The sequence below is a fragment of the Bombina bombina genome, chromosome 4 (genome assembly GCF_027579735.1).
Source record: "Bombina bombina isolate aBomBom1 chromosome 4, aBomBom1.pri, whole genome shotgun sequence".
Classification (NCBI taxonomy): Eukaryota; Metazoa; Chordata; class Amphibia; order Anura; family Bombinatoridae; genus Bombina; species Bombina bombina.
In genome coordinates, this window is record NC_069502.1 from 905,100,281 (window position 1) to 905,172,369 (window position 72,089).

Sequence of the window (72,089 nt, forward strand, 5' to 3'; positions counted from 1 at the left end):
TTATATAAAGGACAAGTGTATTCCAGTTTACAACACTCTTACACAAGTCTTTATAAGCTGGAAATAACTGTGGACTCTTTGGCCACGATCTGATATAAATCGTCGCCCGCAAAAGCCGGCGACGACAAATTTTGTGTGGGTTTGGTATCCTATATACGGCGTAACTTAGAAGTTACGCGCGTATATTTCTGCCTTTGCCCGTAGTTTTTTGGCCCATAGACTGACATACAAAACACGCGCAGTTTGGTATCCAATATACTGCGTAAGGACTTACGCGCGCAGATTTCAGAAAATCTACTCCATTCTCATCTCGCCACAAATTGCAGGCGCAGCAACCCTTGCACTGACTTAGAAACCAACGTAACTATCTGAAGGCCTAACAAATGCATGCTTAACAACATACATATCGGCAGCTTGATCACAAATAGTTAACCTCTTCAAAGCATTTATTATTCCTGCCCCTGCAAGTGTGTCAAACCAATCACAAAGGGGTGCATCATTGGGCACAAGGATGCATCATTGGGCACATGGGATGCATCATGGGGCACAAGGGGTGCATCATGGGGCACAAGGGGTGCATCATGGGGCACAAGGGGTGCATCATTGGGCACAAGGGGTGCATCATTGGGCACAAGGGTGCATCATGGGGCACAAGGGGTGCTGGAAGCCCTTCAATCCCCTGTTGTTCTGTCTACACATGCTGATTCTATAGTTGCTGCTGAGGTCCATGGTCATGGTGCTGCCCCTGCTGCAGCTGGTCATCGAATTACATACTGCGGGTTTCCACTGCATGTAAGTGAAACTACTACATCCCACCCCCATTCCCTTAAGCACCCTAATTACTGAAAATATATCATTAGTTTAATTCATGTTTTGGTCACTATGGCCTAGATTTAGAGTTCGGCGGTAGCCGTCAAAACCAGCGTTAGAGGCTCCTAACGCTGGTTTTGGCCGCCCGCTGGTATTTGGAGTCAGTGATTAAAGGGTCTAACGCTCACTTTTCAGCCGCGACTTTTCCATACCGCAGATCCCCCTACGCCATTTGCGTAGCCTATCTTTTCAATGGGATCTTCCTAACGCCGGTATTTAGAGTCGTTTCTGCAGTGAGCGTTAGAGCTCTAACGACAAAATTCCAGCCGCCTGAAAATAGCAGGAGTTAAGAGCTTTCTGGCTAACGCCGGTTTATAAAGCTCTTAACTACTGTACCCTAAAGTACACTAACACCCATAAACTACCTATGTACCCCTAAACCGAGGTCCCCCCACATCGCCGCCACTCGATTAAAATTTTTAACCCCTAATCTGCCGACCGCCACCTACGTTATACTTATGTACCCCTAATCTGCTGCCCCTAACACCGCCGACCCCTGTATTATATCTATTAACCCCTAACTTGCCCCCCACAACGTCGCCGCAAGCTACTTAAAATAATTAACCCCTAATCTTCCGACCGCAAATCGCCGCCACCTACGTTATCCCTATGTACCCCTAATCTGCTACCCCTAACATCGCCGACCCCTATGTTATATTTATTAACCCCTAATCTGCCCCCCTCAACGTCGCCGACACCTACCTACACTTATTAACCCCTAATCTGCCGAGCGGACCTGAGCGCTACTATAATAAAGTTATTAACCCCTAATCCGCCTCACTAACCCTATCATAAATAGTATTAACCCCTAATCTGCCCTCCCTAACATCGCCGACACCTACCTTCAATTATTAACCCCTAATCTGCCGACCGGAGCTCACCGCTATTCTAATAAATGTATTAACCCCTAAAGCTAAGTCTAACCCTAACACTAACACCCCCCTAAGTTAAATATAATTTTTATCTAACGAAATAAATTAACTCTTATTAAATAAATGATTCCTATTTAAAGCTAAATACTTACCTGTAAAATAAATCCTAATATAGCTACAATATAAATTATAATTATATTATAGCTATTTTAGGATTAATATTTATTTTACAGGCAACTTTGTAATTATTTTAACCAGGTACAATAGCTATTAAATAGTTAAGAACTATTTAATAGTTACCTAGTTAAAATAATAACAAATTTACCTGTAAAATAAATCCTAACCTAAGATATAATTAAACCTAACACTACCCTATCAATAAAATAATTAAATAAACTACCTACAATTACCTACAATTAACCTAACACTACACTATCAATAAATTAATTAAACACAATTGCTACAAATAAATACAATTAAATAAACTATCTAAAGTACAAAAAATAAAAAATAACTAAGTTACAGAAAATAATAAAATATTTACAAACATAAGAAAAATATTACAACAATTTTAAACTAATTACACCTACTCTAAGCCCCCTAATAAAATAACAAAGCCCCCCAAAATAAAAAATTCCCTACCCTATTCTAAAATACAAATATTACAAGCTCTTTTACCTTACCAGCCCTGAACAGGGCCCTTTGCGGGGCATGCCCCAAGAATTTCAGCTCTTTTGCCTGTAAAAAAAAACATACAATACCCCCCCCCCAACATTACAACCCACCACCCACATACCCCTAATCTAACCCAAACCCCCCTTAAATAAACCTAACACTAATCCCCTGAAGATCTTCCTACCTTGTCTTCACCATACCAGGTTCACCGATCCGTCCTGGCTCCAAGATCTTCATCCAACCCAAGTGGGGGTTGGCGATCCATAATCCGGTGCTCCAAAGTCTTCCTCCTATCCGGCAAGAAGAGGACATCCGGACCGATCAGCCAATAGAATGCGAGCTCAATCTGATTGGCTGATTGGATCAGCCAATCGGATTGAACTATATTCTGATTGGCTGATTCCATCAGCCAATCAGAAAATTCCTACCTTAATTCCGATTGGCTGATAGAATCCTATCAGCCAATCGGAATTCGAGGGACGCCATCTTGGATGACGTCCCTTAAAGGAACCGTCATTCGTCGTCTAGTCGTCGGAAGAAGAGGATGGATCCGCGCTGGAGGTCTTCAAGATGGAGCCGGTCGTCATCGGATGGAAGAAGATAGAAGATGCCGCTTGGAGAAGATGTTTGCCGGTCCGGATGTCCTCTTCTTGCCGGATAGGAGGAAGACTTTGGAGCACCGGATTATGGATCGCCAACCCCCGCTTGGGTTGGATGAAGATCTTGGAGCCAGGACGGATCGGTGAACCTAGTATGGTGAAGACAAGGTAGGAAGATCTTCAGGGGATTAGTGTTAGGTTTATTTAAGGGGGGTTTGGGTTAGATTAGGGGTATGTGGGTGGTGGGTTGTAATGTTGGGGGGGGGGGTATTGTATGTTTTTTTTTACAGGCAAAAGAGCTGAAATTCTTGGGGCATGCCCCGCAAAGGGCCCTGTTCAGGGCTGGTAAGGTAAAAGAGCTTGTAATATTTGTATTTTAGAATAGGGTAGGGAATTTTTTATTTTGGGGGGCTTTGTTATTTTATTAGGGGGCTTAGAGTAGGTGTAATTAGTTTAAAATTGTTGTAATATTTTTCTTATGTTTGTAAATATTTTATTATTTTCTGAAACTTAGTTATTTTTTATTTTTTGTACTTTAGATAGTTTATTTAATTGTATTTATTTGTAGCAATTGTGTTTAATTAATTTATTGATAGTGTAGTGTTAGGTTAATTGTAGGTAATTGTAGGTAGTTTATTTAATTATTTTATTGATAGGGTAGTGTTAGGTTTAATTATATCTTAGGTTAGGATTTATTTTACAGGTAAATTTGTTATTATTTTAACTAGGTAACTATTAAATAGTTCTTAACTATTTAATAGCTATTGTACCTGGTTAAAATAATTACAAAGTTGCCTGTAAAATAAATATTAATCCTAAAATAGCTATAATATAATTATAATTTATATTGTAGCTATATTAGGATTTATTTTACAGGTAAGTATTTAGCTTTAAATAGGAATCATTTATTTAATAAGAGTTAATTTATTTCGTTAGATAAAAATTATATTTAACTTAGGGGGGTGTTAGTGTTAGGGTTAGACTTAGCTTTAGGGGTTAATACATTTATTAGAATAGCGGTGAGCTCCGGTCGGCAGATTAGGGGTTAATAATTGAAGGTAGGTGTCGGCGATGTTAGGGAGGGCAGATTAGGGGTTAATACTATTTATGATAGGGTTAGTGAGGCGGATTAGGGGTTAATAACTTTATTATAGTAGCGCTCAGGTCCGCTCGGCAGATTAGGGGTTAATAAGTGTAGGCAGGTGTCGGCGACGTTGTGGGGGGCAGATTAGGGGTTAATAAATATAACATAGGGGTCGGCGATGTTAGGGCAGCAGATTAGGGGTACATAGGGATAACGTAGGTGGCGGCGGTTTACGGAGCGGCAGATTAGGGGTTAAAAGTGTAATGCAGGGGTCAGCGATAGCGGGGGCGGCAGATTAGGGGTTAATAAGTGTAAGGTTAGGGGTGTTTAGACTCGGGGTACATGTTAGAGTGTTAGGTGCAGACGTAGGAAGTGTTTCCCCATAGGAAACAATGGGGCTGCGTTAAGAGCTGAACGCTGCTTTTTTGCAGGTGTTAGGTTTTTTTTCAGCTCAAACTGCCCCATTGTTTCCTATGGGAGAATCGTGCACGAGCACGTTTTTGATGCCGGCCGCGTCCGTAAGCAACTCTGGTATCGAGAGTTGCATTTGCGGTAAATATGCTCTACGCTCCTTTTTTGGAGCCTAACGCAGCATTTGTTTGAACTCTCGATACCAGAGTTAAATTTATGGTGCGGCCAGAAAAAAACCCGCGGAGCGTTAACAGCCCTTTTACCGCCGAACTCCAAATCTAGGCCTATGATTTATTGACTATCATTTCGAGGAATTAAAATGTTTATACCTTATGTTCACTCCTTCTGTAAAAACATTATTATTTAGACTTATATACCCATGTGCAGGGATAGGCAAGGTGTCCTTCACTAAAGTTCTTTACCTTAGAAAATGTCCGCCACAGCCTTGGTTCGTGCCTATCCTTGCACATGGGTCAATTTCTATTGGATATGAGAAGCCTTGATTTACATCTTAAAAGTGAATATCACTATATGTACCCTTCATACACAACTATGTGATGTGGAACACTATTCGTTAAAAAAAGGAATTTTAACTTGCTGCAGGATGCATTTTTATAGCATTTCCTTCTCCCCGGGGGGAAGGAAGTGCTATCAAAATGCATCCTGCAGCGAGTTAAAATTCCTTTTTTAACTAATAGTGTTCAAAACCATTGTCTTATGCATAAGCACTCCAGCCAACAAATAAAGTCTACCAACAGTAGGCATTTTACTGGCATCCCCCAAATATTTGTGCAGTGCGGTTGCACCCTTCTAGTTCTCAGAATAACTATGTGATGTGGTTTATAGAACATGAATATGTCATAAACATGATGATATTACCTTTTTTGGGCCATTTCCACACAGGCCTTATTATATGTTTCAAAAATATTAGTGTACTAAAACACCCCTCACATGGATGCGGATGACAATTATATGGTAAATAACAGAGGACAAGATTTAGGCTGAAATATAACAATTTTTTTTTTTAGGCTTCTTAGATGAGGGGGCTGAGGTGCCTGGAGTGGCTCTCCTGGTTCTCCTGGGTTGTGTGGATTCAGAGGATTCTGCAGGAGTGCTAGCCACAGGTGAGAGGCTGGAGGCAGTGTCCTGCTGGTGTGTGAAATGCTCCACCAACACACCTAACAGTTGGTTTTGTTCCCGTCATCTGTTGTCAGTCTGCATCTGCATATCCGAAATAACTCTCATCATCTGAGATTGGTTCTGGACTATACAATTTAAAGATGCTGCCATGTCCCGTTGCAGCTCAATGGAACGCTGGAGTAAAGTCTGTTGGCTCCTGTAAAACCTGCGTTAGTCTCTCTGCATTCTCTTGCAGCTTGCTGTGAGCCTCCTCTGGAGGGAAATGTATTCGTTGCCCAGCTCAGAATACAGAGGATCTCCAGGCTGTTGACCAGCAGGGATTCTAGGTGCAGGTTCACCTCTAGCTGCTGTTGCATCTGGAACATCCTCAGCTTCTGCTGCATCTGGAACTATGACAGCTGGTGCTTCCTCGGGAACTATGACAGCTTGTGCTTCCTCTGGAACTATGACAGCTAGTGCTTGCTGAGGAACTATGACAGCTGGTGCTTGCTGAGGAACTATGACAGCTGGTGCTGCATGAGGAACTACGACAGCTATATGCTCCTCTTCATATGCTGGAACTCTTCCAAGGGAAGCAGATGGTGGAGCTCTCCGGGTGGACTGGTAGTCCCATTGCCGACTGGTGTGCGACCACTCAGCCTGTCCAGTTTGTATGTCCTGTTGGTAAAAGTCCTGACTGGCCTGATATAGGGACGGGGGGGGGGGGGATAAAGACATCTACCCTTTGGGGATGACTTGGCTCCCCCTCAAAATCAAAAGAATAGTCCTCCGGCCAGGGATCCTGCCAGGGCTCCTCTTCCAATGTTGGTGGTATGACGTCTGGGTCCTCAACAGAGGCAATCCAACCCAGCCCTCATGCCTGGGAGCATACTGTTGATGGATTCTCTGGCCTGATGGTTGCAGTGTAGGCATTCTCTGGCCTGGTGGTTGCGGTGGAGGCATTCTCTGGCCTGGTGGTTGCGGTGGATGCATGCCCGTTTGCACCCTGGTGACAGGAGGTTCTGTGGAGGAGTCAAATGATGAGAGGTATTAGTACAATCATATATATATATATATATATATATATATATATCCATGTGGGCATACAATGTACATTGATACATGCTAGGGCCTATACTCATTCTTATGTCAAACTCTATAACATGCATGTGCACATTGTGATTTGTGATATGAGGGATTTTCATATGCAAAGTATACATGTATGTGTTTCATACAATAGTTCTGTGTACATGTCAGTGATGGAGAAAATGTGTTCTTTAAGTGACACTATGGTCACACAATTTCCTTTAGCCTGATGTAGGCACATAACGTGCTTTCTTGAGCTAAAAGTATTGTGATGGCTATAGTGTCCATTTACTGAAAACTCTACATGTGGCTTGTGGCCTGTGTTACTCAAAGACATGTTAGTATTTAACTATTCCACCTCATATCCTGAATTTCAATGTGTTAAGTAGCATTAAATGGACAGCCAATCGGCTGTAATCCGATTGGCTGATCCAATCAGCCAATAGGATTGACCTCACATTCAATTTGCTGTTCCAATCAGCCAATAGAATGCAAGGTCAATCCTATTGGCTGATAGCATCAGCCAATATGATTTTTCCTACCTTAATTCCGATTGGCTGATAGGATTCTATCAGCCAATCGGAATTCAAGGGACGCCATCTTGGATGACGTTATTTAAAGGAACCTTCATTCTTCGTTAGGACTGCGTTTGAAGAGGATGCTCCGCGTCGGCTGGATTGAAGATGGACCCGCTCTGCTCCGGAAGGATGAAGATAGAAGATGCAGCCTGGATGAAGCCTTCTGCCGTCTGGAGGACCTCTTCTGCCCGATCGGATGAAGACTTTGGACTCTCTGGAGGACCGCTTGTGCCCGGCTGGGTGAAGACGGCTCAAGGTAAGGTGATCTTCAGGGGGTTAGTGTTAGGTTTTATTAAGGGGGGATTGGGTGGGTTTTAGAGTAGGGGTGTGTGGGTGGGGGGTTGTAATGTTGGGGGGGTATTGTATTTTTATTTTACAGGTAAGAGCTGATTACTTTGGGGCAATGCCCTGCAAAAGGCCCTTTTGAGGGCTGTTTGTAATTTAGTATAGGGTAGGGAAATTGTATTATTTTGGGGGGCTTTTTTATTTTATTAGGGGGATTAGATTAGGTGTAATTAGTTTAAAATTCTTGTAATTCTTTTTTATTTTCTGTAATTTAGTGTTTTTTTCCCCGTAATTTAGTTTATTTAATTTAATTGTAATTAATTGTAGGTAATTTAGGTAATTAGTTTAATGATAGTGTAGTGTATGGTGTAATTGTAACTTAGGTTAGGTTTTATTTTACAGGTAATTTTGTACTTATTTTAGCTAGGTAGTTATTAAATAGTAACTATTTAATAACTATTGTACCTAGTTAAAATAAATACAAAGTTGCCTGTAAAATAAATATAAATCCTAAGCAAAAAATGGAAATATCCCAATAAAGGGATATAAAAGAGCGCTGATGTTTAAAAAGAGAACAATATAAAATGTAAAACCAGATAATACACTTAAAAATATAGTAGATCAAATCTACCGTGTTAGTCCTGTTTACTGTCCATAAGCTGGTAGTAAAATAAAGGAATATAGATATCCTCCTAATGGGAATGGTGGGTCAGGCTGCTCCTCTTGATCCCAGAGAGTGTGGAACAACTGTTGATAAAAGAAGAATGGAGAGAGGGCGCCACAATAGCGTGATATCGTCTGGAATGCAGGTACAGATAAAAGTAAGTATTATGCTTACCAAATAGTGTGGCACTGTGGTCACAGCACAGTGCCACACTATTTGGTAAGCATAATACTTACTTTTATCTGTACCTGCATTCCAGACGATATCACGCTATTGTGGTGCCCTCTCTCCATTCTTCTTTCATAAATCCTAAGCTAGCTACAATGTAACTATTTGTTATATTGTAGGTAGCTTATGGTTTATTTTATCGGTAAATATTTAGTTTTAAAGGGCCATGATACCCACATTTTTTCTTTCATGATTTAGAAAGAGAATGCAATTTTAAACATCTTTTTGATTTACTTCTATTATTTAATTTGTTTTATTCTCTTGATATTCATTGCTGAAAAGCATATCTAGATATGCTCAGTAGCTGCTGATTGGTTGCTGCACATAGAAGCCTCATGTGATTGGCTCACTCATGTGCATTGCTTTTTCTTCAAATAAGGATATCTAAAAAATTAAGCCAAAAAAATAATAGACGTAAATTGTAATGTTGTTTAAATTTGTATGTTCTATCTGAATCATGAAAGAAATATTTTGGGTTTAGTGGCCCTTTAAATAGGATTAATTTATTTAATTATGTTAAATTAATTTTGTTTAATTAAAATTATATTTAAGTTAGGGGGGTGTTAGGGTTAGGGTTAGACTTAAGTTTAGGGGTTAATAAATTTAATATAGTTGTGGCGACGTTGGGGGGGCAGATTAGGGGTTAATAAATATAATGTAGGGTTCGGCGATGTTAGAGGCAGCAGATTAGGGGTTCATTAGTATAATGTAGGTGGCGGCGGAGTCCGGAGCGGCAGATTAGGGGTTAATAGTATAATGCAGGTGGCGACGATGTCGGGGGTGGCAGATTAGGGGTTAATAAGTGTAAGATTAGGGGTGTTTAGACTCGGTTTTCATGTTAGGGTGTTAGGTGCAGACATAACTTTTATTTCCCTATAGGAAACAATGGGGCTGCGTTAGGAGCAGGTGTTAGGTTTTTTTTCACCCAGCTCAGCCCCTTTGTTTCCTATGGGGAAATCGTGCATGAGCATGTTTTGCCAGCTTACCGCTACCGTAAGCAACACTGGTATCGAGGTGAGATGTGGAGCTAAATTTTGCTCAATGCTCACTTTTCTGAGGCTAACGCCGGCTTAAAGAAAACTTGTAATACCAGCGTTGGCTTAAGGGAGCGGTAAGAAAAAAGGATCGTTAGCCCCGCAAGCCTTACCGACAAAAACTTGTGATCTAGCCGATAGTGTGATCTATCTGTTTTTCATTACTTGCTTTTGGCTTAGCCCTGGAGCAATATTCAACATGAGTTTTTCAGTGCTCTCCCATAGAAGTCAATTATTGAAGGATTTAACGCACCAATACTATCAAATATAGGATTTGAGAGACAATTTTCATATACGCCCACAGAGCGCCCATGTTCAGCCTATTTTACGTGAAACCCCCAACAATTACGCTTTGTATTTTGTACTGATAAGAACGAATTTCTGGTTAATTTTCTAAATGTTCCCAAATTGCCCCCAAATTTAAGTGTAGTGGTGTCAACTGAAAATTGCCTTTACATTACATTTTATAGTGACTGTGTAATTACTATAAATATATATATGTATATGCTTATATACATGACAAAAGATGAGGAGAAATCCAGTAACATCTTCAAGTGTTTTATTAAGACCAAATATATATATATATATAATCCAAGATGCAATAGTGACAAAAAGAGATGTAAGACCTGCAGGCGGGCTGTCTTATGCATTTCAGCTACCTTATAGCCTTACTCATAGATGCTTATATACATATAAATGTATGTGTTAATATTTGTATATACACATATTAACACATAAATATATATGTATATATTCATATACATATATATTTCAATATGCTGCCCATTGCTGCACGACTTACCCCCTTTGCTGCGCTAGGTTCTCATGCCATGTCTGTCGGCATGAGAAGAAGGCTCCCATTGGAGACTATGGAATCGCGCAAAGCTTCCATGCACGTTCGCATTGCGGGGCGCTTCTAATACCAGCGCACAATTGCGTGCATTGGTATTACAAGTAGAGCACAAATATCAGGCTCGTGAAAATGCAATTTTGTGCTGAGTCGTACTCTAGCCCTAAATTTGTTTTTTGTTTTTTTTATTCTGCTTAGATTTCATTTGTCTTACATTTTTTATTTCCCTTTAACTTTAACCTTTTTGCTGCTTTATCAAATGCATGATAAAAATGTTTTCCGTTCAATCGCCCTTTTGTCTTATCTTATTAAATACAAAAAGAGGGGAGAATTGCGCTCAAGCACCAATCTGCATCAAAGAATTATGTCTGTGCACCAAGATACAAAGTATAGCAAATACAGTTTTCCTTCCTCTTCAGTCTAATATTGCCCTAAAAAATGTAAAAGAAATCATTTAGAAGCCTTTTCATATTATGCAGATGTCTGAACATTAGTCTGAGAACCCAACAGAGATGTAAACATATCAACTCTCATTGTTCAACCTATCTTGTGCTACAAGAATGATGTAACTGTGGTTCAGGTTAAAGCTTTTTGCTGTAACACAATGAGCTTAATATTGTACACATGTGATCAGTCCAACTGTTTTTCACACCCACTTTTTCTTAAGAGAAAAGTATAAATTGAAAACATGCAAAACACAGATCACTCCAAGTATTTTTTTGCAATAGTTTACCTTTCAATCCTGTATATGAAAAAAAAATGGCAGATGAATGGGGATTTGCAAAAGAGCTTCAGAAAATGGCTGATAGAGTTAAGGGTCTACCACAAGACAAACTTATTTTCACCTACAATGGAGAGTCATATCCCAGAGCAACATGCAGCCTTGAAACATTTGAGGCTATGAATTCATTTGAACTCAGGGAAGATGATATAATGATGGCTGCTTACCCTAAATGTGGTAAGTAACTTGAGCAGACATGTTAAGATTACATGATAATTATGATGTATTATTGCAACCACGACATTCAAATTTTTTTTTTTGTGTTTAGTTAGTTTTTAGTTTTATATATATGTATATATATATATATATATATATATATATATATATATATATATATATATATATATATATAGTAGCCAATAGGAAAGTCGAGTCTGATCAAAAATGAATATGATGTTGCTGATGATTAGATTTCGTGTTTGCTAGAAGGATTTCATAGTCTCATAACAAGCTCAATTTTTTAACTTAGTGCAAGTTATCTATTCAATATCAATTGCTTGAAAGTGTGGTTTGTTTACAAATATGAAACATTGTGAAAACACCAGTTAAAAGTTCAAAAGTGTTATTATAGGGCTTATCCCATTAAAATACAGCAACATTTCGGGCATTTTGGCCTTTGTCATGCTATTACACAATAGTCTACTAAAATACATTTTCCCACAATCCCATAGTCAACCGTTGACCTGTTACGCAGCTGTTTTCAATTCTCAATGAGTAGATTTATAATCTTAAAGAGACAGTAAAGTCAATATTAAACTTTCATGATTCGGATAGTGCACGTATCAAATTTGCATTGTTCTCTTGATATCTTTTGTTGAAAAGTAAAAATAGGTAGGCTCATAAGAGCTCGGGAGTGTTCACGTGTCTTTAGTACTCTATGGCAGCAGTGTTTTGCAACATTGTATAAAAAAGCTACAAATAATGTTGCAAAACACTGCTGCCATAGCGTACTAAAGACACAAGCACACTCCCAAGATCTGATGAGCCTAGATAGTTTTACTCTTCAATAAAAGATACAAAGAGAATGAAGCAAATTTGATAATCAAAGTAACTTGGAAAGTTGTTTAAAATTGTATGTTCTATCCAAATCATAAACGTTTATTTTTTACTTTACTGTCCCTTTAACCCCTTGGCAACCGAGGACGTGTCAGACACGTCCTACAAAGGGTGTCAGTTAAGGACCAAGGACATACCTGACACGTCCTTGGGTAATCTGAGCGCTGGAGGCGATCAAGATCGCTTACAGCCACTTAAACAGTATTGCAGCGATGCCTCGATGTTGAGGCATTCGGCAATACTGTTCCTGACTGCCGGGCTCTGTTTTGATCGCTCCCATGGAGCGATCCCTTCCGGTTTCAATCCACGTGGAGCCCAGCAGTCAGGCAGAGCATCGGAAGCTATCGGGCAGGCTTCTGATGCTCTGTAAGTGTGCTAACTGCCTCGGTGGGTCGAGACATAATAAATTAAAAAAATAATAAAAATATATTTTTTAATAAATTAGCCCCCATATAGCCCCTCCTCCCCCATGTGTCTTCAAAGATGGTGATGCCCGGTGCATCATGGGGCTTCTGGGGGTGTCCCTAGCCTGCCTCATCATAGGGGCAGGCTAGGGTCATCCAATCTGAGCTTGCCATAATAAAACATTTTTTAATAATAAAATATTCCATTTGTCTGATCATGTCAATATTAGTAAATATTGACTCTGACCAGTGTGGATCTCCCTCCCTCGCCTCACTTGCGTTTTTATGGGAGACAGATAGAGATCTGCCTTTAGGAGAGAGAGATTTAGCTGATATATTTGTTAAAAATTGTAAGATCCAAAGGTTCTTTTCAGAGGCATTAACCCCTAGCTGCCAGTGATCACTATAAATCACTGACAGTAGTACTTTTTGCTCTCTGTGCAATTTTTTAAGGGTTAATTTTTTTTAGTAATTTTATTGAGCCATTTAGTTAATTTAAATTTTGTGTTGATTTTTTTTAGTAATTTTTTGTGAGACCCAAAGGCACATTCCAGAGCCATTAACCTCTAGCTTGCCAGTGATCACTATAAATCACTGGCAGTAGTACAGCAGCACTTTTTTGCTCTCTGTGCACTTTTTTAGGGGTTCATTTTTTTTTTTTAGTAATTTTATTGAGCCATTTAGTTAATTTAAATATTGTGATGATTTTTTTTAGTAATTTTTTTTCTGTGACATATAAAAATAAATCATGTCACAGAGAACATATAGTGCTGAGGAGGCGTATGCCATCCTTTTGTCAAAGTCAGATGCCTCTATGTCTGACTCAGACCCCAATTTTGACCCTGCCATATGCTCAGATACATCATTAGATATAGGGGCCAAGAAACAGAAGTTATGAAGCAGCCGTCTAATGACAGCTGCTCCATAACTTGTCCACCTGCTCTGAGGCCGCAGACAGAAATCAACCCGATCAAGTTGATTGACACCCCGTGCTAGCGGCAAATCTGCAGGGGGCGGCATTGCACAAGCAGTTAACAAGAACTGCTGGTGCAATGATAAATACCGACAGTGTATACTGTCGGCATTTAACGATGTGCAGCAGACATGATACGCTACATCGTATCATGTCCACTCGCACATTAATAAATATACCCCATACAGTAGCTTGCGGTACATTTCAAAATAACTGCACAGGCTTCCCAGGACAACTTGCATGCACCAGGATACGAAGGGGGAGACCTCAGCTCTGCGCCAAGAGGAGCTGTTGACAGTTAAGTACAGAGACAAGAAGGATGTATATATAGGTCTCTGTATGTGGCAGAGCTGAGAGCACAATGAAGCCAGTGCGCATTGTTAGGTGTTATTTTCAGGGGGGGGGGGGGGAGTGTCAGTTAGCACTTAGCCGTTTTCTACACCTTCACCTGGAACTGAACTGAATGGGTTACCTGACGAAATATCTCAGGAACAGAAATCAGATACACAGCAAGAAAAGTCTAATCACTGTTCTGTTTATTATAAGGTGCACAATACTTTTATAGACAAGGGTTACAGCATATAGGGTTAAACAATGACGTACTCATAGCTACATCATCTTACACAGTATTGCTTGGAAACAAACGGTTAGATTATGAGCTTTGCGTTAGAGGCTGTGCGGTGCTAACGAGCAGTTTATGCTCACTGCTCACTTACAGACAGCGCTGGTATTACGGGTTTTTAAAAACCCTGCGTTAACCGCAAAAAAGTGATCGTAGAGCAAAATTTTGCTCCACATCTCACCTCAATACCAGCGCTGCTTACGTTAGCGGTGGGCTGTCTGAACGTGCTCGTGCACGATTTCCCCATAGGAATCAATGGGGGAGAGCCGGCTGGAATAAAAACTAACACCTGCAAAAAAGCAGCGTAAAGTCCTAACGCAGCCCCATTGATTCCTATGGGGAAAATACATTTATGTCTACACCTAACACCATAACATGAACCCCGAGTTTAAACACCCCTAATCTTACACTTATTAGCCCATAATCTGCCGCCCCCGACATCGCAGACACATACATTATATTATTAACCCCTAATCTGCCGCTCCGGAAACCGCTGCCACCTACGTTATACTTATGAACCCCTAATCTACTGCCCCCAACATCGCTGACACCTACATTATATTTATGAACCCCTAATCTGCCGCCCCCAATGTCGCCGCAACCTACCTACACTTATTAACCCCTATTCTGCCGCCCCCAACGTCACCGCCACTATATTAAAGTTATTAACCCCTAAACCTAAGTCTAGCCCTAACACCCCCTAACTTAAATATAATTTAAATAAATCTAAATAAAATTACTATCATTAATTAATTTATTCCTATTTAAAACTAAATACTTACCGATAAAATAAACCCTAAGCTAGCTACAATATAACTTATAGTTACATTGTATCTAGCTTAGGGTTTATTTTTATTTTACAGGCAAGTTTGTATTTATTTTAACTAGGTAGAACAGTTATTAAATATTTATTAACTATTTAATAACTACCTAGCTAAAATAAAGACAAAAGTACCTGTAAAATAAAACCTAACCTAAGTTACAATTACACCTAACATTACCACTATAATTAAATTAATTCCCTAAATTAAATACAATTATCTAAAGTACAAAAACAAACACTAAATTGCAGAAAATAATAAACAAATTACAAGATTTTTAAACTAATTACACCTAATCTAATCCCCCTAACAAAATAAAAAAGCCCCCAAAATAAAAAAAGCCCTACCCTACACTAAATTACAAATAGCCCTTAACAGGGCCTTTTGTGGGGCATTGCCCCAAAGTAATCAGCTCTTTTACCTGTAAAAAAAAATTACAAATCCCCCCCAACATTAAAACCCACCACCCACACAACCAACCCTACTCTAAAACCCACCCAATCCCCCCTTAAAAAAACCTAACACTAACCCCCTGAAGATCACCCTACCGGGAGATGTCTTCACCCAACTGGGCAGAAGTGGTCCTCCAGGCGGGCAGAAGTCTTCATCCAAGCCGGGCAGAAGTGGTCCTCCAGACGGGCAGAAGTCTTCATCCCGACGGAATCTTCTATCTTCATCCATCCGGCGCGGAGCGGGTCCATCTTCAAGACATCCGACAAGGAGCATCCTCTTCTTTCCAAGGCTATGACTGAATGAAGGTTCCTTTAAATGACGTAATCCAAGATGGCGTCCCTTCAATTCCAATTGGCTCATAGAATTCTATCAGCCAATCGGAATTAAGGTAGGGAAAATCCTATTGCTGATGCAATCAGCCAATAGGATTGAACTTCAATCCTATTGACTGATCCAATCAGCCAATAGGATTGAGCTAGCATTCTATTGGCTGTTCCAATCAGCCAATAGAAAGCCAGCTCAATCCTATTGGCTAATTGCATCAGCCAATAGGATTTTTTCTACCTTAATTCCGATTGGCTGATAGAATTCTATCAGCCAATTGGAATTGAAGGGACGCCATCTTGGATGACGTCACTTAAAGGAACCTTCATTCAGTCGTAGCTGTGGAAAGAAGAGGATGCTCCGCGACGGATGTCTTGAAGATGGACCCGCTCCGCGCCGGATGGATGAAGATAGAAGATGCCGTCTGGATGAAGACTTCTGCCCGACTGGAGGACCACTTCTGCCCAGCTTGGATGAAGACTTCTGCCCATCTGGAGGACCACTTCTGCCCGGTTGGGTGAAGATGTCTCCCAGTATAGTGATCTTCAGGGGGTTAGTGTTAGGTTTTTTAAGGGGGGATTGGGTGGGTTTTAGAGTAGGGTTGGTTGTGTGGGTGGTGGGTTTTAATGTTGGGGGGATTTGTAATTTTTTTTACAGGTAAAAGAGCTGGAGGACCTCTTCTTGCCCCGCTTGGATGAAGACTTCTACCGGATGATGGACCTCCTCTGTGCACCTTGGATAAAGAATTTGGCTCCGCTGAGTGAAGACGACTCAAGGTAGGGAGATCTTTAGGGGGTTAGCAATAGGTTTTTTTAAGGGGGATTTGGGTGGGTTAGAGTAGGGGTATGTGGGTTGTAATGTTGGGGGGGGTATTGTATTTTTATTTTCATGCAAAAGAGCTGATTACTTTGGGGCAAGGTCCCGAAAAAGCCCTTTTAAGGGCTGGTAAAAGAGCTGATTACTTTTGTATTTTAGAATAGGGTGGGGAATTTTTTATTTTGGGGGGCTTTTTTATTTTATTAGGGGGCTTAGATTAGGTGTAATTAGTTTAAACTGCTTGTAATTATTTTTTATTTTTTGTAATTTAGAGGTTTTTTTTTGTATTATAGAATAGTTTATTTTTTTGTATTTTATGTAATTGTAGGTAATTTATTTAATTAATGTAATGATAGTGTAGTGTTAGTTTTAATTGTAACTTAGGTTAGGATTTATTTTACAGGTAATTTTTTAGTTATGTTAACTAGGTAGCTATTAAATAGTTATTAACTATTTAATAGCTATTGTACCTAGTTAAAATAAATACAAAGTTGCCTGTAAAATAAATATAAATCCTAAAATAGCTACAATGTAACGTAAATTAGTTATATTGTAGCTATATTAGGGTTTATTTTATAGGTAAGTATTTAGTTTTAAATAGGATTATTTTATTTATTTTTAGGAATATTATTTTGTTTAATTTAAATTATATTTATGTTAGGGGGGTGTTAGGGTTAGGGTTAGAGTTAGGTTTAGGGGTTACTAAATTTATTATAGTAGCAGCGAGGTCCGGTCGGCAGATTAGGGGTTAATAAGTGTAGGTAAGGTAGCGGCGACATTGGGGGGGCAGATTAGGGGTTAATAAATATAATATAGGGGTCGGCGGTGTTAGGGGCAGCAGATTAGGGGTTCATAGGGATAATGTAGGTTGCGGCGGTGTCCGGAGCGGAAGATTAGGGGTTAATAATAATATGCAGGTGTCAGCGATAGCGGGGGCGGCAGATTAGAGGTTAATAAGTGTAAGGTTAGGGGTGTTTAGACTCGGGGTTCACGTTAGGGTGTTAGGTGCAGACTTAGAAAGTGTTTTCCCATAGGAAACAATGGGGCTGCATTAGGAGCTGAACGCTGCTTTTTTGCAGGTGTTAGGTTCTTTTGCAGCCCAAACTACCCCATTGTTTCCTATGGGGATATCGTGCACGAGCACGTTTTTCCAGCTTACCGCTACCGTAAGCAACGCTGGTATTGAGGGTTGAAGTGGAGCTAAGTTAGGCTCAACGCACAGTTTTTTGAGCCTAACGCAGCCCCTCACGCAACTCTAAATACCAGCGTTGTTGGAAGGGTGCGCTGGAAAAAAAAGCAGCGTTAGCTATGCGGGTCTTTACCGACAAAACTCTAAATCTAGGCGTTAAGGGTTTATTTTATAGGTAAGTATTTAGTTTTTAATAGGAATAATTTAGTTAATGATAGGAATTTTATTTATATTTATTTAAATTATATTTAAGTTTGGGGGCGTTAGGGTTAGACTTCAATTTAGGGGTTAATAACTTTAATATAGTGGCGGCGACGTTGGGGGCGTCAGATTAGTGGTTAATAAATGTAGGTAGGTGTCGGCGATGTTAGGGATGGCAGATTAGAGGTTAATAAAACTTAACTAGTGTTTGCAAGGCGGGAGTGCGGCGGTTTAAGGGTTAATATATTTATTATAGTGGCGGCAATGTCCGGTTTGGCAGATTAGGGGTTAAATTTGCGATGTGGGGGGGCCTCGGTTTAGGGGTTAATAGGTAGTTTATGGGTGTTAGTGTACTTTTTAGCACTTTAGTTAAGAGTTTTATGCTACGGCGTTGTAGTGTAAAACTCTTAACTACTGACTTTTAAATGCGGTACCAGTTTTGACAGGAGAGGGTCTACCGCTCACTTTTTGGCAGACTCTTAATACCAGCGCTATGCAAGTCCCATTAAAAAAAAGGATATGCAATTGACGTAAGTGGATTTGCGGTATTTCCGAGTCTGGCCCAAAAAGTGAGCGGTACACCTGTACCTGCAAGACTTGTAATACCAGCGGGCGTTAAAAAGCAGCGTTGGGACCGGCCAACGCTGCTTTTTAAGCCTAACGCAAGACTCGTAATCTAGCCAAAAAGAAACTCATTAAAATCTAATTGAGTAAAAAGGAATATTTTTTCATAAGCGGGGAGTGTTAGATATAAGTATATCTGGGCGCATTGCCCAGCACAAAGCAAGGCCGTTGGACATCTTATAGAGATAACGGGGGCATCCAGGCGCATCACCAGGGACATTTACAAGGCCATTCTTGATATACAAGTATTCCTAACATCAGCATATTTATCAAAACATAATAAGCTGTTATAATAAACTATAATAAACCATTCTTGACAAAATGGATGCCTAAAGACAAAATGGCGTCAGTATTGCTAAATATATTCTAACGGCATATGGGTGGGGTTGATCTTGCAGATCAGCTGCTGCAGCCCTACCTAATTATGTGGAAGACAACGGCCTGGTACAAATGCAGATTGCAACCCACAATGCTTTTTTGTTGTTCAAAAAAGCAAACCCCGAAATGAAACTGACTTTTTACAGTTTCAGCTCCAGATCATTTTGGGGATTTTGTACCAAGATGCACCTGCTCCCTGATGTCATGAACCCACCTCTCTCACGATTCCACCTTTAATTTGGTTCTCTGATATCAAGCAATACCACCTTATTTGCTAATTAGACCTTCTGTTCAACTATAAATCGTTAATTCCGCAAATTACCTTTGCTGGTTATTGAAGTGTTTATGTGTAAACCTCAACAGCTTCATCCTCGCACCTTGTAAACCTTGATTTCTCTCCTAACAGCTTCAGTTTTGCCCTTGCTAAGAAGGGACTCGGATACCAACACTCTAGCAGTCGCTGCAGGTTTTACTAACGTCATCTCCATCAGCAGGTTCACACTGCAGCTCTCTCCTTATATATTCACATTGGCCTCTGGAACACTAGCTGTTCAACATACCGACTACCAGTTCCACGCAGTTACTAAAAGACTCTGCACATTCGCTATCACCACAGCAGCTAGCCCTGATATAGGGCTCATCATTTAGGCTAAGACTCGCACCGGAGTATCAGGTTCCGTATTGCACATTGATACCTTCCTTTCTGTTGTATCGATCGTGCTGCTTAATACTTATGTAAAAACTGTCAGCCGTTTAGGAATCAGTCCGGGATGCAACCCAACTGCTAGCGTGAATAGAAAGCACACGCTAGCACACTGAGAAATAACCAGGACGTGACCCACTCAGGAAACAGATGAGAATGGTAACAAAAATAATAATTGTTCCAGTATGCAAGGAAGCCACAAAGGAAAAAACGTCCCTTTAAGCAGGTTAGAAAAATACAAAGATAATGCTCTTATTTGCAGTTTTGAAAATGTCCCTTTAAGCAGGCTTGTAACAAAAAGGCAAAGTTCTCTCTTGCAGCTTGAAAAAGTAAAAGACCCTTTAAGCAGGTTTGCAACAAACAGAAAGACAAAGTTCTCTTTTGCAGCTTGAAAGTAAATGTCCCTCTAAGACGGCTTATAACAAACACAAAGGCAAAGCTCTCTTTTGCAGCTTGTGAAAGAAAATGTCCCTTTAAGCAGGCTTATAACAAACAGAAAGGCAATAGTTCTCTTTTGCAGCTTGAAAAAGTAAATGTCCCTTTAAGCAGGCTTATAACAAACAGAAAGACATAAGCAAGGTCAGGCAGGCAGTAGTCGGCATCCAAACATCAGTAGTAGAATAAGGCAAAAGCAAGGTCAGGCAGGCAGAAGTCGGTATCCAAATAACAGTAGCAGGGTTAAGGCAAAAGCAAGGTCAGGCAGGCAGAAGTCGGTATCCAAACATCAGTAGTAGGGTTAAGGCAAAAGGCTTGGTCAGGCAGGCAGAAGTCGGTACACAAGAATATAAAACAGAATTTGGTATGGTACTCACAAACTCCAAAGGGAACAAACAAACGGGCCCCGAGTAAGATCTCCCGCCGTGGTTTAAAGGCAGGAGCGGCGACGTCATCAGAGGGGTGTGTCGGAGGAAGCATCACGTTGCTAAGCAACGTGACGTCATTTACTCAGAGAAGATCCAGGAGCCGCGGAGACACGGCGATGAACGGACAAAATCATGACAAAAACTTAGAGACTTAAGCCGTTGTTTATTAAGGTTATGCTGCAGTAAACTGCTCAGGACTACGCATCCAAACATCTCATTTGAACTGTGTCATTCTATATCCTTAGCAGTCCTGATATAACCATATTGTTGTCATACAATACTTCAGTGTTTGGTCCTTTGCCTTATTTACAAACCATCAATACTACTGGTATATATTGGTTCCCCTTATGAGGCTATATTATTACAAATATTGAGGTACTTGTTTCCTTACTAGTAAACATACTTCTTTATTTGCCAGAGTCTCAAGGCCTGCCTTAGGGAAGTCTTATCCACAAAAAATGCTGGGTCTGACCATCAGACAGAACCACAGGTCTCATATCCAGTAAAATTTTCTGGTGACTGCTCCGCCTACAGACAATTTAGAAATGCTTGTCTTTTACTCTTTGAGCTAAGACCTATAACCTATCCTACTGACAGATCTAAAGTACTCACAATCCTCTCTTACTTAAAGGGACAGTAAACCTAAAAAATAATGTTATATAATTCTGCAGCTGTCAGACAGAGCAGGAGCTAGCTGAACTTAGTCTTATGGCGCAGTCGGGCCGGGCTGTGACTATACAGCTGGCCCGATGCGCTGACTAAAAAAAACAGACACGCTCAGCAGAGAGCAGAGAGTGGGTCTGTAAAAGCGGCATATTTTTTAAATATTAAAAGGGAAAAAAGGCTTTTATAACTATAGTACTAAAATAATGTTATATAATTCTGCACTATGTGCAGAATTATATAACATTATTTTTAGGTTTACTGACACTTTAAGAGGGAAGCTGCGGGGTTGGGCTGACTGTTTTTATGAGTCCCAGGATCCAATTCTCAATTCATTAGATGCCTTCCTTAAGGCCATGTCAAGCCTTTATGATGACCCATATCGTCAATTGAAATGGAGTGGAGGAGTATATAACCCACTTTAAAATCTAGGCCAGAGATTCCCAGTGAAATGAGATTTCCCTCAAAAATCAATTCCGGTTAGGTCTTTCCGAAAAGATCAAAGACAAATTATTCAGATCTGGAATACCGGATCGATTAGAAGATTTCCACTCTCTGTCCATTACTATTGACCGGAGACTAAGGGAGAGGAAACAGGAAAAGGCTTCCACTAGTCTCCCTCCATGCAGAATGCTCCCAATACCACCTACATCTAGTTCCCCTCCTGATCAACCCATGGATATAAGTTTTTTAAGGGGTCCCCTTACTCCCCAAGAGAAAACCAGACAGCGCAATCTTAACCTGTGCATGTATTGTGCAGCCACTGACCATATTTTTAAAGACTGTCCACTGCTCCTGAAACAGAAACTAGGTAAGACACTTAACAATAAACACTGTTTCTATGCCAGAACAAAACCATCTTCTTATCTTACCTTACCATTATTCTTACAGTGGGACAGTGGGATCATCACAGGTTCAGCAGTAACACCATTATTGATACAGGTGCTTGTGCCAACTTTATAGATGTTGATTTAGTCAAAAATAATAAAATACCTTTTCTGTTTAAAAGCACACCACTGCCTCTCAAAGTTATTGATGGTTCTCACTTAGCTTCTGGTCCAGTGTCACAACAAACCATGCCTCTACTTATCACAACTCCCTCTGGTCATACCGAATCAATCACGTTTGATATAGCATCCCCTATTTATCCTATTGTTTTGGGTATCACTTGGTTTCAACTCCATCAACCCACTTTTCACTGGGATACTCTCACCCTCTCTTTTCCTTCTCAGTACTGTACCACAACATGTTTCTCTAACAATAACATATTTTCTATAAGTTCTTCCTCCATTCCTATACAATATTTGGACTTTTCAGATGTGTTAAATAAAGTAGAGGCCGAATCACTACTCCCACATAGGCCCTACGACTGTCCCATAGACCTGTTCCCTGGTGCAACAATACAATACTGCCATATATATCCCCTTTATAGACCCGAACTACAGTACTTAAAAACATACATTAGTGACAACCTAAAAAAGGGTTTCATCTGTCCCTCAACATCACCCACTGGTGCTGGTATTTTTTTTTGTTAAAAACAAGGATGGGTCCTTACGCCCAATTATTAACTACCGATAATTAAATAAGCGTACCAAAAAAAAAGGTACCCATTGCCTCTCATCCCAGAATTGATTGAGAGGTTACGTGGCACCACAATCTTCACCAAGCTGGATTTAAGGGGTGCCTATAACCTTGTTAGAATAAGGGCCAGTGACGAGTGGCTGACTGCATTCAGGACCAGGTATGGTCTCTACGAATATACTGTTATGCCATTCGGACTCTGCAATGCACCGGCAACATTCCAAAACTTAATAAATGACATTTTCTGGGACATACTAGACACTTTCCTTGTTGTCTATCTTGATGACATTTTGATTTATTCATCAAATATCACAGAACACAATACTCATATTAGGGTTGTCTTATCCAGGTTACGAACACATAGACTCTATGTTAAATTAGAAAAGTGCTTATTTAATGTTAGCGAAGTGTCCTTCCTAGGATACCATATTAGCAAAGGTCAAATTAAGATGGAAGACATCAACATTTCAGCTATAACCCTATGGCCAAAACCGACTACAGTAAAAGAGGTTCAACGCTTTCTGAGTTTTGCCAATTTTTATAGACACTTTATTCATAACTTTGCTGCCATAGCTAAACCTCTTACCAATTTAACTAAGTCCAAATCTCCTTTCATCTGGAACGACCAAACCCAACTAGCTTTTGACCGTCTCAAATGCAAGTTTGTCACGTCCCCCGTCCTGCAAATACCCAACACAAAATTTATCCCAGTTTGTTCTAGAGGTAGATGCCTCAGAATATGCTATTGGCTCTGTCTTATCACAAATGACCACTTTAACAGATTCCCTTCATCCGGTTTCATACTTCTCCAGACTCTTGAGACCACCTGAGTTAAACTATCCTGTTGGGGAGAAGGAATTACTGGCCATAACATGTTCTTTTGACCAGTGGAGGCATCTTTTGGAGGGTGCTAAACAACCGTCATAATCTACACTGACCATAAAAATTTGCAATACCTCCAAAACAATCGAACTCTCTCTGCTCGTCAGCTTCTCTGGAGTCTCTACTTTTCCCGCTTTTCCTTTGTCATAACTTACCACCCTGGCACAAAAAATGGGAAGGCAGATGCACTCTCTCGAAAAGATATAAAACCTAACGCCTCCTCACACCCATCTACCATCATTCCTAAATCCTAAATCCTAGGTTTCCTCTCTAATGACCTCTTTGATCTAAAAACTCATCAAGAATGTGATACTACGAAGTCCTCATACCATCTGACACTCGACAAAAGGGGCTTTCTTCATTACCAGTTTAGGTTGTACATTCCTCCATCTCTTCGTACCCAAGTTTTATCCATTACACATGAATCTCCTTTAGCCGGACACTTGGGTATCCACAAGACTCCTACAAAGATCTTTTTGGTGGCCATCTATGAGACATTCAGTTAAGGATTATGTCAACTCTTGTACTACCTGCGATACTTGTAAGCCTTCACACCAACTACCGCTGGGGTTGCTACAAAGCCTACCTGTGCCCGATCATCCATGGGCCACTGTATCTATGGATTTTATTGTGGAACTTCCAAGATCAGCAGGTTTTACTGTAATTTTTTTTGTCGTCAATCTTTTCTCTTAGATGGCCCATTTCATCCCAACAACTTCTCTCCCCACTGCTCAGAAAACAGCTGAATTATTCCTAAAATAAGTAATCCCTTTGCATGGTCTCCCCACAACAGTGCTTAGTGACAGAGGCTTGCAATTTACGTCCAAATTCTGGAAGTTTTTATGTCAATCCCTTGAAATACGTCAACAACTAACAACCTCTTACCATCCACAAACAAATGGACAGTGTGAGAGAACCAACCAATGGCTGGGAACAATTTTTGAGATGCTTCTGTTCCAACAAAAAGATTATTGGGCCGCCTTCCTCCCTCATGCAGAGTTTGCCCACAATAATACTACCAACTCTACCACCAGTTACTCACCTTTTTACATCAACTCCAGATTGCATCCAAGATATCATCCCTTACCTTCACCCTAAACTCCTTGCCCTCAAGTCATTGACTTAGTTAACTCCATTAAACAAACCTACACGCTTATACAGGATAACATTAAACAAGCGCAAGCCACGCAAAAAAGGTATTATGATCTTTGCCACCGTCCACATCCTCCATACAAGGTTGGTCAGTTGGTCTGGTTGGCCACTAAGAACCTTCGGATGCATACTCCCTGCAGGAAGTTCAACAAGCTTTTCATCTGTCCCTTCCCCATTACTGCTATCCTAAACCCTGTCACTGTCACTCTGCTCTTGCCACCATCATACCGTATCCATCCAACATTTCACATTTCTCTTGTTAAACCATACAACGCCTCCTCAATGTTGCTGACTCCCTCGATAGCATCTCCATTTCCAGATTCCGTATATGAAGTTCAATCCATACTCGACTCGAGACATTATCATGGTGAACTTCAGTACCTTGTACATTGGTCCGGTTTTGATTCCTCAGAGGATTCCTGGGAACCTGTTGCCAATCTGTTGGCTGATAGGTTGGTCTCGGTATTACCCCGCCGGCACCTGGACAGGCCTGCTCCTTGAAACCTCTCTGTGGTTTCCTTGTTGGGGGAGTATGTCATGATATCAAGCAATACCACCTTATTTGCTAATTAGACCTACTGTTCAACTATAAATCCTTAATTCCGCAAATTACCTTTGCTGGTTATTGAAGTGTTTATGTGTACACCTCACCAGCTTCATCCTCGTACCTTGTAAACCTTGATTTCTCTCCTAACAGCTTCAGTTTTGCTCTTGCTAAGAAGGAACTCGGATTCCAACACTCTAGCCGTCGCTGCAGGTTTTACTGACGTCATCTTCACCAGCAGGTTCAAGCTGCAGCTCTCTCCTCACAGATTCACATTGGCCTCTGGAACGCTAGCTGTTCAACATAACGACTACAAGTTCCACGCAGTTACTAAAAGATTCTGCACATCCGCTATCGCCACAGCAGCTAGCCCTGATATAGGGCTCATCATTTCGGCTAAGACCCGCACTGGAGTATCAGGTTCCGTATTGCACATTGATATCTTCCTTTCTGTTGTATCGATCGTGCTGCTTAATACTTATGTGAATACTTAGAGACTTAAGCCGTTGTTTATTAAGGTTATGCTGCAGTAAACTGCTCAGGACTACGCATCCAAACATCTCATTTGAACTGTGTCATTCTATATCCTTAGCAGTCCTGATATAACCATATTGTTGTCATGCAATACTTCAGTGTTTGGTCCTTTGACATATTTACAAGCCATTAATACTACTGGTATATATTGGTTCCCCTTATGAGGCTATATTATTACAAATATGGAGGTACTTGTTTCCTTACTAGTAAACATACTTCTTTATTTGTTACACTCTAAATATAACTTGTTGACCATATTGACTGTATCCAGGTAGTTAACAAATAGCTATAATTGTATTCGTTGAACCCGGGCGGTGATGGGTGAGAGCAGAGTTGGGGCTACCCATTTTATTTTCAAAATACCCCCTACTACGGCAAAGCAGAATCCTCAGAAAAAATACAGAGTCTGTACCAAGAGGGGGCAGAGAAAGGACACCACCTTTTACTGTCCTGATTGCCCTGGACAGCCTGGACTCTGCATTGGGGACTGCTTAAAGCGGTATCACACACTGGTACATTTTTTTTATTTATTTTTTACATTTGCCGTTGTGTTTTTTTTGGGGGTGGGGGGTTTAGGTTATGTTTACTGTTACTGAGTTTGTTTGTTTGTTTGTTTGTTTTTTACTTTTACTGTGACAGATTTTTAAATTTTACTGTTCTATTTTTTTATAAGTTGTAAAATTGGTGCTGTATTTCACCAAAACCCCTGTCAAACCTATGCATGGGGGTATGGGTATACTCAGGGGGTCTTGCAGAAAACAACCTGGAGTGTTTTATTGCAATAACTTACAACAGGCTCTCCTAAATCATAGTAAAAAAGCAATGTGTGTGTAAAAATGAAAATTGAAAAATTACCACCATATTGGGCCATATTTATCAAGCTCCCTATGGAACTTCTGGTTGAAGGCTCACCGGAAACAGAAGTTATAAAGAAGTTATGAAATCAACCCGATCGAATACGATCAGGTTGATTGACACCCCCTGCTAGCGGCCGATTTGCCGTGAATCTGCAGGGGCGGCATTGCACCAGCAGTTCACAAGAACTGCTGGTGCAATGACAAATGCCAACAGCGTATGCTGTTGGCATTTATCGATGTGCAGAGGACATGATATACTACTTCTTATTATGTCCACTCGCTCATTGTTAAATATGCCCCACTTTCTCTACGATTTTGTTGGCTAAAACGGTTGCATCAAAGGCATCAACGCACTCCATATACAATACCTTGGCATGTCAACTTTTCAGATATATACACTTTCATGGCAATAAATAAAACTGGGGTATGCAATAAGCCCCAAACTAAAGATAGGCCTATCAGAAGAAAATCTCACTTTCAACTCAAATTACAAGTCATACAATTGTAACTGAACCTTCCCAAAATCCTGACAAACCTATGCATGGGGTCATGGGTGTACTCAGGAGGTCTTGCAGAAAACAACCTGGAGTGTTTTCTTGAAATAACTTACAACAATCTCTCCTAAATCATAGTCAAAAAGCAATGTGTGTCTAAAAATGAAAATTGAAAAATTACCACCATACACTTTCTCCATTTTTTTGGCTAAAACAGTGGCATCAAAGGTATCAAAACAATCCATATACAATACATTGGGGTGTCAACTTTTCAAATATATGCACATTCATGGAAAACAAAAACATGGACATGGGTGCATGATGACAGAGGTGAAAATTCCAGGTTGGAAAACTGGAATGCGCCCCCTTAAAATAAGGCCTTTTAGCCCCCAGAGAACCCGACACACTTATACATGGATGGAATCACTTTACTCAGGAGATGTTGCTGAACACATATTGGGGTTTTATTTGGCAGTAACCCTTAACGTTCTCAGTAAATGTATTCTTAAATTGCTATTTTGTAAAAAAATCACTTTTTTCAAACTTTGGCATAGATTTGTGGTAAAATAGTTGCATGAAAAGAGTCAAAATACCCCAAGTTTAATACCTTAGGTTGTCTTCTTTTAAAAAATATATACATGTAAATGGTTATTCAGGGATTCCTGACAGATATCAGTGTTACAATGTAACTATCGCTAATTTTGAAGAAAAAAAAATAGCAAAGTGCTACTTCTACTTATTGCCCTATAACTTGCAAAAAAACCAAAGAGCATGTAAACATTGGGTATTTCTAAACTCAGGACAACATGTAGAAACTATTTAGCATGGGTGTTTTTTTGGTGGTTGTAGATGTGTAACAGATTTTGGGGGTCAAATTTAGATATAGTGTGTTTTTTTTCATTTGTTCATCATATTTTATAATTTATTAATAGTAAATTATAAGATATGATGAAAATAATGGTATCTTTAGAAAGTCCATTTAATGGTTAGAAAACTGTATATAATATGTGTGGGTACAGTAAATGAGTAAGAGCAAAATTACAGCTAAACACAAACACAGCAGAAATGTAGAAATAGCCCTGGTCCTAAACGGTAAGAAAATTGAAAAGTGCTGTGGTCACTAAGGGGTTAAACCCTTTATTACTTTTACTTATTACTTTGTAATCTTTATTCACCATCTAGTGGTAGAGACTGTTATTGAAGTCCCTGAATATCAATCTTTTATAGAAAACAATTACAAAAGTGTATCAACTTTAAAGGGACAGTCTAGGCCAAAATAAACTTCCTTGATTCAGATAGAGCATGTAATTTTAAACAATTTTCCAATTTACTTTTATCACCAATTTTGCTTTGTTCCCTTGGTATTCTTAGTTGAAAGCTTAACCTAGGAGGTTCATATGCTATTTTCTTAGACCTTGAAGCCCACCTCTTTCAGATTGCATTTTAACAGTTTTTTACCACTAGAGGGTGTTAGTTCAGATATTTGATATAGATAACACTGTGCTTGTGCACGTGAAGTAATCTGGGAGCAGGCACTGATTGGCTAGACTGCAAGTCTGTCAAAAGAACTGAAAAAAGGGGCAGTTTGCTTAGATACAAGATAATCACAGAGGTTAAAAGTATATTATTATAACTGTGTTGGTTATGCAAAACTGGGAAATGGGTAATAAAGGGATTATCTTTTAAAACAATAAAAATTCTGGTGTAGACTGTCCCTTTAAAACTTTGTATATATGAACCATAAAAATAGTATTTACATAAAAATATCATAATTAGTTATATACAACTGCCATATAATCTGAACTTTTTTTTTTTACATCTAACTGTTTGGGTATAACAACTGTTAATTTCAGAACTTTTTCTCTCTCGTACTAGGTGGTTCCACCTATATTTGCTATTTTATGCTCCTCTATTTATAAGCTTCTTAAGTATAACTATGTATTACTTTTAGTTTGTTTCTGCAGGTAACTTTATTGCTAGGATTTCAGTGCATTTATTTTTCAATTTTTTTATTATACATGTCTAAGACATTAAGGGGCATATTTATCAATGTGCGAGCGGACATGATACGAAGTAACGTATCATGTCCACCTCACATAAATAAATGCCGACAGCATATGCTGTCAGCATTTATCATTGCACCAGCAGTTCTTGTGAACTACTGGTGCAATGCCGCCCCCCTGTAAATTTGAGGCCAATCGACCGCTAGCAGGGGGGTGTCAATCAACCCGATCGTATTTGATCGGGTTGGTTTCTGTTTGCGGCCTCAGAGCAGGCGGACAAGTTATGGAGCAGCAGTCTTTAGAAACAAGGGGCATCAAGCTCCATACGGAGCTTGATAAATATGCCCCTGACAGTCTACTCTAAACAAAGTAATATTTTAGTTTGAAACAAAATTGCTTTCATGTTCTTTATGAATATTTTTTTTTTCTTTTTCTTCTTTAAAATAATTTAACTTTAGTGCAAAAATTATCCTGATTTTAAAGTGAAAGTAAACTTTGATGAATGAAAGCCCGTTTTTTAAAAAATACTATTAAAAATAGGGGCACTTTCATTCATCAAAGTTTAGAAAGCAGCCATTTTGATTAAAAACTTAGCTCTCTTCTTTGCACAGCCAGAGCAGCTTCCCCCACCTTGAGATCCTCTCTTCACACATCAGCAGGGACTAATCCGGCTTCCTCCAATCACGGCATGGCTTCAGGCAATGACTCCCCCTTTTTAATTAAGATTGGAAGATATTTTATCCCCATTTCTTCTTCTGGTTCCCTCCCCAAAGAAGAAGAAATATTATGTTCTATGAATTATTCCTTTACCTTTGTTATACATAAAAATGTAGATGCAAAGTTGCAATGCAATAACATATCAAATTTAAAAAAAATGGATGGATAGATGGAATGGATGACCAATTATAAAAACAGTGACACAAGTGAAACCCCTTTTATATGTTTTGTTGATATTTTAGTGTATAAAATATATTGGCACAGTTATATTGATGGAAACATTAAGAAAATTGATTTCACTACTGTTACAAACAACATAATAGTCATATACAGAGATAATAATGTTCTATTTTCCTTTCTTAGGAAGTAATTGGACTTTGCATCTCTTGAATGATATGGTAAAAGTTGCTTACAATAAAGACCCAATGGCAATGTTACCAATACTAGAATTTGGTGCACCAGATAAATTTGAGGTTGGTATAGATTAATGAAAGCCTTATATATTACGGCACCATGCCCTAATATATATAGGGTCAGATTACGAGTGGCGCATTAACATTTACACGCAAGCGGCTGTTTCCGAGTGTTTGGTTTATCACTCGTATTACAAGTTGAAAGTAAATACGATCATTTGAGTGCAATCGAAGTTAATGCGCGCCGGGTTAGTGTGACCTTACTGTAGAGCTCTGGTTAACTGTTTCGTGAATCAAAAAAGTGTCACAAAACACATAAAAAATACATTGCAAAATACACTTACACTCATAATAACACCATCTAATAAAAATTATTTAAAATATATGGCACAAAAAAGTTGTAAGGACTCAAAGATATGAGGTCTCAGTTGTTAGATAAAAAAGGTCTGCAAGGGCTTTAATATTAAGATACATACATAAATGTCTAAATATGTATGTGTATGTGTGTGTATATATATATACAGGTGGCCCTCGTTTTACAACGGTTCAATTTACACCGTTTCAGAATAACAACCTTTTTTTCCAGTCATGTGACTGCTATTGAAAAGCATTGAGAAGCAGTGCATTTATAAAAATAGCAGGTAGGTGGAGCTGTCCGCTTGTGTTGCAGCAAAGCCAAGCAAGCTGAAATTAATCATTTTAACCAGACCTGAGCTATCGAGCAGATTTCAAAGGAACAAGATCTTCCTGTCTATAACTCAGTCCAGATTGCAATGCATAGAAAGAACTGTTTGAAGAAAAATGCAAGTGAAGTCTGTGTTGTGTGATTATTTTATTAGGTTTATAATGCTGTCTAGCATTTAAAGTCTTCATTTCAAAGCTTTAAAAATAATGTATTAAGTGTTACTTATGACAATTTTGAGAGGGGCCTGGAACCTATCTCCCTCACTTCCCATTGACTTACATTATAAACTGGGTTTCAATTTACAACGGTTTCGATTTACAACCATTCCTTCTGGAACCTAACCCCGGCGTAAACTGAGGGCTACCTGTATATATATATATATATATATAAATATACATATATATACTGTATATATAAATGTGTGTACATATGTATTTTTGTATTTATATGTGTGTATTTATGTCTTTACAGACATATATACACATATAAACACATAAATACATATGTATAAATTTATAGAAATACATATAAGTGCACCAGAGCCCTTTGCAGTCAAGTAGATGAAAACATGTTAAAGCATATTTATGCAATATTCATATTTAATGAGTGTTTAACTATTTAGTGACTGTAAACATTTGACATTCCAATGTTATGCACATAGCAGAATATGTTCTAAGTATTTATAAATAGATATTACTATATATATCTTTATATATCTATATATATATATATATATATATATATATATATATATATATATATAAAGGTATAGATATATATTGTTCTACAATACCATCAAATATATGTAGAAATATGTATTTATGAATGAATAGACCATTCTTCTATGTGAAGAACATTGGAATGAGAAATATTCATATTCTCATGTCGGGGTAGTGCACTTAAGAATATGCAATCGGGTTTGCACGCAAGTAGGGTGTTTTTCCCACCTTTTTTTGCTCTATTGACTTCTTCAGAGGAATAACATAATTTATGTAAGAACTTACCTGATAAATTCATTTCTTTCATATTGGCAAGAGTCCATGAGCTAGTGACATATGGGATATACAAACTTACCAGGAGGGGCAAAGTTTCCCAAACCTCAAAATGCCTATAAATACACCCCTCACCACACCCACAATTCAGTTTAATGAATAGCCAAGCAGTGGGGTGATAAAGAAAGCATCAACAAAGGAAATTTGGAAATAATTGTGCTTTATACAAAATCATAACCACCATAAAAAGGGTGGGCCTCATGGACTCTTGCCAATATGAAAGAAATGAATTTATCAGGTAAGTTCTTACATAAATTATGTTTTCTTTCATGTAATTGGCAAGAGTCCATGAGCTAGTGACATATGGGATATCAATACCCAAGATGTGGATCTTCCACTCAAGAGTCACTAGAGAGGGAGGGAATAAATATAAAAACAGCCATATTCCGCTGAAAAAATTAGTCCACAACCCAAAAAAATAAGTTTATTTTCATTTGAAAGAAAATAAACTTAAATCAAAAGCAGAAGAATCAAACTGAAACAGCTGCCTGAAGAACTTTTCTACCAAAAACTGCTTCCGAAGAAGCAAATACATCAAAACGGTAGAATTTAGTAAATGTATGCAAAGAGGACCAAGTTGCTGCTTTGCAAATCTGATCAACTGAAGCTTCATTCTTAAAAGCCCACGAAGTGGAGACTGATCTAGTAGAATGAGCTGTAATTCTCTGAGGCGGGGCTTGAACCGACTCCAAATAAGCTTGATGAATCAAAAGCTTTAACCAAGAGGCCAAGGGAATAGTAGAGGCCTTCTGACCTTTCCTAGGACCAGAAAATATAACAAATAGACTAGAAGTCTTCCTGAAATCTTTAGTAGCTTCAACATAATATTTCAAAGCTCTCACCACATCCAAAGAATGTAAGGATCTTTCCAAAGGATTCTTAGGATTAGGACACAAGGAAGGGACAACAATTTCTCTACTAATGTTGTTAGAATTCACAACCTTAGGTAAAAATTCAAATAAGGTCCGCAAAACCGCCTTATCCTGATGAAAAATCAGAAAAGGAGATTCACAAGAAAGAGCAGATAGCTCAGAAACTCTTCTAGCAGAAGAGATGGCCAAAAGGAACAACACTTTCCAAGAAATTAGTTTAATGCCCAAAGAATGCATAGGCTCAAATGGAGGAGCCTGTAAAGCCTTCAGAACCAAATTAAGACTCCAAGGAGGAGAAATTGATTTAATGACAGGCTTAATACGAACTAAAGCCTGTACAAAACAGTGTATATCAGGAAGTATAGCAATCTTTCTGTGAAATAAAACAGAAAGAGCGGAGATTTGTCCTTTCAAGGAACTTGCAGACAAACCCTTATCCAAACCATCCTGAAGAAACTGTAAAATTCTAGGAATTCTAAAAGAATGCCAGGAGAATGTATGAGAAGAACACCATGAAATGTAAGTCTTCCAAACTCTATTATAAATCTTTCTAGAGACAGATTTACGAGCTTGTAACATAGTATTAATCACTGAGTCAGAGAAACCTCTATGACTTAGAACTAAGCGTTCAATTTCCATACCTTCAAATTTAATGATTTGAGATCCTGATGGAAAAACGGACCTTGAGATAGTAGGTCTGGCCGTAACGGAAGTGGCCAAGGCGGGCAACTGGAAATCCGAACCAGATCCACATACGAAAACCTGTGTGGCCATGCTGGCGCCACCAGCAACACAAATGATTGTTCCATGATGATTTTGGAAATCACTTTTGGAAAGAGAACTAGAGGCGGGAAGATGTAAGCAGGATGATAACACCAAGGAAGTGTCAGCGCATCCACTGCTTCCTCCTGAACATCCCTGGACCTGGACAGGTATCTTTGAAGTTTCTTGTTTTGATGAGAGGCCATGAGATCTATCTCTGGAAGACCCCACATATGAACAATCTGAGAAAACACATCTGGATGGAGAGACCACTCCCCTGGATGTAAAGTCTGGCGGCTGAGATAATCCGCTTCCCAATTGTCTACACCTGGGATATGCACTGCAGAGATTAGACAGGAGCTGGATTCCGCCCAAACAAGTATTCGAGATACTTCTTTCATAGCTTGGGGACTGTGAGTCCCACCCTGATGATTGACATATGCCACTGTTGTGATATTGTCTGTCTGAAAACAAATGAACGGTTCTCTCTTTAACAGAGGCCAAAATTGAAGAGCTCTGAGAATTGCACGAAGTTCTAAAATATTTATTGGTAATCTTGCCTCTTTAGATTTCCAAAGCCCTTGTGCTGTCAGAGATCCCCAAACAGCTCCCCAACCTGAGAGACTCGCATCTGTTGTGATCACATTCCCGGTTGGCCGAACAAAAGAAGCCCCTTGAACTAAACGATGGTGATCTATCCACCATGTCAGAGAGTGTTGGACATTGGGATTTAAGGATATTAATTGTGATATCTTTGTATAATCCCTGCACCATTGATTCAGCATACAAAGCTGAAGAATTCTCATGTGAAAACGAGCAAAGGGGATCGTGCCCCATGCTGCAGTCATGAGACCTAAAACTTCCATGCACATAGCCACTGAAGGCAATGTCTGAGACTGAAAGTGCCGGCAGGCTGCAACCAATTTTAAACGTCTCTTGTCTGTTAGAGACAGAGTCATGGACACTGAATCTATCTGGCAGCTTAAAAAGGTGACCCTTGTCTGAGGAATCAAGAAACTCTTTGGTAAATTGATCCTTCAACCATGTTTCCGAAGAAACAACACTAGTTGATTTGTGTGAGATTCTGCAGAAAAAATCTTCTCACAGGAGGTCTTACTCTGAATCCTATTCAATACCCTTGAGAGACAATGCTCTGAATCCATTGATTTTGAACAGATTTATCCAAATATCCTTGAAAAACCTTAATCTGCCCCCTACCAGCTGAGCTGGAATGAGGGCCGCACCTTCAGGGGCAGACTTTGGTTTCCTAAATGGCTTAGATTTATTCCAATTAGAGGAAGGCTTCCAACTGGAAGCAGATTCCTTGGGAGGAGGATTGAGTTTTTGTTCCTTATTTTGACGAAAGGAACGAAAACGGTTAGAAGCCTTAGATTTACCTTTAGGTTTTTTATCCTGAGGCAGAAAAACTCCTTTTCCTCCAGTGATAGTTGAAATAATAGAATCCAACTGAGAACCAAATAAATTATTACCTTGGAAAGAAAGAGATAGTAATCTAGATTTAGATGTCATATCAGCATTCCAAGATTTAAGCCACAAAGCTCTTCTAGCTAATACAGCTAAAGACATGGATCTAACATCAATTTTGATAATATAAAAAATGGCATCACAAATAAAATTATTAGCATGTTGCAGTAAGAGAGTAATGCTAGATATGTCAGGATCCAAATCTTGTTGCGCTAAATTCTCCAACCAAAAAGTTGAGGCAGCCGCAACATCAGCCAAAGAAATTGCAGGTCTGAGAAGATGACCTGAATATAAATAGGCCTTCCTTAGATAGGATTCAAGCTTCCTATCTAAAGGATCCTTAAAGGAAGTACTATCTTCCATAGGAATAGTAGTACGTTTAGCAAGAGTAGAAATAGCCCCATCAACTTTGGGGATTTTTTCCCAAAACTCTATAGATGTTGCTGGTAAAGGATACAATTTTTTAAACCTTGAAGAAGGAATAAAAGAAGTACCTGGCTTATTCCATTCCCTAGAAATCATATCAGAAATAGCCTCAGAAATAGGAAAAAAAACAGCATTTAAACGTTTATTAGACTGAACGTCAAAAGGACTGGTTACCTCAATATCCAAAGTAATTAACACTTCTTTTAATAAAGAACGCATTTAGTCTATTTTAAATAAATAAGTAGATTTGTCAGTGTCAATGTCTGAGGAAGGATCTTCTGAATCAGATAGATCCTCATCAGAAGAGGATAAATTATTATGTTGCTGGTCATTTGAAATTTCATCAGCTAAATGAGAAGTTTTAAAAGACCTTTTACGTTTATTAGAAGGTGGAAATGCAGACAAAGCCTTCAGAATAGAATCAGATACAAATTCTTTAAAATTTACAGGTATATCATGTACATTAGAAGTTGAAGGAACTGCAACTGGCAATGTACTATTACTGATGAAAACACTATCTGCATGTAAAAGTTTATCATGACAACTATTACAAATGACATTTGGTGGAATAATTTCTACACTTTTACAACAAATGCACTTAGCTTTGGTAGAACCGATGTCAGGCAGCAATGTTCCAGCAGAAACTTCTGAGGCAGGATAAGATTGGGACATCTTGCTCAATGTAAGAGAAAAAACAACATATAAAGCAAAATTATTTATTTCCTTATATGACAGTTTCAGGAATGGGAAAAAATGCAAAAGCATAGGCCTCTGATAGAGAAAAAAGCAAGAGGCAAACATCAATGGGGTATTGAAATAATGCAAAAAATTTGGCGCTAAGTATGACGTACAACGTAACGTAAACTTTTTGGCACCAAAAATAACCGGAAATGACACACTCGCGTCACTAATGACGCCGCCGTGTAAAAGGGCTCAGCGTCACGTATGACGCCGGAAACGACAAAGTTGCGTCATAAACATCTTTTTCCGCGCCAAAAAATTTTCGCGCCAAGAATGACGCAATAAAGTTTAGCATTTGACGCACCCGCGGGTCTAATACCCGTAATAGCAATAAAGTAGTCAATTGAAAAAAAAAAAAAAAAAGACTAAACCCCAGGTAAGAAATACATTTCTTAAAATGTTTAAATTCCCCAAATATGAAACTGACAATCTGCTGAAGGAAATACATGAACCTGACTCATGGCAAATATAAGTACAATACATATATTTAGAACTTTATATAAATGCATAAAGTGCCAAACCATAGCTGAGGTGTCTTAAGAAATAAAAAACAAATTTACCAAAAGACACCCATCCACATATAGCAGATAGCCAAACCAGTACTAAAACAGTTATTAGTAGAGGTAATGGTATATTGAGAGTATATCGTCGATCTGAAAAGGGAGGTAGGAGATGAATATCTACGACCAATAACAGAGAACCTATGAAAAAGACCCCTGTTAGAGAAATCATCGTATTCAATAGGTGATACTCCCTTCACGTCCCTCTGACATTCGCTGTACTCTGAGAGGAATCGGGCTTCAACAATGCTGAGAAGCGCATATCAACGTAGAAATCTTAGCACAAACTTACTTCACCACCTCCATAGGAGGCAAAGTTTGTAAAACTGAATTGTGGGTGTGGTGAGGGGTGTATTTATAGGCATTTTGAGGTTTGGGAAAGTTTGCCCCTCCTGGTAGGAATGTATATCCCATATGTCACTAGCTCATGGACTCTTGCCAATTACATGAAAGAAAGGTTATTGCATGCTCGATATTGTAAGTTCGAATTTTTTAGCACGCAAGTGAAAACAGTTTACTTTCAACTTATAATAGGAGCGCAACCTAACGCACACAAAAAGGTTACTTCTTGCACAGCTAATGCTCGAGCGGGAGCGTTAAATAACGCTCCACTTGTAATCTGGTCCATAGAGGGCAGTTGTGTCTATTCTCTATTCTTTTGACTTAGTATCTAGCTTCTTTTATTTCATTTTCCTTTTTATTTCAGAAACTTATGCAAGAGCCCTCGCCAAGGATTTTTTCTACGCATCTAAAATATAATGATATTCCCAAAGGTTGTTTTGAGAAGAAAGTAAAGGTAAATTGATTATTTTTCTGTTGGTTGCAGGCTACATTTTATTCTAGATATGTTTAAGCATCATTACGTTTAGGTAAACTAATCAAAACTAACCACAATCCAGATATATAACAATTGAATATTAAACAATAAATAAATGATCTGTTGAACTTTTTTTCAGGGTTGGTGAGGAAATAAAATGTTCCAAACATAAAGAAATGTTTATTGATCCTATTAAACAGACACTTGTAGAAAGAAAAATGTATGGACTAGAGGGGTATTTTGGTTTTCTATGAATCCGATAAACATATTTGTCATGGAAATCATCAGATGGTTTCTCTGTTATAGTATATTCTATTTATGGTGTTCAGAAACACAAGAACAAATAGTATGCACATACGTTTCTCAGATATTTTAAAGCTTTAGGGCCAGATCACAAGTGGAGCGCTATATATTGCTTTCTTGAAAGCAATATTAGTGCTCCACTTAGTAATAGCAGCGCACGCTAATGCGCGCTGGTATTACAAGTTGAAAGCAATGCGAATGCGAGCTCGCATTTGCATTGCTGGGAAGAATTGCGCTCACAAGAGCACACTTCGATAGGTTCAAATGGAAGTCTCTTTCTCATGCCGTTAGAAACAACATGAGAACTTGCGCAGCGCAGGGGGTAAGTAGCACAGTGATGGCAGCAATTTGTAAATATATACAGTGGATATAAAAAGTCTACACACCCCTGTTAAAATGTCAGGGTTCTGTGATGTAAAAAAATGAGACAAAGATAAATTATTTCAGAACTTTTTCCACCTTTAATGTGACCTATAAACTGTACAACTCAATTGAAAATCAAACTGAAATCTTTTAGGTAAAGGGAAATAAAAATAAAAATCTAAAATAATATGGTTGCATAAGCGTGAACACCCTTAAACTAATACTTTATTGAAGCACCTTTTGATTTTATTACAGCACTCAGTCTTTTTGGGTATGAGTCTATCAGCATGGCACCTCTTGACTTGGCAAGATTTGCCCACTCTTCTTAGCAAAAACACTCTAAGTCTGTAAGAATGCGAGGGCATCTCCTGTGCACAGCCCTCTTCAGATCACCCCACAGATTTTGAATTGGATTCAGGTCTGGGCTCTGGCTGGGCCATCCAAAAACTTTAATCTTCCTCTGGTGAAACCATTCCTTTGTTGATTTGGATGTATACTTGGGGTCGTTGTCATGCTGAAAGATGAAGTTCCTCTTCATGTTCAGCTTTCTAGCAGAAGCCTGAAGGTTTTGTGCCAATTATGACTGGTATTTGGAACTGTTCATTATTCCCTCTACCTTGACTAAGGCCCCAGTTCCAGCTGAAGAAAAACAGCCCCAAAGCCTGATGCTGACACCACCATGCTTCACTGTGGGTATGGTGTTCTTTTGGTGATATGCAATGTTGTTTTTGCGCCAAACATATCTTTTGAAATTATGGCCAAAAAGTTCAACTTTGGTTTCATCAGACCAGAACACCTTTTGCAACATGCTTTTTGGAAACTTCAGATGTGTTTTTGCAAAATTTAGCCCGGCTTGGATGGGTTTTTTTTGTAAGAAAAGGCTTCCGTCTTGCCACTCTACCCCATAGCCCAGACATATGAAGAATACGGGCGATTGTTGTCACATGTATCACACAGCCAGTACTTGCCAGATATTCCTGCAGCTCCTTTAATGTTGGTGTAGGCCTCTTGGCAGCCTCCCAGACCAGTTTTCTTCTCGTCTTATCATCAATTTTGGAGGGACATCCAGTTCTTGGTAATGTCACTGTTGCACCATATTTTCTTCACTTGATGATGACTGTCTTCACTGGGTTCCATGGTTATCTAATGCCTTGGAAATTCTTTTGTACCCTTCTCCTGACTGATACCTTTTAACAATGAGATCCCTCTAATGTTTTAGAAGCTCTCTGCGGTCCATGGCTTTTGCTGTAGGATGCCACTAACAAAATGTCAGGAAAGACCTACTAGAACAGCTGAACTTTATTTGGGGTTAATCAGAGGCACTTTAAATGATGACAGGTGTGTACTGACTCCTATTTAACATGATTTTGAATGTGATTGCTAAATTCTGAACGCAGCTACATCCCCAGTTATAAAAGGGTGTTCACACTTATGCAACCATATTATTTTAGTTTTCTATTTCCCTTTACCTAAAAGATTTCAGTTTGTTTTTCAATTGAGTTGTACAGTTTATAGGTCACATTAAAGGTGGAAAAAGTTCTGAAATGATTTATATTTGTCTCATTTTTTTACATCACAGAAACCTGACATTTTAACAGGGGTGTGTAGACTTTTTATATCCACTGTATATATATATGCTTATATACATATATATTTATGTGTTAATATGTGTATATACACATATTAACAAATAAATATTTATGTATATAAGCATTTACATATATTTTTACTGGGAACACACAGTTCCTATAGACCACAATGCAAAGGCACTTTTCAGTGCCGTTCGTTTTCTAACACCGCACAGCCACCAACTTTAAAGCCCCAAAACTGCCTAGTGCAGTTTTTTTATTTAAAAAAAACATATTTTTTTAATAAAAAACTATAATGCCCTCTATTTTAAGGGCATTTGGGGCAGTTTTAGAAAATTAACCAAAGTACTAATCTCTGGTTAATTTTCTAAACGTTAATTGCTATCGCGAGCTTACAGTAGCAATAACCAGCCACTTGCAAACAGGCAACTTTGCCTATTTGCGGGCGCGCAATAATTTAACCGTCCACTTGTAACCTAGCCCTTATTGTTTCTAATTATTTACAATCTAATTTAAATACGATACATTTTCAAAATTCTATATTGTCAGACAGTTTTATTTTTATTATTTAGGCCATTAACTTGATTTTTATTATGTTGCACAGATCACTTTTTATGCAGATAACTTGTCAAAATTGATCTTAACATAGATATATTGTGTATTACGTTAACACCTCATTTGAAAGAGGCAACTTTCCTCTTTTAATTGAGGTGTCATGTATGTGAGTTTATTTTAGAAGAAAGTCAGAAGTTGTGTGAGCTTCAAATTAATAAAGTCTTTAATTGGTTAATTTTTGCATTACCAGGAGATATCCAACAGAACATGTGATGCTCAATTTTACAGTAAACATTTATCTTTCAAACAAGAGGTCTCATAATGTGTGGATTTATTTATAGCAGAAAAAGGGGCACAGTTTAATTTCTACCTCCCCCCCCCCCATAATTCCTCTATGTTTGTTTCATTTGATTATCTGTAGGCCATTTTTCATTTGATTATCTGTAGGCCATTTCACCACTTGTTTTAATGAGAATACTCTTATACACTCATCTTCTAAATTAGGGTTCTCATATCCCTGTTTAGTTACAAACTCATTAGCAGCCCTTGAATAGAACCAGACTTCCTAATGGAAATGTACAGATATGATTTGATGATCTGATATTTATTTAAAATTTTGTTTTCTTCATTGATTATAAACTATATATAGTTATCAAAATGTCATTAAACTTGATATTATGGTATTGTATGTTACAGCTCTAAAAACATATCTTTAAAAGCACCTAGACAACTAAGAACTAATGTTAAAATTAAAATCCTAATGGCTCTAGATGAGTTGGACAACATAAGTTTCCTGACATGAAGAATTTGTCTTCTCTAACTGTCCCCGTCCATCATTAGTTATAGTTATACCTCATCCAACATATTGCATAGAGTTCTGGATTTTATCTCCAAAAGGAGAAAACTACACTTTAACCTCTTCAAATGAGAGCTATTTTAAAAAAAAAAGTATATGGTCTCTGGTTGGGAGCTGTTTTCCACAGCTCCTTGTGCTTGTCTCTCCTGTTTAGGTCCTGGTTTCTATAAATGAAACCACAAACTGCTCAAACCCAACCCCAGAATGCTAATGCCCCACACAGGAATTACCACATTCTGCCCACTTGTAACTCTGCCCCTGCAAAGGACTGCCTGACTCAACCATACTTATCTGACTCCTCCCTGAGCATCCTGGTCCTGAAATGGGAAAAGGCATTGTTTGGAGGAACATACAGTATACTCAGACATGTTGGAAAGTTTTAACAGTTATAATAATATATATATATATATATATATATATATATATATATATATATATATACACACACACACACACACACACATATATATATATATATATATATATATATTGCATTGGAGTCATTTGCTGTCAAGTAGCTGAAAACATGTAAAATCATATTTATGAAATATTCATATTTAATAAAGTTTCATACTATGTATTTCCTGTAAATATTATACATTCCAATGTTCTGCATATAGCAGAATGTGTTCTATGTATTTTTAAATAGATAATCCTATTTATATCTGTTATATCTATACCCATATATAATCACATATACATAGCCATATATCTAATATATGTGCCAAAATCATTATATATGTGAATATGTTCTAAGTATTTTTAAATGCATATTCCTATATACAGCTCTGGAAAAAAATTAAGAGACCACTGAAAAATTATCAGTTTCTCTGGTTTTAATTATGTATAGGTATGTGTTTGAGTAAAATGAACATTTTTGTTTAATTCTATAAACTACTGAAAACATTTCTCCCAAATTTCCAAACAAATATTGTAATTTAGATAATGTATTATATTATATATACCACTGCCGCAGTCATCACTATTCTCTTGCCAGGACCAGCTGGATGGCAAAAATAGTGCTAGTAGTAGCTCAAAAGTCATTGAAAAAAAACAAACTATTGACCATGCCAAAAGATTTTAAAAGAAAAGTTTTCAATGAGTAAAAGAAGGATTCAATTCTGGCTTTAGTGGCGATGGGATACAGTGAGTGTCAGGTTACTTCCATCATTAAAATTTCGTTAAATGCATACATTGGGGTCAACAAAGCTACAGACCAGCAGAGGGCAAAAATGACTCTCCACTGCCTGGGATGACTGCCAACTCTTTCGAATTTCACTCAACAACCGTAGGATGACATCACGTGACCTACAAAAAGAATGGCAAATGGCAGCTGGGGTGAAGTGCACAGCGAGGACGGTTCAAACAGGCTCCTAGGGACAGGGCTAAAATCATGCAAAGCTAGAAAAAAGCCCTTCACCAATGAGAGGCAAAGAAGAGCCAGGCTGAGGTTTGCAAAATACCAAAATGATTGAACTGTAGAGGACTGAAGTAGGGTCATCTTCTCTGAGGACAATTTTCAGCTTTGTCCAACACCTGGTTGTCTAATGGTTAGATAGAGACCTGGAGAGGTGTACAAGCCACAGCGTCTTGCACCCACTGTGAAATTTAGTTGAGGATCGGTGATGATCTAGGGGTGCTTCAGCAAGGCTGGAACCGGGCAGAGAAGGACACATGAATCAAGCCACGTAGACGGTTATCCTGGAAGAAAACTTGCTTCCTTCTGCTCTGATAATGTTCCCCAACTCTGGGGATTGTTTTTTCCAGCAGGACAATGCTCCATGCTACACAGCTAGGTCAATCAAGGTGTGGATAGAGGACCACCAGATCAAGACCCTGTCATGGCCAGACCAATCTCCAGACCTGAACCCTATTAAAAACCTCTGAAATGTGATCAAGAGGAAGATGGATGGTCACAAGCCATCAAACAATGCCGAACTGCTTGAATTTTCGCACCAGGAGTAGCATAAAGTCTACCAACAGCAATGTGAAAGACTGGTGGAGAGCATGCCAAGAAGCAAGAGCACTAGATGGCAGCACTATTTCCTGTCCTATAGTGCTCCAGGCATGTGCACGTTACCAATCTTGACATCTCTTCAACAAAGAATAAAATGAGAATGAAACAAATTTGATAATAGAAGTAAATTGGAATCATTTTTAGAATTGTATTCTCTTTCTGAATCATAAAATAAACATTTTGGATTTAATTTCCCGTTAAGAATAAATAGAATATATTCTGCTATGTGTGCTAAAAGCTTACTTATGGAGAAGTTAACGCACGAGTGGGAGATCTAATTTGCCATCAACTCGTAATCTAGCCCAATGTAAGTTAGCCAAATACATATATTTATTGCAATTTAATGTGGAATCATATTGTAAAATGTAAAGAAATGCGAAATAAGCCTACTCAGCAATTTAAACGTGAACAGTCTTACTTATGGAGAAGGTAACGCACAAGCGGGAGATCTGATTTGCCATCCACTCGTAATCTAGCCCAATGTAAGTTAGCCAAATACATATATTTATTTCAATTTAATGTGGAATCATATTGTAAAGTGTAAAGAAATGTGAAATAAGCCTACTCAGCAATTTAAACGTGAACAGGCTTACTTATGGAGAAGGTAACGCACAAGCGGGAGATCTGATTTGCCATCCACTCGTGATCTAGCCCAATGTAAGTTAGCCAAATACATATATTTATTGCAATTTAATGTGGAATCATATTGTAAAGTGTAAAGAAATGCCAAATAAGCCTATTCAGCAATTTAAACGTGAACAGACTTTAGTCAATTTTTTTTGAAGTATTAGTAGTAACTATTCACTTAGGAAGACAATATGCATGTTTTTTTGGGGGGGATCTGTAATTAGTTTGCATTTTATAGTATTAATTAAGTGTATATTTATATGCTCCATTTGATGACATTTTCAGTAGAATAACCTTTAATAGTGGCAAAATTCTTAAATATATGGAAGTAGCCTCATTTGATTTTTTGTTGTTGCTATATATGATTTCATATGGACAGAACTTTCTGGTGTGAAAATGTTTATGTGCATATATTTATTAATTTTGTTTCTTTTAAACAGGTGCTGGTAGTGCTCCGGAATCCAAAAGATACCGCTGTGTCATATTTCCATTTTATAAAAACAACCCATTGTTACCTCCCTACAGTTCTTGGGATACATTTTTGGAAGAATTCATAAGTGGAAAAAGTATCAGAAATTATTTTTACTTAAAAATTTTAATCATTTGTTCTATTATAGATTAAAAAAAAATATTTCTGGGACATTGATATCTTTCTGGGTGCAGGTCTTCTTAGTTTTACTAGCTTCACAACTCTTATCAAATCTGATTACAAATAGAATTTCTGAATTGAAATTGTGCTTTTTATTCTTGTAATTTCAGTATGCTACGGTTCTTATTTTTATTATGTGCTTGCTTGGAACAAACATATCGATAATGAAGGTGTTTTTATCATAACCTATGAAGAGCTGAAAAAGGTGAGTTTAGTATACCCTAATACGTATGATATTTCTTTTAATAGAGCACACAAACTTCTATTAAAAAAAACAATGATTGTAGATTTTGACCAAGATTGTTTCAGATTACTTACTGTCCTGATTCCTATATTGTGATAGATTTAAGAAGCTTTAAAAGGTTCCTATAGAATATGTAACCAAATAAATTTAATTAATTCAACAGATTAAATATCTGTCCCCTATTTGCTCTCCAAAACTTTAAAGGGTTAATGATTTTTAAATCTGGTGATTGGGGAGGGTTATGGATGGCATTTGATTTTGTAAAGGAAATCATGAAGTTACTCTTGAATTTATTTTGCAGTATGTTTGGGAAATAATTTTTTGCTTTATTAATTGAAAAAGTGTTTCTTCCATATGGCTGTACCTGGTTCAGTAAAATGGCCTTAAAATGTACTGGCCATTAAAAAAACTATGCAGAACAATCTTACAACCTAACGACTTTGACACGATGGCTGCTCATACCATTATTGTGTAAAAATTGGCGAAAGTAATTGTTGGTTCAGCTTTCTCTAAATGTAAACATATCTGGATTTAAAGGAAAAAAAGACCAGATCATATGCTTCTTTTCCATTTCCCAGTGGTCCAGGGGTTTGTGTCTTTGTGCATTGGACTTGGATACAAGTGGTTTCTGAATCTCAGGATAATAGAGATGTTTTGTCATTTTGTGGTTATTCATGAGGATTCAACTTTGTAGCATTTTGAACAACTATCCACTTACCCATTTCAGTGAGCTTTGACTTGCGACTGCTGTTTCTCTTTACCATTGATGTTTATAAATATTTGGTTAATTAGTTAAGTCACCTAAATTCTAAATATAGTGTAACAAGGAAATCTCTTTTGCTATTTTCTAAAAAAACTAAAGGAAAGTGACTTTTCTTTAACTTTTTACGGAATTTTTTCATAGGAGTTTCCATACACCCTTACTGAAGGAAAATATAAGTGGACAAAAAAAAAGTAAAAGATAGTGGCTAATTAATTAAATATCAATAATAGCTGCATAATGTATTTGATTTTAATTTAATGTAACAATTGTCAGTTAATGACACATACAATTTACAGTTTATATTACATCATTTTATATGTAATCATTTTATAAATAATATTTAATGGCCAACTACTTAATTGGAATGATAAATAAACATTCTGATGATCGTATTTGAGTTGTGCACAAGTTTTATATAACTATTTAAAGTATGATCTGAGCAATATTTGCTTTAATAGGACACTTTCATATTTATTAATTAAAAAAAACTATAGCATGGAAAATAAAAAATAAAAGCTGTGGGATCAGCCAGGGTGTTCTAATTAAAAGAAGCCAAAACAGATTTTCATGTTGTCATACAACAATGCAGTAAAATACGTTAAAGGGACAAGAAACCCATTTTTTTCTTTCATGGTTCAGATAGAACATACAATTTTAACCAACTTTGCAGTTTACTTCTATTATCAAAGTTGCTTCATTCTCGTGATATCCTTTGTTGAAGAAGCAGCAGTGCACTACTGGTAGCTAGCTGAATGCATTTGGTTAGCCAATAGCAAGCAACGTATTTTCGCAGCCTCCTATCACCAGTGAGCTCCCATTGTTGCATTGCTGCTCCTAAATCTACCTAGTATGATTTTCAAATAAAGAGAACAAGGTATATTAGATATAGAAATAAACTAGCATGCTTTATCTGAATCGTAGAAGTTTCATTTTGACTTTACTATCCCTTTAAAATGTGTAATATCATTATTGAGTTATCTTATTATTATTATAATTATCATTTAAAATTACAAAATTCCATAGCACTCGTGTAATATAAATGTACTATTATTTGAGTTCCATTCAGAGCAGTGCTATATGACTAGCATGGCTATTGGTTTAGAGGTGTAAACTAGGGAGGGTTGAAGGTTTCAAAACATTTGAAATTTAAAATTAATTTCTATATATTCGTTCCTTTGAATCGAATTTCGTATGCCCATATATTATTCTAACATTCGATAATAGTAAAATTTGATAATATTACTAACATTCAATCGCAAATTTTGTTTTATGCAATTTGAATTTTTAATATTCAATTTTGAATAGTTTTTATAATCTACAGCTATTTTTTATAAATGTAATATTCAAATTCAAACCAACATTCAAAATCAAAAGTTGTATTCGAATCAAAACCAAAAATTCGAAATGGAAAGTAAACATTCAAAAATTGGAAATAACATTCAATATTCATATTTTAAAGAATATTCATTCTAATCAACATTAGATTTTCCAAATCAAATTTCAACAATAAAATTAGTTCTACCATTCAAATTCTAATTTAAACACATTCACCCATCTCTAGTGGAGACCTCAGCTCATTTAAAAAAGAGCACTTTGCCATGGGTGGCCATAGCTGCTGAGTTTAGCGAGAAGGATCAGTTTAGCACACTTTTTTTTTATAAAATGATGACTGAAAGTCCTATTTATTTCTAGAGATGGTATATCCTAGCATTTTTGAAACACTAGGATTTGCCATCACTTTAAGATGATACTAAAAAAATGTTTTATTTATTGATTCAGAAAGAACATGCAGTTTTATAAGACTTTCCAGTTTACTTGCATTATGATATTTTACACAGTATTTTTATTTACACACTTTCTGGGGCATCAACTCCTAGTGAGCATGTTCACAAGTTCACAGGATATACATATACTAGTCTTTGATTGGCTGATAACTGTCACATGATACAGGGGACTGGCAAGTTAGGGGAAAAAATGAAATGTGTCAGAAAACAAATCTATTGCTTATTTGAAATTATTATACTTTTGTTAATTAAACAATTCTACTGTATTTAATGGTTCTTTGAAAATTCTTTGAAACACTCAACATTTGTCCTAGGTCCCTATTAAGGTATTTACAAAATAGGCCTTATGCATCTAGATCTGTTAAAGAATGGTGGGGGTTCATGTTTATATTATCCATACTAGTTTAATAATTCAGCTGTTTAAAAAAGCTGGGATGTAACAACATGCTGAATATAGAAAGGTAGGTTATTTTATGTATTACATTGATTCTGGATTATAACACTTTACATAGTGCTAATAAAGTCACTAATGGTTGAGACAGAGGGCAAAATGAATTAAAAGCTCACTTCAATCTGTACAGCTGCTATCGAGTGCTCTTGCAAATCGATAACAATTTTGCAAAACTTCTGCCATATAGTTCTCCAGAAATGGGCCGGCTCCTACGCATACGTCCCTGATTTTCAACAAAACATACCAAGATATTGAAGAAAAATTGGTAAATGAACTAAATTAGAAAGTTTAAAATTTTATGTTTTATCTGAATCAAAAAAAGAAAAAAATTGGAGTCCCATATCCTTTTAATCGAAAAAATAAAGCAACATATGTTTATTTTCTATTTTCCCTGCTTGTTCCTCTCCCTCTGAGGTAATTTTATCATATTTATGTATTTTTACATTTACCAGACTCTGCTACATCGTACACAGCAATTGGTCAGCTCAGCGCACAAACTCATTTATATCTGTCTCTAATTGACCGTAGAAAATGAGATCAAGAATGTTGTTTCCATCAGTCTTTTCAAGTTGTGTATCTCTGAACCACTCTTGATGTCCTATAAATTGTAACATCCCTTTAAGTTATTTTATGCAGCTCAGTGACTAATGAATGGCAAAATTAATGGGCTTTAAAGGACACTAAAGTAAAAAAAAAAACTTTTCTGATTTAGATAAAGCAGACATTTTAAACCACTTATCCAATTTACTTACATAATCAAATTGTGCACAGTTTGTTTAGATGCACACTTTCAGATTGAACTAGCCAAAGGTTCAATGTATATCTGTGATTTGGCTGATGTTTGTCACATAACACAGGGAGTTTCAAGACTAAAATAATTTATGTAATTTGTCAGAAAAAAATCTACTGCTCATTTAAAATTCAGAGTAAGTGCTATTGCATTGTCCTTTATTTTATGCACATGATGATCCTGCAATTGTACTCTAATTAGTGGTCCTTTAAGAGAATCAGGCTCCTAGTCATAGAAACAATTAAAGTGGGAGAGGCAGAGGGAATGTAAAGATAAGGGAGTGCGTTCATTAAATTCTGCATTGTTTTGCATTTAAAAAGGAATCAATTGTAGAATAAAAATGTTTTGCTACTATATAGGTAATTTAAAAAATAGTATAAGTTTATGTTCAATTTTAATGTAATCATATCTTCCTGCTTTGTGTAGGACTTGAAAACTGCAGTGAAGAAAATATCAGAATTTTTGAAATGTCTCTGAATGAGGAACAGCTAAGTCATATTTCTGACAGAGGCACATTCAATTCAATGAAAGAAAAATCCCCACAAACCCATGGTCCCCTGGGACAACTGATCTTAGGAAAGGTACAAATGCTTAAAAATGATATTTTGATAAAATGGATCTTCGCATTTAAATATGTGTAATTGATTGAGGATTAAGGACAAACACTTTCTATTGGAAATTACAGGGGCCTACAGAAATATTTGTGGCCTATATTAGATGTGAAGTGTTATTGATAGTGCACCCTGAGACTATCAATAGCGCTCCATTTGCAATCTAGGCTACAATATTTCTGTAGAATAGTGCACAATCTTGTATTACAAGTGAATAGTAAAATAGTTTTTTTCAGAGAATGTTAGCAAGGTCAACATTTTTAAAGTGCACTCTATACTTATGGTATGCGTTAATATCTCTAATACTACAACACCTAAATAGAGCGTGCAAAAGTTAGTGTGACTGGAGACCTGAAGTAAAAGTGTTAGGAATAAAATGAAAAGTATAATAAAACATGTAAAACATATTAAAATAAATTATTTTACCATAACTATACATATTAAAAGCAATATACAGTATATGTGTTGTACTTTAAAGGGATATAGTATATAACAATGTGTTGGATTGGGAAGGACTCAGATATACTCTATACTGTATAGGATTTCAGAAGCTCTCATCTTATTGGCTGATTTAAATTTGAAGAATCAAATCAGCCAATAGGAATGCAAGGTACACCATTTTGAAACGGTTACCTTGCATTCAACTTCAGTGTTCGGCAGTGATTGTATGAAGAGGATGGTTCGCGCAGGATATCATCACCATCCAGGATAGCTCCGCGCCACTGGGATGAAGACGTCCCTGAGATGGTGAAGGTGTTGCCGCCTGGATGAAGACTTCTCGCCTCCTGAAGACTTTTCGCCGCCTGGATGGAGATGGATGTCCGGACTTCAGGAACCGTGAGTAGATTTTATGGGGTTAGTGTTCATTTTTTAAAAAAAATTTGGGGTGTTTTTTTTTAAGATTAGGGCTTTGGGATTAGAGCTGAATGCCCTTTTAAGGCAGTAAAAGAGCTGAATGCCCTTTTAAGGGCAATGCCCATACAAATGGGTAGCTTTTTTTTAGACATAAGTTTTTTATTTGGGGGGTTTGTTGGGTGGGAGTTTTTACTGTTGGGTGGACTTTGTATTTTTTTTTCAAGGTAAAAGAGCTGTTTAACTTAGGGCAAAGAACCTACAAAAGGCCCTTTTAAGGCCTATTGGTAGTTTATTGTAGGTTCTTTTTTATTTTTATAGGGCTATTAGATTAGGTGTAATTGTTTTTATTTTTGATAATTTCGTTTATTATTTTTTGTAATCTTAGAGTTTTTAATTTTTTTAATTTTAGTGTTTTTTAATTTTTTAATTTTAGTGTTTATTATTTTTTACATTTGTAATTTAGGTTTTTTAATTTAGGATTTTTAATTTGTAGTTTTTTTATTTTATTAGAATAATTATAGAAGGTTAATTTATAGTTTAAACTTAGTTTTTTTATTTCACAGGTAAGTTTTTATTTATTTAAAGATAGTTATATTGTAATTTAAAGTTAGGGGAGGTGTTAGGTTTAGGGGTTTAAAGGTTTAGTTTAGTAGTTACTATGTGAGGGGCTGGTGGTTTAGGTGTTAATAGGTTTATTTAGTGTCTGCGATGCTGGGGAGCGGCGGATTAGGGGTTATTAACTTTATTTGGCATCGGCGAGGTCAGGGAGTGACGGATTAGGGGTTAATATTTTTATTTACTGTCAGCAATGTCGGGGGCGGCGGGTTAGGGGTGTTTAGACTAGGGGTTTATATTAGGGTGGTAGGTTTAAAATTATCTTTCTTTCCCCCATAGACATCAATGGGGATTGCGTTACGGCGATTGCTATTCCGCGATCGCAGGTGTTAATTTTTTTCTAACACTTTTTCCTCATTGATTTCTATGGGGGAAAGCGGGCACGAGCACGTAAACTCAGCCCTTGACTTTTGTGTGGTATGGAGCTTAACGCACCATACCGCACAGCACAAGGAGGCTTTTTCAGTAACTTGTAATGGCAGCGCTATGGAGAGTGCAATAACGCAAATTTGTTGCTGTTATTTTTGCACCCTGTTTAGTGCAAAACTCATAATCTAGGTGTTAGTTAATAAATATATAAATATCTATATATTTCTATATATAGCTACCAAATTTTGCAGCACTATAAAAATACATTATATATATATATATATATATATATATATATATATTTATATTTATATATAAACACACACAGGCTGTTTAAGCCCTTCTCAGTCCAACACCTTGTCATATACCATATCCCTTTAAAACATTGTTAACACACTTTTATTAATACAAATCAATACATATCTATCTATATCTGTCTGTCTGTCTGTCTATATATATATATATATATATATATATATATATATATATACTGTATAAATATATATATATATATATATTTATTTATTTATTAAAATATAATGTTATACTATGTGAAAAACTCTATTTCTTTTTTTTTTTCTTTTTTTTTATGCATCTTCGGCTTGAAACACGTTCAGCTTAGTGCACCTTTGGTTTAGCGCTTGAGCGATAGCTAGACCATGTCACTTTTTTTTTTAAATGTACTATTTATTAAAAAAAAAACAAAAAAAAACATTTGATTACCTTTTTCATCTGTTCATGGCTATGCTCTTATTAATCTGGTCTTAACCATATTTTTTTATTTTATAGTACAGAAATTAAGTTCTTCAATTGAAAAATAAAACCATCGTTACCTATGCTGTGCTATCTAAATTAAGAAAATCTGTTATTAATAAATAATTTGAGCACTGTTAAAATTACAGTCGATTAAAGCTTTAAATATCATGATGGATCTGAGGACAATAGTCCTGGAATCATCAAGTCTCAGGTACTAGGGGCACATTCCCTTAGCAAAAGTATTGATTTTATTTAAAGTATAATACAGCACTAAAGTCAAAATTAGACTTTAATGTTTCAGGAAGAGCATGCAATTTTAAGAGATTTTCCAATTTACTTCCATTATCAAATTGTGCTCAGTCTTTCTTTAAACTCACTTTCTGAGGCACAAGCTCCTACTGAACATATGCACAAGTTCACATTGTATATGTATACTAGTCTGTGATTGGCTGATGGCTGTCACATGATACAAGGGGCCGGCAAATGGGGAAAAAGTGTATTTGTCCGAAAAAAAAATCTTCTGCTTATTTGAAATTTAGAGTAAATGCTATTGATTTGGCTTTTTATTATGCAGTTATTAATTATGCAATTCTACTGTATTAAATAAAACTTTAAAGGGACACTTAACCCAAATTTTTTCTTTCATGATTCAGATAGAGCATGAAATTTTAAGCAACTTTCTAATTTATTCCTATTATCACATTTTCTTCATTCTCTTGGTATCTTTATTTGAAATGCAAGAATGTAAGTTTAGATGCCGGCCTATTTTTGATGAACAATCTGGGTTGTTCTTGCTGATTGGTGGATACATTTATCCAACAATAAAAAAGAGCTGTCCATAGTCCTGAACCATAAAAAAGCTTAGATGCCTTCTTTTTCAAATAAAGATAGCAGGAGAAGGAAGAAAAATTAATAATAGGAGTAAATTAGAAAGTTGCTTAAAATTGCATGCTCTATCTGAATCACAAAAGAAAAAATTTGGGTTCAGTGTCCCTTTAAGTGTATCCTTATTGATTTTTTCAAAATTTTTAATATTGCTTTACATCTTACTTTCAATCTCCAGTAAAGATACAAAGAGTATATGAAGAGCACCAACCAATTGGTATTAAGATTTTTTGTATTATTTTATTTTTTTTAAAGGTGATGTTGGAGACTGGAAAAACTATTTTTCTCAAGCTCAAAGTCAAAAGGTTGATGCAAAATTTGAAGAGTGTTTAGCAGGAACAAAACTTGGAGAAAAGATGAACTATTATGAATATTGCAAATAAATCAAAGAATAAAGTAAAATGTGAAACCAATAGATGCCTGAGATTAATTTCTTATACAATAAAGAATTTGCATGTAAATACAGTATGTCCCTTTAAACTCATTTTCCTTTGCATTTACTGTGAAAGCAACCGTTTTTATAGACTCCAGAATGTATTTAAAAAATACATAGAAAATTGTGCTTACATTTTTTTAATATTGTGCACCTTGAAATAGATGTATTCACTCTGAACTTATTTGTCGTATTTGTTCTAATAAATTCATTTGACCTTCAAATGAAGTGGATATAACAAGAAAATCTGTGTTTTTTTAAACAAACTAATATCATTTATGTGTTTAGTTTCTTTAAAGTATTTTAGTTTTGTAAAGTAATGGGCACTAGAGATGTGCAGGGAAAAAAATTTCATTTTGAACAAAATTTGCACCAGACTTATTTGCGCATTATCTTTGATTGGCTGTTTTATATGTTTCTAATTGTCCTTAGCAGAAAAGATAGATTTTCAACATGGTGGCATCAATTACTTAAAACTCTGACATTGAGAAAAACAGCAATTTTCAGAGTTAAATTACAGGAGAAGGATCAAAATAAGTAATAAAGATATTTTGCATATTTTGTTTACTACATGTAATTAAACATTTTATATTAAAATATCAAACTGTATAATTCTCTTTAACCCATTTAGCCAATCTGACATAGATCTATGTCATGTGGTGCAAGTCCCAGCATACCTGTTTGCAGTGCTTGTTGTTTGTGGGCAGCGCGCATCTGTCTTCATATGGTAAAGGATGAACTGATCGTGCTCCCTCACCAAATAAAGCCAAAATCCAAAGCTCTAGCACCTGGGTAAAATTCAATGTGGCGTGCAAGCTAATGGGGTTACCTCCACCCCAGCAAAGAAAAAGCAGCACCACAAACTCCTTAGTAAAATTATTTATTAAAAAGTCTGGCTAAATAAATAATCTTACTAAGAAGTTGGTGGTGCTGTTATTTTCTTTACCATATGAAGTCAGATTTCCCAATTGTTACAGACAGTGGCACTGTCTGTAATGACCTTCTGTAAGTGCCGGTGGGAGGGAGTGAGGTGGGTGGGTGGCCCAGTGCAGGAGGGGGGTGGGAGGGACAGGGTTTCCTACACTAAGTCAAAAAAAGGTGTGGGAGAGATGGGTCCCTATGCTGTATAAAAAATAGGTTGGAAATTAAGGTGAATCCATACACTACACAAAATAAATAATCACCTAGCGGGGGAGGTGGGGAGGGGGAGGCGGATCCCTACACTACACTAGAAAAAATATTTAATAAATAAATAATTATAGAAACATAAATAAATATGCACTATTTTGTTACAGACAGACTAGCTGCCAGTAACAAAGATGGCAAGAAACAGTGGGAGGGGGAGGGTTAGAGACTATTACTGTGTATATAATGGTTGTCTATACTTAAAATGGAACCTAGATAATGGTATGATGTAATGCATGCTGGTGTCAGGCTCATTGGGCTATCACTGGATAGCTTATGAGTGAAAGTAATCCATAGATTAACCTTACCTTTCCTGCAAGTCAAAGTCCATGCCAGCTGTCAATTTTTACTTATGATAAGTAAACAGTAAAACTCAAACAAATTATAACAAACCGATTCTCCTCAAAACAAAATACAAAATCAGGTTTTAAATATTTTCTCCTCTGCAAGTCCCTCCCACCTCCATGGGACCCATCATGGCTATATACGTCTGGTCCTGTTAGTCTGATTATTACTCCTCGCTCACATCTCAAGTATTGAAGTTTAGACACCAGTCACCACTAAGCTGCACCTGTAAGATATAGGCCCTAATGATCAAAACATTGTCCAGCCCACAAAAAAATGCCCTTTTGGCATTGCTAAGTCCTGCAATCCATGGGTCTGGTGATATTTTATAGAAGACAGTAGCCGCAACGTTCTAATTTTACGTCTTTATTGCCGATATAAGTTCCCACTTTTCAAAACATATTATACATGTAGTATTGCGCCTACACTGTAACAAACATAGTATATATTAATAACACATTTGTTACAGTGCGGCTACTGTCTTCAATGAAATATTAATTTCACAAACCCAAAAATCTTCTTCCTAAAAAAGCAATAAACACGACAAAAGCAAAAAAACATGATATTTAAAATCAAGACAATAATTTAAATTAATATTATAGCATTATACAATAAAATACATATAAATAAAACATTGTATACATGTGTATTATATAACCACAATCCCCCAGCTCTATGTATATTATTGATGTCCTTGTTTAACTATTGTATTATAACAAAAGAGGTTGAGTTTTGGTTGACTGATGTAAATTATATTGCTATACAATACTGTGTAAAGGGACCATTTACAATACACCTTCAATATAGGTGGGTGATGCCGCTTTGAAAATATCACCAGTATAAGAAATGCATTGCCACCCACAGAGATGTATAACAAAATGCCTCTTGGCCAAACTTCCTTCAAACACAGTTTTTCAGCCCTTTTGAATATATTTTAACTTTGAGGGTGTTTTGATCATCGAGGTATTAGTCTAATTTTTTTAGAGGGGATATGAGTGGTATCTGGAAATACTGTGGTAAGGTGCAAATATAGACCGTTCAGTCTGCATGATTAACCCTTTGTTTGCAACATGTGTAATTAATGGAATACAATTTTGGATTTTTACGGAAGCCCTTTTCCTTGAATCATTCCCGGATTTAGCATTCCCATTTCTTCATAATTAGATTTATTTTATAGTATATATCTCCAGTTGTGTCATTTAATTAATTTGTGAGCTGTTGCAGAAGTACCTGTTTAAAGGGACAGTAACCACCTGGTTCAAGACATTTCACACAGCACACTCTCATACAACACCAATAACACACACTCTCATATAACACACACACCACACACACTCTTCTACAACACACACACAAGTTGCGACCTAGTAAACATGGTTTTACAACCCAGTAATGGGTCCCGACCTGTGGTTTGAAGAACCCTGCTCTAGGTTATATGCCAGTGTAGAACCAGTTGTGTTCAGCAGCAGTTAGTCTGTGAAATAGATGACTTGTCAGACTTCCAAAGAGGACAAATTATTGGAGACGGTTACCATAACAACCAAATTGTTTGGTGTTTCAAGAGCAACAGTCTCTAGGGTTATGACTATGTACACAAAACATGGCACAAAGCATGGCAAGACTTCATCGGCAATGATAAATAGTGTGTGAAAACCGAATTTGAATGATAGGGACCGTCCAACACTAATAAGGATTGTGTCCAAACAATAAAGAGCTACTGCAGCAAAAGTGACAGCAGAACTCAATATCCACCTTGAAGACCGGTAGAGAACTTCACAAATTATTCCCAAAAGCAAGTCGGGTTTATGTAAGGACAACCCCCAAGGAAGCCACTGTCTGGTTCCAATTGTCAAACAAGGGGGTGTTCCTGTGATCATTTGGGTGTCCATATCTTGGTATGCGGCTGTCCCTTTTATTGTTCTAAATAGTCGAGTTACTGCCAGCAAGAATTTGGACATTCTAGGGGATCAGATGCATCCTATGCACCCAATGTTGTTTTCCAATAATGATGCAATATTTAAGATGACAATGTGCCAATACACACAGCTTATGGTTTGAGGAGCAACAAGATGAAATTTGACGTCTGCCCTGGCCAGATCAATTGCCTAAACATCATCAAACCATTGTGGGAAGTTTTGGAGAGCAGATTGAGAAGCAGATTCCCTCCCTCAACATCTCTAAAGCAACTGGTCAATGTTCTGATAGATGTATGGTACAACATTGTCCACTGTAGACTATTCAAAAGTTGTATGAAACTATTCTAAGAAGGTTGGAAGCTGTTTTAAAGGCAAATGATGGTTTAGCCTAAAGGTTTAACACCTTTAGCCTTTTTTCCCCAGGTGTTCATATTATTATGTCCAACCCCTGTATGTGTGTATATATATATATATATATATATATATATATATATATATATATATATATATATATATATATATATATGTGTGTGTGTGTTTGTGTATATACACATATATATCTATATATTTATCTATATCTATATATATATATTCCAATAGTCCTCCAGACCCCACACACTGTAGTACCTGAGAGGGAGGTTGCACTCACTGTTCTTTTGAAAATGCAAAGCTTTATTGTGTCGTTTTGGGGTAATGAGTCCCTTCTTCAGACATGAAAACCTGTGTATAACAGTGCATATTTATACATACAAACAAATTGAACAACTCACCCCCTCCTGTGAAGCTGGATTGTTTTCCGGTGCGTCAAGCTGATTTCCGGGCAAAACCACAAACTGGAAATGACCTGTTGTTGTTGTCAAGGAGACTTATAAACAACCGGTGCCTCAAGACCAGCTGGAAAACTACTCTGGTCAAAATGATGTGCAGTTCTACGCTTCCTATGTACTATTGTACTTTGTATGTGATCATTTCAGCGAACATCACCATCTAGTGGAAAAATGTGGTATATATATATATATATATATCAGCCAAAAAGAAGTGCACTCTCGGGTCTTTCACAACAAACGGAGTTACTTTATTTGTATTTCAAATAAAGTAACTCTGTTTGTTGTGAAAGACCTGAGAGTGCACTTCTTTTTGGCTGATATATCATTACAAAGCTGCACACAGGTGGTGTCCTTACTGAGGGCAAGATCTGGTATTTGGATACTTTTATATATATATATATATATATATATATATATATACACGCATGTAAATATGCATATTTAATTTCATTTGAGTGCCACCTCACTCTCAGGTACTACGGTGTGGGGCCTAGAGGATGATTAGAGTGTATACATTTAGGTTGTACACCCTGGCAAGATGTCTCTTACATTGTGAGTGCTGTATATAGCCTTTTGAGAATCGGTATACATATATATACAGTATATGTAAATAATATCTATATTTTGAGTCTGCCCACAAACAATCAACAATCTGAATGCTTTCTCAAATCAATATATCACAAAGTCACAGAAGAACAGAAGGGGAGTATTTCTTCCCTGAAACGTCAATAAAGTTTTGAAGTTTTGTCATTGGTTTGGTGAAAGTGCAGCTGTGACTTTGTGATATATATATATATATATATATATATATATATATATATATATACACACAGTATATACAGTATATATATATATATATATATATATATATATATATATATACAGTATATACACAGTGTTTTTAACTTAATCTCAATGCAAAACCATTGTTCTAAAGTCAGTAAAGAACTCCACTCTTTGACTTTTGAATTAGCTCACCTACAGCTTAGCACACCATCAAATTAGTGATAGCCCTCACAAGTTTTTCAGCATGCTCCCAAAAAAGTCTATTATGTAAGGGATTTAGCTCACCCGCGCTATCAGACATGCAGATGTTAGCATGCCCTAGACTTTTGCTTGAGCGCTAATATATTGCTTTCAACTCGTAATATGGATCAGATAGAGAATACAATTTTAAAAAACTTTCGCCTAGATTTAGAGTTTTGTCTGTAAAGACCTGCGGTGCTAATGAGCCTTTTTTTTCCAGCGCACCCTTAAGCCAACGCTGGTATTACAAGTTGTCTGAATGGCTGCGTTAGCCTCAGAAAAGTGAGCGTTGAGCATAATTTAGCTCCACTTCTGCTCTCAATACCAGCGTTGCTTACGGTAGCGGTAAGATGGAAAAACGTGCTCGTGCACGATATCCCCATAGGAAACAATGGGGCTGAGCTGGCAAAAAAAAAAGAAGCAAAAAAGCGTTCAGCTCCTAACGCAGCCCCATTGTTTCCTATGGGGAAACACTCTCTAAGTCTACACCTAACACCCTAACATGAACCCTGAGTCTAAACACCCCTAACCTTACACTTATTAACCCCTAATCTGCTGCCCCCGCTATCGCTGACACCTACATTATATTATTAACCCCTAATCTGCCGCTCCGGACACCGCCGCCACTTATATTATAGCTATGAACCCCTAATCTGCTGTCCCTAACATCGCCGACACCTATATTATATTTATTACCCCCTAATCTGCCCCCCCCCCAATGTCGCCACCAACTACCTACACTTATTAACCCCTAATCTGCCGACCGGACATCGCCGACACTATAATAAATGTATTAACCCCTAAACCGCCGCACTCCCGCCTCGTAAACACTATAATACATTTTATTAACCCCTAATCTGCCCTCCCTAACATCGCCGCCACCTACCTACAATTATTAACCCCTAATCTGCCGCCCCCAACGTCGCCACTACTATAATAAAGTTATTAACCCCTAAACCTAAGTCTAACCCTAACACCCCCCTAACTTAAATATAATTTAAATTAAACAAACTAAATTTACTATCATTAAATAAATTATTCCTATTTAAAACTAAATACTTACCTATAAAATAAACCCTAATATAGCTACAATATAACTAATAGTTACATTGTAGCCATTTTAGGATTTATATTTATTTTACAGGCAACTTTGTATTTATTTTAACTAGGTACAATAGCTATTAAATAGTTATTAACTATTTAATAGCTACCTAGTTAAAATAATTACAAAATTACCTGTAAAATAAATCCTAACCTAAGTTACAAATACAGAAGGAAGAAGAGGGCGACTCCTAGTGCAGAGCAATATGGTAACAGATCCCCAAGCACCGTTCCCCTCAGCTGTATACTCACAATGTAGGAAGCACGCAATCGTGCAATTCAAGCATACTGGGTATATTGCGGTGGCCCAGTGCACATATAGGTAGCGATGATACGGTGCCTCGTAGGACAAAACAAGCTACGCGTTTCTCATCGATACCTCGCTGTTTCCTCAGGCAGGTTATCTGATAAAATAAATATATTGCCTGTAAAATAAATATAAATCCTAAAATGGCTACAATGTAACTATTAGTTATATTGTAGCTATATTAGGGTTTATTTTATAGGTAAGTATTTAGTTTTAAATAGGAATAGTTTATTTAATGATAGTAAATTTAGTTTGTTTAATTTAAATATTGCTCTGCATTGTGAGTATACAGTTGTGGGGAACGGTGCTTGGGGATCTGTTACCATATTGCTCTGCGCTATGAGTCGCCCTCTTCTTCCTTCTTTAGTTCCAGTCTACAGAATCTGATTTTGATTCCAGGAGGAGCTGCCCTGCGATTTGGTGCACAGTAGACTGGGACACTGTTAAGTTCCCAGAACATCTACCTAGGCATTATCTTTGCCATTATACTCTGTGAGTATTGCTTCATTATATGTGAATTGTGTTTCTCTTGATAAAATTGGCTACACTAGGAGGCGCCCTTTCTCTTGCTTTATATAAGTTACAAATACACCTAACACAGCTCATTAAACTAATTAAATAAATTACCTACAATTATCTAAACTAAAATACAATTAAATAAACTAAACTATAATACAACCCCCCCCTAAATTACAGAAAATAAAAAAAATTACAAGAAGTTTAAACTAATAACACCTAATCTAAGCCCCCTAATAAAATAAAAAATCCCCCAAAAATAATAAAATGCCCTACCCTATCCTAAATTACAAAGTAATCAGCTCTTTTACCAGCCCTTAAAATGGCTTTTTGCGGGGCATTGCCCCAAAGTAATCAGCTCTTTTACCTGTAAATAAAAATACAATACCCCCCAACATTACAGCCCACCACCCACATACCCCTACTCTAAAACCCACCCAAACCCCCTTTAAAAAAACTAACACTAAACCCCTGAAGATCTCCCTACCTTGAGCCGTCTTCACTCAGCCGAGCCGAATTCTTCATCCAAGGGGCAGAAGAGGTCCTCCATCCGGTTGAAGTCTTCATTCAAGCGGGGCAGAAGAGGTCTTCCATCCGATTGAAGTCTTCATCCAAGCGTAATCTTCTATCTTCATCCATCCGGAGAGTTGCGGCAGCATCCTGAAGATCTCTGACGCGGAACATCCATCCTGGCCGATGACTCCCCGACGAATGACGGTTCCTTTAAATGATGTCATCCAAGATGGCGTCCCTCGAATTCCGATTGGCTGATAGATTCTATTAGCCAATCGGAATTAAGGTAGGAAAAATCTGATTGGCTGATTCAATCAGCCAATCAGATTGAAGTTCAATCCGATTGGCTGATCCAATCAGCCAATCGGATTGACCTCGCATTCTATTGGCTGATCACAATACAATGGGTGAGCCAATAGCAGGAGGCATATATGTACAGCCACCAATTAGCAGCTCCTGAGGCTACCTAGGTATCCTATTTAACAAAGTATACTAAGAGAACAAAACAAATTAGAAAATTGAAGTAAGCTGGAAAGTTGTACAAAAACCACATGCTCTGTCCGAATCATGAAAGAAAGAATTTGGGTTTGATGTTCCTTTAAGTACTGGTTATAGAAACAATATGTAAACAAGAAGATTTTGAAGAAATCATGCCCTCTGTGGGGGGTGGAACAGAGAGATACTAAAATGTTAATTTTCCATTGTTCAATCTTGGTGCCTGATACCAGGGATGACCAACTGGTGGCCAGAGGGTTACATGTGGCCCCCTGCATTCATTTTTACAGCTCCCGGGAAAAATCAGAACTAACAATGGGCAAAATTACAAGTGTTGCAGTACGGCTATACCGCTGAAAAATTGGCCATTGCGCGCAGAATATGCAGGTCTCCCATATTACAAGTCATGGCGGTAGGGCTATACTGCTAGCATTTTAGCCTTTATGCAACTCTCTATTCCGCACTAAAAAAATTACTTTTGAGTGTGGAATTTTGAGGTCTCCCATATTACAGGTTGTGCGGTCTGGCTATAATGCTAGCACTATAACTTATACCGCTGTGATCCATTCCGCGATCTGAGACCAGTAGTTATGGATTTTGTGAAACAAAAATGTTTCACAAAACTCATAACAAAAATGTTACAAAGTACCCATACACCAATAAACTACACTATTAACCCCTTAACTGCCATCCCCAGCATCACAAATGCTATAATAAACCTAATAGCCCCTAAACCGCCGTCCCCCACATCGCCAACACTAAATAAACCTATTAACCCCTAAACCCCCGGCCCCCCACATTGCTAATACTAAACTAAAACTATTAACCCCTAAGCAGCCAAACACCCACATCGTGACACACTAAATTAAACTATTAACTCCTAAATCTAACACCCCCTAACTTTAAATTAAATTTACTATATAACTACCTTTAAATAATTAAAAACTTACCTGTGAAAAAAAAAAAACTAAGCATAAACTATAAATTAACCTAACTATATTAAAAAAATAAAATAAACAAAACAATAAAAAATTTAAGTTATAAATTTAAAAAAAAACTAACATTACCAAAAACCCCACTAACATTACAAAAATAAAAATAATCTAACATTACAAAAAAACCCCACTAACATTATGAAAAATAAAAAAACACAAAGTTTATAAATATAATAAACGAAATTATCCAAAACAATAAAAATTAAACCTAATCTAATACCCCTATAAAAAGAAAAAAGCCACCCCAAAATAAAAACACCCCCTAATCTATCAATAAACTACCAATAGCCCATAAAAGGGCCTTTTGTAGGGCATCATCCTAAGTTAAACATCTTTTTCACCTACAAAAATTAAAAAATACCCCCTAACAGTAAAACCCCCCACCCAACCAACCCCCCCCCAAAAAAAAACCTAAACTACCCATTGCCCCTAAAGGGGCATTTGTATGGGCTTTGTCCTTAAAAGGGCAATAAGATCTTTTGTGCCCTTAAAAAAATAAAAAAGCCCTAATCCAAAAAAAATCCCACCCAACCCCCCAAAAAAAACTAACAATAACCCCAGAAAATGTACTCACAGTTCCGGAAGTCTGGACACCCATCTTTATTCAGGCGGCAAGAGATCTTCATTCAGGCAGCGACATCTTCATCCATCGCAGGGGGAATCTTCTATCTTCATCCCAGTGGCGCGTAGCTGTGGCCGCTCGGAGCTGACCAGGACCGGCAGCGACGACTCCATCCAGCGCAGAGCCTCCTCTTCATGCGATCTCCGCAGGACACTGAAGTTTGAATGCAAGGTACCCCTTTTATATTGGGGTACCGTTGCATTCCTATTGGCTGAAAAATTCATATCAGCCAATAAGATGAGAGGTGCTTAAATTCTATTGGCAGATTTGAACAATTTTGAAGCCAATGAACGTATAGGGCAGTAAAAAACTAAAACAAAATAAATTCCTGCATAAATTGGGCTAATTAATTAATCAGTAACAACTTTTTAACACTTCAGAATTTTAAAACTCACTGAGAATAAGCCTTACGTCTCTCACAGGGTTAAGTTCTCCCTAGTGCCACAATGGAGAGTTGCTGCTTCCCTTAGTGATGTCAGAGTGCATAGAGCTTATGGGAAATCCTGAGAAGGCAGTCAATCAATTAAGAGCTCAGCCATCAACATATTTATGGAAGCTCAGGAATTTATTAGTCTTTGCAGAGATCATGCTAACAGCCGCACAGCAAGCACACACATAGGAAGAAGCATGCTCTGTGATTTATTGCTGTCTAAATGCTGCCTATGACGGTGGTATGCAGCTTTCAGCAGCAGTAGCTAAATCAAATTTAAAAAAAGTTTGTGCTGAAGACAGCTGGGCCCCTGAGTGGGGGGACCTTCAGGGCCCGGTCCCAGTCGCGACCTCTGCATCCCCAGTAGTTCTGCCCCTGGACAATGGGTAGCTTAGGTTTTTTCTATACTTAGTTTTTTTTTTTGGGGGGGGGTTGGTTGGGTGGGGGTTTTACTGTTATGGGGGTACTTTGTAATTTTTGTAAGTAAAAGAGCTGTTTAACTTAGGGCAATGCCCTACAAAAGGCCCCTTTAAGGGCTATTGGTAGTTTATTGATAGATTACGGGGCATTTTTATTTTGGGGTGACTTTTTTGTTTTTATAGGGGTATTAGATTAGGTTTAATTTTTATTATTTTGGATAATTTAGTTTATTATTTTTTCTAAACTTAGTGTTTTTTTATTTTTTGTAATTTTAGTGTATTTTCTTGTAATGTTAGGATTTTTTAATATTGTAATTTTTTTTTAATAGTAATGCTACGTTAATTTATAGTTTAATCTTAGGTTTTTTTATTTCACAGGTACGTTTTTATTTATTTGTTATATTATAACTTTAATTTAAAGTTAACAGTGATACGTTTAGGGGTTAATAGTTTAATTTAGTGTGTCGCAATGTGGGGGGCTAGCAGTTTAGGGGTTAATAGGTATATTATAGTAGTAGCGATGTGAGGGGCCAGTGGTTTAGGGGTTAGTAGGTTTATTTAGGTGTTATCGGTGCGGGGGTGGCAGTTTAGGGTTAATCAGTGGAGGCTCCTCCAGTTGTGCACATTCGCACGTGAACCCCCCAGGGGGCAAGGAGGAAAAAAAAATTGAGCCAAAAAAAATGTTAAATTTTTTTTAATTTTTATTAGTGTGTGTGTGTTATATTATTTATTATAATATATAATGTAGGCTCTGTTTTTTATAGCCACCCCACCAGCCGCCCTCTCAGCCTGTAGGACCGGTAATATTTAAAAATATTATATACCACACACACTGTAAGTCAAGCAGGAGGGAGCTAGGACCCAGGCGGACGCTGACGTCACCGCATCAGTCACTAGCGTCTCCTCCTCGGGCTGCTCTCACTGCGCGAGTGTGCGCACTGTGCACACCAGAGACATGGCAGACACTGATCGCACGTGCGATCAAGCAAAACCCTATCCTGCACAGTGATCTCTATGCATCACTGTGCAGGCGTTGCTCCTCCCAGCCCGGCACTGGTAATAGAGCCCTATTCGCACAGGCCGAAGTGTGCGAGCTGACTTCAGCCTGTGCTCTGGCTCCTCCCACAGTCTGCCTGTCACAAAACAATGCACAAACAGCACCTTAAGTTCCCAAATTCCCTTTTTCAACTCAGGGTTAGTGGTGAAAACCACACACAGCAAGTAACAAATGTAATAAATGTGTCTGATGTCCCACTGACTGAAAACGAACTGGCAGTGTTAAATAAGGGATTGACTTTTTGCCCAGCAAAGAATATTGACCTTTTTGAATTGGATAAGGACATGTTTAAGTTCTTTAGGTCTGTTAGGCTTAAGGCATTTTTTGCTAATAAAGATAAAGTATGCATTACTGGTGAATCTCCTACAAATTTAATCAATGATAGGCTACAACTTAAAGGTACTGGTCTGTACAAAAAGAGTACGTTTATTCCCCCTGATATTAATGGCAGTGTTGATGCTTTTGTCAAATTGGTGAATTTTGATCTTAATAAATTAAAAGAAAAGATTAAATATCAGCCTAAGTTATGTAAACCCAATTTGACTAAAGACCAACTCTTAGCCATTAAGGATTTAAAAACAAAAGGGGTCACCTTACGCAGAGCTGACAAGGGAGGTGCTACTGTGTTATTGCAAAATGAGTACTATACACAAGAAATAAGGGAACAGTTACAAGATAACACTACATACAAAAGGTTAGATGGCAACCCGGTATTTAATATTCAAAAGGAGGTTAGATCTATTTTAGATAGAGCCTTGCATAGAAATATTATTGATAAAAATCTGTTCACCTATCTTCTTGTAGAGTGGCCAAAAACCCCTATTTTCTATACAGTACCTAAGGTACATAAGAGCCTTGAGAAACCCCCAGGTCGGCCCATTGTGGCAGGAGTGAATTCTATTTTCACTAACATTGCCACATATTTGGATAAATTACTTCAGCCAGAAGTGTTAAAATTAACTTCATACATCAGGGATACTAGTGACTTTTTAAATAAAGTTAACAATCTATCTGTACAGAACACTAAATACATACTATTTACCCTTGATGTATGCAGTTTATATACTGTCATTAACCATGAAAGTGGCATTGAATCCAGTATGTGCACTTTAAAAAACGCTGGCATTTATACCACCCCGCAATTATATTTTGTGGAAGAGCTTTTGAGATTAGTGTTATATCACAATTATTTCCTCTTTGCTGATGATTGGTACGAGCAGGTCAGGGGAACTGCTATGGGGTCCAATGTCGCCCCATCATACGCCAACCTCTTTATGGGACAAATTGAAGAAAAGTTTGTATATGAGAATACTTTGTTCAAACTCTATGGAGCAGCCTGGTGGCGCTTCATAGATGACGTGTTTGGCGTGTGGTGGGGTGACATTGGATCCCTTTTATCCTTTGTTGAACAACTTAATAACTCTGTTAATGGGGTTAAGTATACCCTATCTCACAGTGAGGAAAAAATTGTTTTTCTAGATACTGTTGTATATAGGAACACTGATGGTCTATTAAATGTAGATTTACATAAGAAACCCACTGACAGAAACACCCTATTGTCATTTGATAGCTATCACCCAGATAGACTAAAAAATTCATTACCTCGTAGCCAAATGTTAAGGGTTAAAAGGATAGTAACTGACAAAACATTGGTAGAGCTGAGGTTAAATGAAATGGCTATAAGATTCAAGGAAAGGGGTTATCCAGCCCCTTTAGTTAACACAGAAAAAGAGAGAATTTTAAAAGAAGAAGTAACCTTTAATAAGAATAGAAAGGATAAAAACCAGCGTATGGTATGTGTTACACAATTCAACCCTTACAGCAAGGAGATTTCTAGAATTGTTAATAAGCATTGGAATGTCCTTAAAAATTGTAATCCTGAAATTGCAGCATTTAAAGAAATCCCCATGATGGCATATAAAAGAGTGCCTAACTTAAAGGATAGGTTAGTGAGGAGTGATATAGGATCCAGTAAAGCCCAGAAGCAAACTTATATCACTTCTAAAAACACAGGCACATTCCCATGTTTAGGGTGTGCCAGTTGTAATGCTATCATTAAAGGTAAAGAATTTCTTCATCCATTAACAGGGAAAAAGTTTAAAATTAAGGAACATTATACATGTGACTCATCCTTCGTAATTTATCTCATTAAGTGCCCATGCTCGAAGATCTATTTGGGGGAGACGACCAGAAAAGTAAGAGATAGGATGAGTCAGCACAGATCCAATATACGCTGTAAGGATATGAATGCTCCTGTTGCTTGTCATTTTATAGAAGCAGGCCATAGTATCAGCCAGCTCAGATGGCAAGTCATTGACGGTATAGGAAGACTCCGCAGAGGAGGAAACAGGGAGCAGGTATTAAAGCAAAAGGAATCCTTTTGGATTCATAGGTTAAATTCAATGGTTCCCCTAGGTTTAAATAGGGAACTTGATTTTTCTGTGTTTCTGTAAATTGTGGCATCTGTTCTATGTAAGTATTGTTTTTAATACAATCAATGGGTTAAAGTGCACTCAGTTTTGTCTTTATAAAAGTTAAAAGCATCAAAATAAATAGTTGTAATTAATAAAATGTAATGATTTTCATTCTCCACTAGGTGATGCTATAATACAAGTAATGCTTAAATGTCATTAAAGGGTTAATGTGTTTCCCTATAAAGCATGTGCACACACCTGTTGTATCTATGCATGATTAAGGGAATGGATCCCGAAACGTTGCATGTTTTAATGTTTGTACCAGAATAAACCTCTTTTCATTTACTTGGTGCTGTGGACACTCTTTTTGTTGACAGTCTGCCTGTCATGGTGAGTCTCGCCTCTGATACGCTACTAGCGTCACGTGACCGCCCCCACAAGGCTCCTCCCCCTCAAGGGCGCGAAAATCGCATTGAGGAGATAGCCGTTGAGCGGATAGGAGCCTTGTTTACAGAGTTCTGACCTGTTTTGTTCAACTTTAATTGCCTCTAAAAAAAAAACGATTTAGCCCTTGCTGGCAGCAGACGTGGTGTTGTTGGTGGTGGCTGCTGAGTGCTGACAGTGACACTGAGTCCAGGACTCCTGACATAAATTGAATAACATAACACAGACTTACTTATATTAATAGATAGTTAGCTTAAGCTGCCTTAGTAGTGGGCACTGGCCAGTGGGCCTTATTTTGCTGCAGGCCTGCAGCTGCTGAGCTTATTAGTTTAGTTTAAACTTTTAAACTAACTGTAGTTAGTTAACTTAATTAAACTTACACAACAGAGTTGAGATTACTTAGAGAGTGAGTGTGAGACAGACACCAGTGTGTGTGAGAAAAAAAAGTTCTTTTTGTGTTTTAACTTAACATTTAGAGTACTTAGGTAGAGTTCTCTCTTAAAAAAATTGGCTTTAGTCAGTAAGTTTAGTGGAGTAATTTGGGAATAATAAAATAATATTTTTGTCAGCAGATTGCAATTAGAAGTTTTACAAAAATATTTTTTTTTTTGATACTACTAGTTGTTGACCGTTGACGGCTGTCATGGTTGCTTACCATTAAACATTAATACATTTAATTTAAGTATTTTAGCAGATTAATTAGCTGATTGCAATTAGAAGTTTTGCAAAAAAAGAACAACGTTTTTTTTAACAAAAAAAGCAGTTAACTGCTGTGCTGCTGTTGATACTACTAGTTGTTGACCGTTGACGGCTGTCACGGTTGTTTACCATTAAACATTAATACATTTAATTTAAGTATTTTAGCAGATTAATTAGCAGATTGCAATTAGAAGTTTTGCAAAAAAAGAACAAAGTCTTTTTCACAAAAAAAGCAGTTAACTGCTGTGCTGCTGTTGATACTACTAGTTGTTGACCGTTGACGGCTGTCACGGTTGTTTACCATTAAACATGAATACATTTAATTTAAGTATTTTAGCAGATTAATTAGCAGATTGCAATTAGAAGTTTTGCAAAAAAAGAACAAAGTTTTTTTTAACAAAAAAAGCAGTTAACTGCTGTGCTGCTGTTGATACTAATAGTTGTTGACCGTTGACAGCTGTCACGGTTGTTTACCATTAAACATTAATACATCTAATTTAAATATTTTAGCAGATTAATTAGCAGGTGGCAATTAGAAGTTTTGCAAAAAAAGAACAAAGTTTTTTTCACAAAAAAAGCATTTAACTGCTGGAGCCTGTGCTGCTGTTGATACTACTAGTTGTTGACCGTTGACGGCTGTCACGGTTGCTTACCATTAAACATTAATACATTTAATTTAAGTATTTTAGCAGATTAATTAGCAGATTGCAATTAGAAGTTTTGCAAAAAAAGAACAAAGTTATTTTTAACAAAAAAAGCAGTTAACTGCTGTGCTGCTGTTGATACTACTAGTTGTTGACCGTTGACGGCTGTCACGGATGTTTACCATTAAACATTAATACATTTAATTTAAGTATTTTAGCAGATTAATTAGCAGATTGCAATTAGAAGTTTTGCAAAAAAAGAACAAAGTTTTTTTTAACAAAAAAAGCATTTAACTGCTGGAGCCTGTGCTGCTGTTGATACTACTAGTTGTTGACCGTTGATGGCTGTCACGGCTTGTTTACAGAGTTCTGACCTGTTTTGTTCAACTTTAATTGCCTCTAAAAAAAAACAATTTAGCCCTTGCTGGCAGCAGACGTGGTGTTGTTGGTGGTGGCTGCTGAGTGCTGACAGTGACACTGAGTCCAGGACTCCTGACATAAATTGAATAACATAACACAGACTTACTTATATTAATAGATAGTTAGCTTAAGCTGCCTTAGTAGTGGGCACTGGCCAGTGGGCCTTATTTTGCTGCAGGCCTGCAGCTGCTGAGCTTATTAGTTTAGTTTAAACTTTTAAACTAACTGTAGTTAGTTAACTTAATTAAACTTACACAACAGAGTTGAGATTACTTAGAGAGTGAGTGTGAGACAGACACCAGTGTGTGTGAGAAAAAAAAGTTCTTTTTGTGTTTTAACTTAACATTTAGAGTACTTAGGTAGAGTTCTCTCTTAAAAAAATTGTCTTTAGTCAGTAAGTTTAGTGGAGTAATTTGGGAATAATAAAATAATATTTTTGTCAGCAGATTGCAATTAGAAGTTTTACAAAAATATATATTTTTTTGATACTACTAGTTGTTGACCGTTGACGGCTGTCATGGTTGCTTACCATTAAACATTAATACATTTAATTTAAGTATTTTAGCAGATTAATTAGCTGATTGCAATTAGAAGTTTTGCAAAAAAAGAACAACGTTTTTTTTAACAAAAAAAGCAGTTAACTGCTGTGCTGCTGTTGATACTACTAGTTGTTGACCGTTGACGGCTGTCACGGTTGTTTACCATTAAACATTAATACATTTAATTTAAGTATTTTAGCAGATTAATTAGCAGATTGCAATTAGAAGTTTTGCAAAAAAAGAACAAAGTTTTTTTTCACAAAAAAAGCAGTTAACTGCTGTGCTGCTGTTGATACTACTAGTTGTTAACCGTTGACGGCTGTCACGGTTGTTTACCATTAAACATGAATACATTTAATTTAAGTATTTTAGCAGATTAATTAGCAGATTGCAATTAGAAGTTTTGCAAAAAAAGAACAAAGTTTTTTTTAACAAAAAAAGCAGTTAACTGCTGTGCTGCTGTTGATACTACTAGTTGTTGACCGTTGACGGCTGTCACGGTTGTTTACCATTAAACATTAATACATCTAATTTAAGTATTTTAGCAGATTAATTAGCAGATTGCAATTAGAAGTTTTGCAAAAAAAGAACAAAGTTTTTTTTCACAAAAAAAGCATTTAACTGCTGGAGCCTGTGCTGCTGTTGATACTACTAGTTGTTGACCGTTGACGGCTGTCACGGTTGCTTACCATTAAACATTAATACATTTAATTTAAGTATTTTAGCAGATTAATTCGCAGATTGCAATTAGAAGTTTTGCAAAAAAAGAACAAAGTTATTTTTAACAAAAAAAGCAGTTAACTGCTGTGCTGCTGTTGATACTACTAGTTGTTGACCGTTGACGGCTGTCACGGATGTTTACCATTAAACATTAATACATTTAATTTAAGTATTTTAGCAGATTAATTAGCAGATTGCAATTAGAAGTTTTGCAAAAAAAGAACAAAGTTTTTTTTAACAAAAAAAGCATTTAACTGCTGGAGCCTGTGCTGCTGTTGATACTACTAGTTGTTGACCGTTGACGGCTGTCACGGTTGTTTACCATTAAACATTAATACATTTAATTTAAGTATTTTAGCAGATTAATTAGCAGATTGCAATTAGAATTTTTGCAAAAAAAGAACAAAGTTTTTTTTAACAAAAAAAGCATTTAACTGCTGGAGCCTGTGCTGCTGTTGATACTACTAGTTGTTGGCCGTTGACAGATGTCACGGTTGCTTACAATTAAACATTAATACATTTAATTTAAGTATTTTAGCAGATTAATTAGCATATTGCAATTAGAAGTTTTGCAAATAAAGAACAAAGTTTTTTTTCACAAAAAAGCAGTTAACTGCTGTGCTGCTGTTGATACTACTAGTTGTTGACCGTTGACGGCTGTCACGGTTGCTTACCATTAAACATTAATACATTTAATTTAAGTATTTTAGCAGATTAATTAGCTGATTGCAATTAGAAGTTTTGCAAAAAAAGAACAAAGTTTTTTTTTTCACAAAAAAAGCAGTTAACTGCTGTGCTGCTGTTGATACTACTAGTTGTTGACCGTTGACGGCTGTCACGGTTGCTTACCATTAATACATTTAAGTATTTTAGCAGAATAATTAATTATCAGATTGCAATTAGCAGTTTTGCAAAAAAGGTAATTTTTTTTTTTTTTTAAAAACTGCTGTGCTGCCGCTGATACTAAAATTAGGCAGTAAACCGGCATATTTAACATTTTATATTTTATATATAGTGAGCTATATTATTATAATTATTATAAGATATTACCTATTTGTTGTAGTTGATATTTTCTAACAGCTGCCTGCAATATATTTTATAACAACCAGCACCGCAAAACTACTTGCCGTTGCCTAC

At 37.1% G+C, this 72,089-nt stretch overlaps 1 pseudogene; it reads left to right on the forward strand.

Annotated features, from left to right (window-relative positions):
* The first annotated feature begins 11,114 nt into the window (after positions 1-11,114).
* Positions 11,115-53,268, forward strand: LOC128655696 (sulfotransferase 6B1-like; annotated as a pseudogene).
* The last annotated feature ends 18,821 nt before the right edge of the window (positions 53,269-72,089 follow it).